The following is a 72089-nucleotide window of genomic DNA, read 5'->3' as shown; positions in this document are numbered from 1 at the left end:
TGTTTATATTGTACAATTCGCATAACATGGTGCTATAATCATTTATACTTGCCGAGATCAAGAGGCAGCAAAAAATTGAAAATCTTCGAAATTTTGAATACACACTCTAAGAATCCTGGGGCCACCCCTAGTCAATGATGCAGGCCGCTTGGCGCAGGGTCGATGGAAGCAGAAGGTGACCCGGCGCGGCGGCGGTTTAAAAGTGCAGCAACGGCGATGACAGGGCCCAGGCCGGTCGTAATGGCTCAGAGGCGCGGACGATGACTTGATGCGGCGCATGGAAACGAGGCCAACTCCATGCGATCGAGACCTCCTCCAGATCGTGCTTGGTTTCACCATATTTTTCTTTAACGCGGCTGATTCAGGCCGGCTTAGATTGGTTTCCTCTGTATAACCACGTTTTGCAAGTGGTGATCGGCTTTGGCAGAGGCATCAGTTGACTAGTGCCTTCACACGTCATAATAGATGATGGCATAGTAGTTGATGATTGGATTTTGGTCTTCATGCACAAAGAAGCAGCGACAGATTTGATGCTTTGCCTCGGGACTTGACCCCCTCGTGACCTCCTGCTACTATGGACGCTACGTACCGAACAACTGCTGCAACGCGGCGGAACGGTACGGACGACCGCGGCTGCGGCAACTCCGCGGAACCTGTAGTCGGATGGATCCTGAACTCCAGTCGGCCTCGGACTCGTGCAGAAGATCTTGCCTCGGACTCGGCGGATTGAGACGACGCGACGGCGATGCACACCGTCTTAATTTTTCCTTGAACGCCAATCTCACAAATTGCCCGTCTTCCAAATCGGTTCTTCATCCAAAAATTCATGAACTTCTCGAACCCTTAGACAAATCCCTCCAAGAACTCAACACCACCGTGTGCAGGCCCCACGGTGGGCGCCAACTGTCGTGGTTTTGTCAGGGCAGATGTCCTTAGTGTCAGGACTTAGTCGCGAGGCCAACGCATCTATGTGGTAGCTTGAGAGGGGTTGAGTGGGCCGAAAGACGCAGGGCGGATCAACACACAAGACAAGGATTTAGACAGCTTCGGGCCCCGGGAAACATCATCCGGTAATAGCCCTATATGCTGTTTGAGGCTAGGTCCCATTATCATCACGATGGATTCGCCGTCAACCGGCTCTCTTCTTTGTGTCTAGCCCTAAGATTGGTTTTTTTGCTTGTCGCTTGTAGCTTGTAGCTTGTCCCTCTTTGGGGAGCCCTGCCCCTCCTTATATATGTTGAAGGGGCGGGTTACATGTGGAGTCCTATTAGGTTTAGGACTAGTCTATCTCTAATACAAACCGGATACAAGTCCTGGTCTTAACTCCTTGTAAGGTAAATATTCCTCATGCCTTTCCTCTTAAACCGGTCCATCATAGTATGAATCGGCCTTCATGAACCGCCCGTTGGGCCACCGGGTCTTGTCGCTCCTCTGACCCGCCTGCCGGATTACCAATGAATCATAAACCGCCAGGTCCAAACGGGTCACCAGTGAATCGTCAGGGGTCGAGGTGTCGTGTCGGTGTCGGGGTGCCGTTTCGGGGTCGGGGTGCTGTTTCGGGGTCGGGGGGTCGGGGTGTCGTGTCGGGGTCGGGGTGTCGTGTCGGGGTCGGGGTGTCAGGGTCAGGGGGTAGGAAAAGGGACATGAGAGAGTTGAGAGAACCCAATTCCGTGTTCTTTGTACTTTTGTACAAGGACAACTTTCTTTCTACTAATGACTTACCCTCTACCACTCCTAGTGTTGTTGCTGAAATTTTGCAGGGGTATGAAGATGTGTTCCCCGAGGAGATACCACTAGGGCTGCTACCACAAAGAGGCATTGAACACCAAATTGATTTGGTTCCAGGAGCCCCATCACCGAACCGACCACCATACCCACTACAAGAAATATGTCAACTTGTGACCACCACTATTGGTCACTAAAAGGTCACAAATTTTCATTTGCGACCTTTTTGTGACAAAAAACATAAGGTCAAAAGCTGGCCGTCGTAAACTGACTATAGCGACCTTTCTTCTGGAATGGTCAAAGACGTTTACGACCAAAATATTCCTACTGTGGCGTTTTGGTCACTAGCAACCTCCCCCAGGCCACGTAGGCATCCAGCGTGGCAATCTGACGTGGCACAAGATTCAGCCCAGTCCAATTCGGTGTTTATATGGGCCGAGCCCATTAATTCAGCCCATTTATTGTTTTTTTCTTGCAATTTGGGTAAGCTACACGGGCTAGGCCCTATAATTCGGCCTTTTTATTTTTGGGTTGTGGCCCTTTTTTTCCTTTTTCAAATGGGTCCCAATTGTCAGGTTCTGATAAGCGGGTCCCAAATGTCTGATTCTGGTTTGTGGAACTTTGTTGTCATGAACTTTGTTGTCATGGCCATGTTCCTCATATTTCAATATGCCAATAATTAAACAACCAGTATTTAAATCAAAATAGACAGAAAACAGGTGTAACAAGCCAATTCTAATATACAAATGCGATCAATCTGTTACATCAACAAGAAGCAACAATCTGTTACATCAACAAGAAGCAACAATCCGTCACATCAACACATACAAATGCGATCACAGTATAACAAACTCTACAGGTGTACAATATGTCCAAGTAGAAGACTTCTTTTATGATGTGCCAGCTCCGATGCAGCAGATCTTCACCATCTTGTCCGCTTAACCTGGGATCACAGAAAGTGGATCTTTAGGGGACTGTCAAACAAGAAGTGAAAACTATTACTTAGAACAGACATTGTTTCTCTTTTTTTATCGGTTAGATCAGACATAGTTAAGACATTTATGAGTCAACATAAGTAATGAAGATTTAGATCCTAGTGTGGAAAAGGGTTGACACGACAGACACATACAAAGCCAGGTTCTAACAAAGCTGCCCCAATAAATTCAGTAAACAGTCAGATATTGGCAACTTCATAGCATCAGCTAACTTGAGGTGGCAAAAATAAAATAAACTATGTGCCTTTTATTGCAGACTACGGGTAATGCGGATGATCTACTGCATGTAAGGAGAATATCACAACAATCAGCTGATTCACCGGCTATAGGAGCAATCAGTAAAACGAAATGTAATCCTAGTAGAACAAATTTATGACATCAATGAATACGAGTGAGGTTACCAAATCAAACCAGGGACCAGATCAGCAAAGTCAATGGATCCTAATTGAACTCTAAGATCTGAAGACTCTTCATGAAACTTGAGAAAGGCCAACTACAACATGAAACCACACTACTTACATGATGGATGTGATACCAGACAAGAAACTAAGTAAAAATAGATGCATGGATCAGGGAGGCGCTCACTAGATCTCGAGAACTGAGGGAGATCTTCGCAAGCACACTCCCGCAGAGAGGAAACAGAGAGAAGCTGAGAGCGAACATGTATTCGACATTTCTGCCATTTCGATACATGCACGACAAAGAGTGGCGCTCTGTTCTTACCACTACACACGCAAGAGATGACCCCAGATGATGCACTACTTCTCCAGGTCGCACTCAAGGCTCAACCAACTACGCGGTATGGACGATGCCCCCTCCTTGCTCTGTCCGGACGGCGGGGGTGCAGACTCGGAAGCCCTGCACATTGCAACTTGAGTTAATGCAGCAGCAATACAAGGAACTGATATCAAGCAGAGCACAAACTGAGAGAAAGTTGCGGTCCAGGAGCTGACCTTCCAAGGGAGCATCATGATGCGTCGTGGTGCCTTCATCTGGAATCACAGGTCGGGTTCTGGGCTGCTGCTTTGCTTCCCCATATAGCACACCAGGTTCTCCTAAGATAGCAAACTGAAAACACAAAACATTGATTAGGGAGTTGGTACATAAGAAAAGGAATTCATGCACAAATGGCATATACAATTAAAAAGCAGGCATCACATATTATTAGAATTGCATATTAGATGGCTGCAAGGTAAGTGTTTCTTCATATAAAGTAACTATAATTAGCACCCAATAGCTAGATAGCATATGGTGGAGAAACTAGTTTCAGCTTATCCAGAAATACCAGCGTTGCGCACACCAGGATAAAATCAAAGAATCCAAGAACAAGACACTTGGAGCAAGCAACTGATGTAGTAAACAAGCTTTGATGATGCTAAATGCAACAGGTTTGCATAACCTGATTCACAAGGCTTTGAGTAAATCGAGTGCCAAGGGGAAAAACAGAAGCCAAAACCAAGAATTGCAAGATTTAGTATAAAGGATATAACTCAGCATTTAGATATTTCTCATAAGATTGCGCACTAATCCAACACGATATACAGAAGGTGTCCTCATAGCTTTACTAATACCTGGGAGTATGGATAGTGGGGTATAGAAACAAAAGCAATCCATTGTCATGTTCTAGGAACTGACTATTAGAGTACATGCTCAGGATATAAGTGGAAGCAAAAGAATATAATGAGATGTCACCATACATATGTGCATAATAATTGTACTAATATAATCTGACTTGATTTCTTTCTTAAAAGAATTCTTATCAACATGGCTGTCACCATACGTATGTGCATAATAATTGTACGTATATAATCTGACTTGATTTCTTTCTTAAAAAAATTCTTATCAACATGAACAAAGATCATCTAACCAAATAAACTAAAATTTCAAAAGTTATGTGACTTCTGAAAATTCAGTTCATTTAGTTGAACTAAAGAGGGCCACAGAATACCATACAGGGTGCCCATTTGCACTCCTACACTCTAACACACACACACACACACAAACATTGTGGAGACTTTTGAGAAATTCAGTAAACTCAGTGAAATTCAGTAAACATGGAGTAGAGAAGAGAGGTTCAGACTTCAGACCCAATGTAGGAGCTGGTGACAGAGATGATACATGTTGTAGGACTTGGAGATGAGCTACAGCAGTGGAGAAAACTTGTAGCCACCGCCACTGCTGCCAGGTAAGCAGGCGCGACCCACTGGACAGCCCAGCCACGGTGTCGCGGCAGCAGCAGCAGGTGTTCAATTAGGCAAGCAACAAGCCGCATGATTTGCGTTCAATTAGACGATGTTGAACAGGACCGCCTCCCCTCCATGGCTTGCAACCACCACGCACCTTTCCTGGCTGGTACGATGAAGTGAAGCCCTTCTGCTATGCTATAAGGATGGAAACTTCCCCTGCTGCACAAGGACATGAGAAATATGAATCAACTACACATACCTTGATGAACAGAATCAACATCACTTGCATCTCAAAACTAGGCGCTATCACATCAGCAATGTTTCTTTTTCTTTTGGCAAAAATATCCTCACATTTGTACTAATAATCCAATCAGGGTATTTTACATCTGATAGTAAAGAGGGGCATTAAGCAACTAATTTAGGCATGGATCAATGAAACCACCAGCTACAACAAAGTCACAGCGAACAGGCTACAAGTCCGCTGCATATAAACACGTACTAGAATGGCAAATCTGAGAGGCATGATCTAAATATGCAGAGGTGATAGCGCCTAGCATCAATTACAGTATTTAGCACAAAGTCATTTGATTGTAGCAATTAGGCAAGCATAAATAGTAACAAAAATGACTTGATGGCCATGAATCATAGCATGGTACTGCTATTGCACAAAGTCCACAAACTTGAGAAGAGAGAGGAGGGAGCCAGAGGGGATGATGTTCACCATGGGAGTTTTGTGTAGTCGACGCCGTGGACAGGTGCCACCGCAGTTGTGGGACGGCCATCCACTGCCGTCACGCACGCGGTGGAGGAGGCCGCCTGAGGGAGGCACCGTGCACGTCAGTCCCATAGCGACCGAGCACAGGAGCACCGTCCATAAGGTGGAGATGCATGTGGGAGGGGGGGAGAGGACGAAGCAGAGGCACCGGAATTGGAGCCGCCGCCGCCCCCGTAACCCTAGCCACGGGGAGAGGTCGTGGGTGAGCGCTCGAGGCGGATCTGGCCGGAGGGAAGGGGTGGTAGGGTAGGGTGCTGCACGCCGGCGCGGGACGCCAAGGTGGACCTTGGCATGGGCGTCGAGGCGGGCATGGCAAAAGCGCACGAGGAGGAGGCCGTCGAAGCAGGCGGCGACCTGGCCCGAGACAAACCCGCCGTCGCCGGCCCCGGGGCGACGCAGGTGGACGAGGTGGGTGGATGACGCGCGCTGGACCAGGACCCACGAAGGGCGCGGCCGCGCCGTGCAGAGGGAGCGGCGGAGGCCCGCGGCCACGGTGAAGGCGCCCGGTATGCGGCGGAGCATTCTGTTGCGGGTGGGGCGATTCGAGGCCGATGCGGTGGTGGCGGGACGACCTAGAGACTCTGGGCAGCGCGAGAACACAGATCTGGGTGGGCGCCACTGTGGGACAGGAGGAGGTGGCGGCGGCGAGGAGCCGAGGAAGGAGGAGTGCGGGTTAGGGTTGGGGGATCGGGGGTGAGTGGGAGACGAGAGGGGTGTGGGAGGGATGGGATCGGGGTGGGTGGGTCTGTGGGGTTTCCCCTTTTCATTTTCTTTTTTTCTTTTTTCTTCTCTATAGATAAATGGATGGATGGATGTGGGATGATGGATGGATGGATGGGCGCCATGTCATCAATCCGTGTCAAACCAACTCCACCAATGGGAATAGAGTATATGTGATTTGTGTATTTTAATTGGTTTTTATTCTACTTTTGCACATGAATTTTTTTTAAATGGTCTCACATTGTGCACAAGTTGTATCTTGAATGACCAAAAATGCTGACTAAGGAATTTTTCATTTTCTTTCCACAAAAAAATCATTTTCCATTTTTCGAATGCCCAAAATGTGGTTTTTTTGTGAAGAGCATACCAAATAATTGTTGCAAAATTGGACCAAAACAATTTTCTAAAATAGTAGACCATATTTAATTCGCAATTGACCAAATGGTAGGGTGTTAAAAGCTTTTATCCACCTCTCGTGAAAAAGACAAATTTCTGCCGATTCAGCTGGAAGCGGGTCAAATTTGAACTGGAGCTGCCTCATAGTTTGCTTTTTATTTTTTTCAAAAATCATTTCTACGTACATAAGTATCTATTTAATCAGAGAAACATCAAAAGTTTTGCAAGATTCAACCACTAGCTAGGAACGGTCAAGCCCGCCATTTTGACTGCATTTTGAAACGGGCATAAAAAATTCAAAAAAAATCGAAAAATTGGGAAACATTCGCATTGTGTCATTATATGTGACCAAGTTTCCAGAAAAAATAATAAACTTGTAATACGGAAATTTAAAAAAGTGTTCTCAGAAATGAGCTATCACGCGTGAAGATTCAGGGTTTTCAAGCCAAATGATAAATCTTATGGCCACATTCATGGCATAGTTTGTTCAGATGATCTCATATTGTGCACAAGGGTGTATATTGGAATGGCAAACAATGTTGCCTAAGGAAGTTTTCATTTTCTTTGGACGAAAAAACCATTTTCCATTTTTTGAGTGCCCAACAGGAGGTTTTTTTGTGAAGGACCTCCCAAATAATTGTTGCAAAATTGGACCAAATCATTTTTATAAAATACTAGTCCATATTTAATGCACAATTGACCAAATGGTTGGGTGTAAAAAGTTTTGATCCACCTCTCGTGAAAAAGACAAATTTCCGCCGATTCAGCTGGAAGTGGGTCAAATTTGAACTGTAGCTGCCTTGTAGTTTGCTCTTTATTTTTTTAAAAAATCATTTCTAGGTACATAAGTATCTATTTAATCAGAGAAACACCAAAAAAATCCAAGATTCAACCACTAGCTAGGAACGGTCATTCCCGCCGTTTTCACCGCATTTTGAAACGGGCATAAAAAATTCAAAAAAAATCAAAAAATTGGGAAACCTTCGCATTGTGGCATTATATGTTGCCAAGTTACCAGGAAAAATAACAAACTTGCAATACGGCAATTATTTTAAAAAAGTGTTCTCAGAAACGAGCTATCATCTCTGAAGATTCATGGCTTTCAAGCCAAATGATCAATCTTATGGCCACATTCGTGGCATAGTTTGTTCAATTGATCTCATATTATGCACAAGGGTGCATATTGGAATGACAAACAATATTGCCTAAGGAAGTTTTCATTTTCTGTACATGGAAAAACCATTTTCCATTTTTCAATTGCCCCAAATGAGGTTTTTTTTTGTGAAGGACCTACCAAATAATTGTTGCAAAATTGGACCAAATAAATTTTCTAAAATACTAGGACATATTTAATGCACAATTGACCAAATGGTTGGGTGTAAAAAGTTTTGATCCACCTCTCGTGAAAAAGACAAATTTCCGCCGATTCAGGTGGAAGCGGGTCAAATTTGAACTGCAGCTGCCTCATAGTTTGCTATTTATTTTTTCCAAAAATTATTTCTAGGTACATAAGTATCTATTTAATCAGAGAAACACCAAAATTTTTCCAAGATTCAACCACTAGCTAGGAACGGTCAAGCCCGCCGTTTTGACCGCATTTTGAAACGGGCATAAAAAATTCAAAAAAAATCAAAAAAATCAAAAAATTAGGAAACCTTCGCATTGTGTCATTATATGTGGCCAAGTTCCCAGGAAAAATAACAAACTTGCAATACGGCAATTATTATAAAAAAATGTTCTCAGAAACGAGCTATCATCTTTGAAGATTCATGGCTTTCAAGCCAAATGATCAATCTTATGGCCACATTCGTGGCATAGTTTGTTCAAATGATCTCATATTGTGCACAAGGGTGCATATTGGAATGGCAAACAATGTTGCCTAAGGAAGTTTTCATTTTCTGTGCACGGAAAAACCATTTTCCATTTTTCGATTGCCCCAAATGAGGTTTTTTTGTGAAGGAACTACCAAATAATTGTTGCAAAATTGGAACAAATCAATTTTCTAAAATACTAGGACATATTTAATGCACAATTGACAAAATGGTCTGGTGTAAAAATTTTTGATCCACCTCTCGTGAAAAAGACAAATTTCTGCCGATTCAGTTGGAAGCGGGTCAAATTTGAACTGTAGTTGCCTCATAGTTTGCTATTTATTTTTTCCAAAAATCATTTCTAGTTACATAGGACCTATTTAATCATAAATACATGGTTTGGTGGCGATACGTCGAGGTTTGGGCGGTGGCCGAGGGCCCCCAACTCTAGAGCGCGTAAACTTGCATGCCCGCCGCGTGGTCACCGCGTGACCGTGGCGTTGCCATGTGTTCTGGGCGGCCTAGGCATGTCTAGTGGGTTGGGCACTCCCCAGGTTGGTGCTAGGAAGAAAATTACAACATAAGATTCTCACGAGGAAACCAATCGATGCTCAAACATGAATTAGCAGCCAAGTGTTTGATTAGCGGTACGGGAAATGTACATGGCTAATGGGCGTGAGTTTTGCTGAGGATGATCAGTTACTAAGAAGACCGTTTTCACAAATTTTCAGCTCAAAAGGAGGAGCCTAGGTGGTACTTGCTTTGCAAACTACCACACTGGACATAAATACGTATGTTGAAGCTCGGCTCAAAATAATGAATAGATTGAGCTGGCATTTGGTGGAGGATGTTTATTTGGGCATAGGAAAGCACTGTAGAAAATGGATACTATTTGGACATGCCAAAGTGGTACTTCCTTCACAAACTGTTGTTCTGAACAGAATAGGAAAATGAATATTTTTGAATTATTTTTGAACTAGGAAAGGAAGGTTTTTACATATTTGACGAAGATATGACCCAAAGAATTTATGAGATTTTTTTGGGAATTTCGGGAATGACAGAAATATAGGTTGCGGCAAAAACTGCCACATGGACATGACACATAGGCAAAACTGATGAGATGGCGCCTAGTCATCGCAGCCCACCACAATTTACAAGGCTATGACCATCTATATTGGTCGTTAACAACTAGAAATAAGGCAGCGGACTAGCGCTGTTTGCTTTATGACCATTTCGTGTAAGGAAATTATGACCTTTCTGACCAAAATGGTCACAATGGTTTAGGGTTTGGAGCCCCCCAGACAGCTTTTGACCAATTGGTCTAAAATGGTCATAAATTTATGACCAATTCTTTGAGGGTCACTGACAGAAGGTCATAAGTTGACATATTTCTTGTAGTGACCGCACAAATCCGGAGGAAACCAAGGAGATTCAACGACAAGTTGAAGGCCTATTAAACAAAGGTTATGTAAGGGAAAGTCTCTCTCCTTGTGCTGTACCCGTTCTTTTAGTACCCAAGAAAGATGGAACTTCTCGAATGTGTTGTGATTGTAGGCCTATTAACAACATGACCGTGAGGTATAGGCACCCCATACCTAAGCTTGATGATATGCTTGATGAACTTAGTGGCGCCACCATCTTTTCTAAAATTGACTTGCGAAGTGGCTACCATCAAATTAGAATGAGAGAGGGTGATGAATGGAAAACTTCTTTCATAACAAAATCTGGTTCGTATGAGTGGTTAGTTATGCCGTTTGGATTGACAAATGCACCTAGTACCTTCATGAGATTAATGAATCATGTGCTTAGAATGTTTGTTGGCAAGTTTGTGGTTGTTTACTTTGATGACATCCTGATTTATAGCAAAACTTTGGATGAACAGGTTGAACACATCCGGTGTGTGCTTGCTGTCCTAAGATAGGAGAAATTATATGCTAACAAGGGAACGTGCACATTTTGCATAGAAAAAGTTGTGTTTCTTGGCTTTGTTGTTTCAGGTCAAGGTGTGGAGGTAGATGAGGAGAAGGTCAAGGCCATCCGTGAGTGGATGCCTCCACAAAATGTAAGCTAAGTACAAAGCTTTCTTGGCCTCGCTGGTTTCTATCGTCGGTTTGTGAAGGACTTCAGCATCATTGCTGCCCCAGTAAATGAGCTAACCAAGAAAGATGTTCCCTTCAAGTGGGCAAATGCACAAGAGAAGGCCTTCTAAGAGCTGGAAGAAAAATTGACATCTACACCATTGCTTGGACTATCCAACTTTGGTAAGACTTTTGAAATTGAATGTGATGCAAGTTGTGTGGGTATTGGAGGCGTACTAATGCAACAAGGTAGGCCTATTGCATATTTTAGTGAGAAACTAAGTGGTCCAACTCTAAATTATTCAGTTTATGACAAAGAATTATATGCACTTGTGAGATCTTTGGAAACATGGCAACATTATTTGTGGCCTAAAAAATTTGTGATACATTCCGATCATGAATCTTTAAAGCACCTTAGTGGTCAACAAAAACTGAACTGTAGACATGCAAAATGGAGTGAATTCATAGAATCTTTTCCCTATATTGTCAAGTACAAGAAACGAAAAGATAATGTTGTTGCCGATGCTTTGTCTAGACGCCATATTTTACTCTCACAACTTGATACTAAAATTCTTGGGTTGCAAAGCATTAAAGAATTGTATGTGAATGATCCATATTTTGCTGAACCACACTCAAAGTGTAGTGAGGGAAAAGGTTGGGAAAAGTTTCACTTGCATGATGGATTTTTGTTTCGAGCTAACAAATTGTGCATCCCAGAATGCTCTGTTCGTTTGTTGCTTTTGCAGGAGGCTCATGCTGGTGGTCTCATGGGACATTTTGGAGCAAAGAAAACTGAGAGTGTGCTGACCGATCATTTCTTTTGGACAAGGATGAGGCGTGATGTTGAGCGCTATGTGCTACGTTGTGAGATCTGCCGCAAAGTTAAGTCACGTTTAAACCCTCATGAACTTTATACGCCTTTATCAATTCCTAGCACACCTTGGGAAGATATTTCTATGGATTTTGTTCTTGGATTACCACGTACTAAGAGAGGGAGTGATTCCGTTTTTGTGGTGGTTGATAGGTTTAGAAAAATGGCATTTTATTCCGTGTCATAAGAGTGATGATGCTTCACACATTGCTGATTTGTTTTTCAGGAAAGTTGTGCGGCTACATGGAGTACCACGCACTATTGTTTCAGATCGTGACACCAAGTTTCTGAGCTATTTTTGGAAAACATTGTGGGCAAAGCTAGGAACAAAGCATCTCTTTTCTACTACATGCCACCCACAAATGGATGGACAAACTGAAGTTGTCAACCGCACACTATCCATGATGTTGAGAGCAGTTTTAAAGAAAAATTTGAAGATGTGGGAAGAGTGTCTCCCCCACGCGGAGTTTGCATACAACAGGGCGGTACATTCGACCACTATTTTTTGTCGTTTTGAAATTGTTTATGGTTTCAACCCTGCTGCTCCCATGGATCTTTTGCCTTTACCATTGCAGGAGCGGACTAATCTTGATGCAAGTAAGCGTGCTGACTTCGTGAAGAAAATTCATGAGAAGACCAAGGATAATATTGAGAAGATGACCGAACAATATGCAAAACAAGCAAACAAGGGAAGAAAGAAGGTGTTGTTTGAAGAGGTTGTCTTGTGTGGGTGCACGTGCGGAAGGATCGTTCCCCGGATCAACACAAATGCAAGTTACAACCACGTGGAGATGGTCCATTCAAAGTGCTTGTGAAGATCAATGATAATGCCTACAAGATTGACCTTCCGATGGATTATGGTGTTAGTCCAACCTTCAATGTGTCCGACCTTTATCCATACTTTGGACCATCAGAGTCGAGGATGACTCCTTTTCAAGAGGGGGGGGGGGATGATGAGGACACCACAACCATCGACAAGTTTCCAACAATTATAGGTCCAATCACAAGAAGTCGCGCCAAACTAATAAGTGATCAGGTGAACGCTAACTTAAGTTTACCTTATAACCTTGATGACACAACTATGCTTTCATCCACATTGTTATTGGTTGAACTTATGTATCACATGGAAGAAATCCAACAACCTATGAGCTATTGAAGCAACCGGTCTGGAGGAACGAGTTTGAAGAAAACAAGTTTCAAGTGAAACCGATGCTGTCAGTTTTTACCTCTAATGTTTCGTGGTGGCACACCCATATGGTGGAGAGACGGGTCCATAGGGGTATATCAACAGAAGCTAAATCAAATTATCTTTCCAATGCAAAAAACCTCACATCATTTGGAGTTGTGAGTCAAAAGTACTAGTCATTCTCGTGGAAGGTGTCCAGGCTGTCAAGGCTTTGCGAATTTCCGAGGAGCTCTGCAACAACTCCCAAAGTTGACTGCTTATTCACTCTAGGAAGCCATGCAAACCTACTTACTTTTGAAACAATTTTCACATCGAGCCAAGGGGGGTTGTCCCTGCTATAAAATCCCATCTCCCCCATCCTCTAAAAAACCTTTTGTCAAACCATTCAGCTACAAGCTTATGCAGCAAGACTGCTAGAGAGATCCGAGAGATCTTGCTACCTTTGCTCTTATGAGTTCATTCGGATTCGCAAGAAGGAGCCTCTGGTTCCCGCTAGTTCGTGCTCTACGATTCTGGCTGTTTTGTGTGGATTAGTCCCGGTTTGTGGTTCTGCGATTGTTCAGGCAGCGGGTTGGAGTTCTTGTAGCTACGGTCAGCCATCCCCAACTTACGGATTGCATCCAACCTTGGCAGGTATAAAGCTAGTTATCCCAGCTGCTTGCAGTTAGCTATCCCTCCCGATTCGATCCTACGATGTGAAGATCGGGCCACCCTCGGGCGTGAACTCATTCATCGGGTTCCCACCTATCACAAGAACAAAACAGTAGCCGTGCTACTTAGAAAAACTTGATTTCTTTTTAAGCATAAACGTGAACAAAATTTCAATCTCCATAGATTAAAAAAACATCACAATTTAGAAAAAAAGTTCATCAAATTTGAAAAAAAATCATAGATTTTGAAAAAAGTCCATTGAATTTTAAAAAAAGTTCATTGAAATTGAAAAGGAATTCGTGGAATTTGAAAAAGAGTTTAGCAATTGAGAAAAAAGGTTAACAAATTAAAGAACACAAGGAAGAAGAAACAGAAAAGTGTAAGAAAAAAATTGAAAGAAAAAAGAAAAAAGAAAAACCGGACTAAATAACAAGATAAAAAGAGAACAATCACTCAACTAACGAGGCATGGCCTAGAGGTTGGAACAAAGCCCTCGTCCGGATGGCAGGAATTGGGGAGCTCCTAGTCAGCGCTGCAGGCGCCCGTTAACGTTCTGGGCCTGCAGCATCGCCGGCATGTGCTGGCCCAACGCGCGCTTGCACTCGTTCGCTTTTGAAGTAAAAAAGCAATAAAACCTGAGTATAGGTTCGAACTCTGGACCGCTTTGTTGCGAGTGCACCACACTAACCACCAGAACAAACTAACTTTGTTGTCTTCTAAAAGAAAACAGTTCTAGTTAACCTTTTCGTGCAGTAAAACATTAATATATACTCAATATAAATTATCTCAAAAAAGAAAACGTAAATTCAAAAAAAAAGTTCATCAATTTTTAAGCAAAGTTCAAAGAGATGAAAAAGGTTCATCAATTTTCAAAAAAAAGTTCATTGAATTCGAAAAAAGTTCACCAAATTTGAAAAAAAGTTCATCGGATTCAAAAAAAAGTTCATCGAATTCAAAAAAAAGTTCATTAGATTTGAAAAATGTTCATCGCATTTAGAAAAGTTCATTGAATTTAAAAAAGTTTATGTAATCTAAAAAAAGTTCATCGAATTTGAAAAAAAGTTCATGTAATATGAAAAAGTTCATGTAATCTGAAAAAGTTCATCGAAATCAGAAAAAGTTCATCAAATTTGAATAAGCTCATTTAATCTGAAAAAGTACAATGATTTAAAAAAACATGACATTCTTTTATAAAATCACGCATTAAAAAAACAAAAAAAGAAAGAAAAAAAAGGGAAAAATGAATAAAACCGTCAAGACTTCGCGAACCATAAGAAACAAAATAAATAGAAAGAGCGACTTAACTTAGCACACAACAAGCGCGATGTCGTAGTGGTTGGTGCGCAGCAATCGTAACGAGTCCACCGTGTTTCCGCAAAACTAGAGTGGGCCGGCCCAGCTTGGACTGCTGCAGGCGCCCGTTTGGAAATTGCACTGTAACGAGCGCCTGCAGCGCTAAATAGGAAATGCCCAGGAATTGGTTGTGTTTTTGAAACTTGGATCCCGCACATTTTTTGCGTTTGGAAACAAACTATATGGGCCGGCCCAGCTTGGGGCGCTGCAGGCACTCGTTTGCAGGATACACATTAACGGGCGCTTGCAGCGCGAAATAGGATTTGCCAGGTTTACTAGTATTTTTTCCTAGTAAGCACGTGTGAAAAAACGCACTAGTTTAACAGAAATTTGCTAGGATTTTTCTAATAATTTGAAATGTTAATTAGTTCAACCTTTTTGGCACATTTGAAGACAAATCTGATTTTAAAACTGTTCGTCAATTTTAAAAAAGTTCGTGAACTCGGAAAAGGTCACGAATTTTAAAAATAAGTTCACGATTCTGGAAAAAGTTTATGAATAATAAAAAGTCTGTGAATGTGAAGATTATTTACGAAACTGAAAAATTCGTAAATTTCGAAAATGTTTACAAATTTCATAAAATTCCTGAATTAAAAAATCTCGCGTAACTGAAACTGTTCATCAATTTAAAAATGTTCATTCTTTTGGAAACCATTGTGGCTTTTTGGAAAAATTGTATCTAAAAAGGATTAAATAATTTTTTTAAAAAAATCATTATTTTGGATGACGACTGTGATTTTTTTTTTCCGGAAAATCAGGAATCTGAAAAAGTCTCGAAAAATAAAAAAATGTTCACGAATTGAAAATTTATTTATGCATTTCAATAAGTTTTCGGGAATTTGTAAAGGTTCATTATTTTTAGAATTGTTTGTGAGTTTCGAAAAATGTTATTAAAACGAGATAAACGGCAAAAGGGAAATAGGAAAAAAAAAGTGGCTGCGAAATCTGGCACGCAGGGCCGTATAGTTAACTCACAGTACGGACAAAGAATACGAAAAAACATAAATGGTATATAAGCCCATGGTCTAATGGGGGTGTGCGGAAGTTACTAAAACAAGGGCGCCCCTATACCTCGTATTAAGCGAGGCGAGTCATCTGACTTGCTGAAACTCAAAACCATATGGGCCCGCCCAGTTCCAGGTAGGTACACTTCCTCCTTTTTTATGTTATTTTTTCATGTTTTTATTTCGCTTTTTGATTCCATTTTTAGTTTTACTTACACTTTTCAATATTCTAAACATATACTCCCTCTGTCCCGAAATACTTGTCGAAGGAACGGATAGAAATAGGTGTATCTAGAATTAAAATACGTCTACATACATCCATTCCTCCGGCGAGTATTTCTGGACGGAGGGAGTATATTAAAAAAATTTACTTCACACAATATTCTTAAAAAATGTTAATCATGCTTTAAAAAATGTTGACCAGGTATAAAAAAATGATGAAATCCCTTGGTCATGTATATAAAATGTTAATCAAGCATTCAAAAATGTTGAAGAAGTATTTGAAAAATATTGAACAATTATTTGAATTTTTTTAATAAGTATTGAAACAGGTCGAACAAGGATTTAAGAAATTATGAAAAAGTATTAAAAATGTAAAAAAATTATTTAAAAAATGTTGAATAAGTATTAAAAAATGTTGAATGAGTATATGAAAAATAATGAACTAGTTTTTGAAAATGTTGAGTAAGTATTAAAATGTTGAAAAAATATTTTAATAAAATGTTAAATAAGTATTAAAAAATATTGAACGATTATTTGAAAATTATGGAACAAGTATTTGAAAAATGTTGAATAAGCATTCGGACAATGTTGAACGCGTATAAGATAATTGTTCATCACTTATTAAAAAAATCTTTTCGACCCATATGAAAATGTAGAGTGAAAATGAAAACAAAGAAGAGAAAAAACGAAAAATGAAAAAAAAACCAAACAAATAATAAAGAAGGAGCAAAATGGAAAAAAAATGAAGAAACAAAATGCAAGAAATAATGAAAAAATGGAGAAGAAAAATAATAAAGAAACAAAATAAAACAGGAAAAAAACCTGATCGAATAGCGTCAAGTAGGACGCGCCCTACAACTTACCACGAGAAGGATCCTAGTCAAGGTGGCTAGCGGCACCGAGAGTTCCCCTCTCCCCTTGCTTAAAGTGATAAATAGTCGTCGTGCTAAGTAATAGCGGAAATGACACGACGAGCGTTGGATATGAAACGTGGTTATCAGCCGCATTATTTATGTGGGCTAGCCACTTTCAATTGGTCTTCAATTTATAAATACAGTTTAGATAAATTTGATTCTTCATGTTTTTTACGACGTGTCTAGGGAGCGGCCTACTGCTCCCTAGCCGTCTCAAGCGGCTGACAGAAAAGGAAATTGTTGTCCTTTAATCTAGAAACGAAAATAATTAGACCCTTAATTTGTGTAAGAAAAATTATAATATATTCCTAATTAGGATATGCACCATATAAACAGGAGAATATCCATGTGAATAAGTGTGAACGCATTTAATTTGGATTTTTAAATTTTTAAAAAGTCATATCTTTCAAACCGTGCATCGGAATTGAGATCCGTTTCACCGTTGCAATCCTCGCGACGTGCTCTTCAAAACTAGATCTCTCATGGGTATATTTTAACGAACTTTTTTTTGCAATTTAATCCCCGTTTAGTGCAACTGCCTGGCTTTCGATGTGCACCTACCTAATGGTCGATGTGCAACTTTTTCCCTACCTATGGACGTGCAGATTTCACTTATGGCACCTTCAACCCAAACTACCCCCATAGTAGTGAGATGTGCAATTTTGTCTACTGACTTTGCCAACCGCATAGTAGTCGATGTGCATTTTCTTTTGTGTATGTACATGTCAGTTTTCACCGATATCTACCTCCGCCAACTGCCTAGCAGTGGATGTGCAACTTTGGATGCTGCACCGACCAACTGCCTAACAGTTGGTGTGCAAGTTTTTTCCGTATCCCATGGATGTGTAGTTTTCACTGCAAGCACTCCGTCACAACCACCCCTGCTAGTGAGTTGTGCAACTTTAGGGCCTCCTATAGCCAACTTTTTTCTACCCTCGTAGATGTGCATTTTAAAACCCTCCAACAACCCTCGCCGGTGAGATGTGCAACTTCATTTGTTGCCCCGGCCAACTGCCTAGCAGACTATATGCAACTTCGTCTGTTGCCTTGCCAACTGGAACTACACATCCACAAATAGAGAGGGAAAGGAGCTGGACATCCACTGCTATGCAGTTGGCTGGAACAACGGACTAAGTTGCACGTATCGCTGGTAGGGAAGGTGCGGCAAGGTGTGATAGTTGTGAAAAATACACATGCACGAGTAGGAAGGGGGTTGTACATCGACTACTATGTAGCTGACATGAGCAGCAGACTAGTTGCACATCATAAAAGTTAGTTGTCATGGTTGCTAGGTTGCGTCTTCATATGAAGTTTGGATCATGCGGCTCAAAAAATGATTTGAAAAAAGTTGCATCATACAGTATTAAAGTTGCATCATGTAGTAAGAGAGTTGCACCATAGAGCATCAAAGTTGACATAGAAAAAATTTCGTCGAAATATACTCATACGCCGTCTAGTTTCAAAGATCTCGTCGCGAGGATTCCAACGGTGAAAACGACTCTGAATTCCGACGAGCGGTTTGAAAGATATGACTTTTTAAATGTTTTAAACCCTAAATTAAATGCACAAACACATCCATCAGTGCTACCCGTGTGAGTTTCAAACAGCACGTCCCACGTCATGCATAAAGACAAATTTGGACATCATGCATGCGTGAGTGGAGCGGCCGTTTTGATTTCTCAAAATAGTGCATGCACACTATCTAGCTTTTAGGTGTTTTTTAAGAGCATAGTTAATACTACAGCCACCTGATAGCTATATGATGTTGCCATGTCATCTATAGCCAAGGTTATAGTCGGCAAGTGCCATAGTTTTTTAGGGGTAAAATCAAGTTTATTCAGCAAAATTCACATGGATTGGGATACATCTTTGGTCATGCGGTACACCAAACCAAACGTGGCGTTCCGGACTTCTAGAAAGTGAAAACTTGGCTAAGCTATGTGCTTTATAATTAACATCACGACTCTAAAAAATTTTTACAATGAAAAGTAGTCGCCATGAGGGTTATTTCAATGATGATTGCTCCATATGCACCCCGTGCATTTCTGTTGATGTCTGAGACAACTCGCTAGCACTCCGAAGCCACAACAAAGTTTTGGATGCCCAAATATTTTGCAAGGGGGAGAGCCTATCTGCAAGCTACTGCTTCTAGGGTGGCCGGATCAAGAACTCCTTCGACACCTAGTGCCGAACTCCGAATATAGTTTCATCCTTCATCTCTGCATACAGCCGCTGCCGAGCCTCCCTGTCCTGCAGTAACTCCTGCATCAACATGTATCTTGCAGAATCCCGTGGGTGGTTTCTTTGGCCTTTGCTGACCGGCCTGTGGAACAACTCTTATGGTTGCGCTTCCCTACCTATTTCTGATGATGCCAAGGTCCTCCATGAACCTGCCAATGAAACTGTGAGTTGCTTGAGGGCTCTGGAAGATTGACTTGTGAATGGCCTTGCATCTTCCATGTCATATGGACCACAGTGTTGCTGCCATCAAGACGAACTGCTCGTGTGATAAAATTTGCATCAGTTAAACTGCCACTGTTTTGCGTTTGGCTTGGTGTTCTCTATTATTTTATGTGTAATCTCACCGTTCGCCAAAGCCCAGACGCTCCTCGATGATGTACATTCCAGCAAGGAATGTCGCCAGGAGTCCTGGACTCCGCACAACCCACAGTGATCCGAGTCGACCATATGGCGATGTGTGCGTACATCATTTGTTGGCAATGAGTGCTTGGAAAGCCTCCACAAAAACATTCTAATTTTACCTGGCGCTTCAATTTTCCATAGCAATTTCCAAGCCCTTTCTTCGGCGTTGGAACTTGAGGTACCTACAGACCCATCAAGTAATGCCTCACTTCGTTGCTTTATAGCCACTAACATTTTGTATGCAGATTTTACCGAAAAAGATCCATGTTTCTCATAGTGCCACGTCCAGAAGTTGGGTATATTCCGTGTGCACAAAGGAATTCCCATAATGGTCTGTACATCCATGGGCATGAAAGTAGCTTGAATAAGCTACCTATTCCAAGAGGCCGTTGCACTCATAATAAGTTCGGACACCCTATGTGGTGGATTCGGTGCAATGCTTCCATATGGCCTGTACATGCCATCTCTAGATAACCAGTTGTGTGCTCATATATTGGTCTATGCTCCGTTGCCAATGCGTCTGATCAAACCTTGTTTTAATGTATCCTTACCCTCGACAATGGCTCGCCACACCTGACTCGGGTGACCCCCCCCCCCCAGTTCAACCTCAAGAATGTCCGTGTTTGGGTAATAGATACTCTTTAGAACACGAGCGCACAGTGTGTGTGGACTCTGCAATAAGCGCCACGCTTGCTTAGCCATCACCTCTAGATTGAACAATTCAAAGTCTTCGAATCCTAGGCCCCCCATGCCCTTTGGGTTGGGTCATTGTTTTCCAGGACACCCAATGAGGTTTTCGCTTCCCTTCCTTGCTCCCCCACCAGAACTTTCTGATAGGCATATTTAGATGTTCGCACAACCCTCTTGGTAGCTTCAAACTTGACATAGAAAAAACGGATACAGCCTGGGTGACAGACTTGACTAATACTTCCTTACCAGCCGTAGACATGGTACGCTCAATCCAACCTTGTATCTTACTCCAGAGTTGGTCCTTTAGGTATTTAAAAGCACCATTCTTTGAGCTCCCAATATCAGACGACATCCCCAAATACTTCTTGTTAAGAGTTTCATTAGGGACGTTGAGTACCTATTTAATCTCTTGTCTGACCGAATCTGGGACTCCCTTGCTGAAGTAAATTGATGACTTTGCATGATTGATACGCTGTCCAGTTGCCCGACAATAAGTATCCAGAACATGATACACCTCGTTAGCACCCACACTATTTGCCTTGAAGAACAGCAGGCTTTCATCAGCGAATAGGAGATGGCTCACCAGTGGCGCCAAAGGAGCAACCTGTAGACCACTCAAGTTTGATGACTCACTTTTTGAATTCAAAAGGCACGAAAGGCCCTCTGCTGCTAGCAAGAACAAGTATGGAGATATCGGGTCCCCTTATCTGATTCCTTGTGAAGGTTTGAATTGTTGAAACTTCTTCCCATTAAACAACACAGAGAAAGTCATTGTGCTTACCAAACTCATAACAATGTCCACCCATCGGGCATGAAGCCTAGTTTTAGCATTATGGCTTTTAGGTAAGGCCACTCCACCCTGTCATAGTTTTCATCATGTCAAGCTTGAGAGCGCAGGATTGATTCTTCTTAGCCTTATTTCTCTTCATGAAATATAAGCACTCGTAAGCCATAATGATCTTATCTATGATCAACCTGCCTGGCACAAAAGCTGACTCCTCCTCTGAGATAATATCAGGCGATACTACTTTCAATCTGTTAGAGATGACCTTCGATGCAATCTTGTACAAGACATTATATAGGCTGATTGGGCTAAATTGAGACAGAAGTGAGGTTTTTTTTTACCTTGGGGATAAGAACCATGATCATATCATTAATGCATTTTGCTGATTCGGTGCCATCTACAATCCTTAAGACTTCCTTGGTAACATCATCCCCACAAGTATCTCAATGGTGTTGAAAGAAATGTGTTTGGTAGCCATCTGGCCCGGCTGCCTTAATGGGGTACATATGAAACAAAGCTGATTTCACTTCTTTTTGGGTGTATGGAGCATTCAAAGTCTCATTCATGGCTTGCATGACTTTGGTTGGGACTGTTTCAAGGACTCGTTCCATGTCATGGACGCTCTCAAATGTATAAAGATCCTGATAAAAGCAGTGGTCATATTCTCCATCTCTGTCACATTTTCAGTTAACTGCCTTCTGAAGTGATTTTATTTGGTTTTTTCCTTCGTCGACGGCTTGCACGTAGATGAAGAAAAATACATGTTCTTATCCCCATGCATCAACCACTCCAACCGAGATCTTTGACGCCAAAGAATTTATTCTCTGTGATCCAGTTTAGTTAGCCTGACAACTATCATAATCTCAGCATGTAGTGGCCCGGTGCGATTAGGAGTCTCCGTCAACTCCTGTAGCTCCTTTTTTAATCTCTGTATGTGCCGTCGCACGTTCCTAAAGTGTGTCCTATCCCAATTCAAGAGATCCAATGAAAGCGACTGCAACTTACTGCTGACTGCACCGACGGAATCACTAGCGCCACTGTTCCATGCGCTTTGCACGATTTTTTTGCCCCAGACCCGGGTCTCTTTCCCATGCCAACTCATATTTAAATGAGCGTGGGACTACTCTGCATGCACCTTCATGCACATATCTCACGTAGATAGGTACGTGGTCACTTGTAGCTGCTGTTTTGTGTTCAAGGCATGTAGTCGCAAAAGGCTATCGACCACGCCGGGTTTGCCACACCCCGGTCTAGCCTAACCCTTGTGAACGTCCCCCCTGTGACTTTCCGCTCAAAGGTCCAATTAGTACCAGTATAGCCTATGTCCATAAGACCACATGTATCGAGTGCATCCCTAATCCATTCATTTGCGTCTGGCTCCTGTTTCCAACTCCATCATGCTCGTGGGCTTGCAGCACCTCATTAAAATCGCCTAGGACTAGCCATGCTATGTCGCTTGCGCCAGCAATTCCCCGTAGCGTGTCCCAAGTCTTGTACCTTTCATTTACTTGGGCTTCTTCATAGACGAAAGTAACCCTTGTTCTGATGTCAACAAGATCATTAATAATAGCATCAATGTGATACTGAGAATAACCCGATAATCTCAAGCTTTATTTCCTCATTCCAAAAAAAAATCCTAAGCCACCACTTCTGCCCGAGCTGCTAACAGCAAAACTTTTATTATAACCTAGAGAACCAACCATACTCTCAACTCTAGATCCCTCTATTTGAGTTTCAAGGATACATAGTACAGAGGGGGCAAACTGCTTCGTTAGATCACGAAGCAGTCGAACTGTCGCTGGTTTGCCAGCACCACGAGAGTTCCAACACAGAAGACTCATTGCGCTAGGTGCAACCCTCCACGGGGGCCCGCCAAACCTGCATCAGGTTTTTTGGTGGCAACTGTGTTCTTTCCATTGGGTTTTTCACTAGTCGACAAGCTTAGCTTGTTCCTCTTCGGCTCCTATTTTGATGATGGACTTGCTGGGACCTCGGCAGGGGGCAGCAGCAGTGGCTTATTTGCGTCAGTTGGAGCTACCGCTGGTGGTACAGAGGCCGTTGGGTCACCTACCACGCCCCCCTCTTCCTGTTTTGTTCTACATCTTGCATGGCAACATCCAGATTATTGTACTCAGGTTCAAAATTGTGTCCTTCAGAAGTATTCTGGTATGTTGTTCCTCGTCCACGGTGTCAGCCAGACCGTCCTCTACCATGGCCCCCTAGTGCCATTGCCTTCCCCTGAGCCTCTTCCTTCTCCTGGTCCATTGCCCGGCCCCTTGAACCAAGTCGCTTCCAGGTCCTTGAAAACTAGCGCCTCTGGGGGTGAATTGCATCACCGCACTCTTTAAACAGATGGCCAATGTATCCACAGTCTACACACCAATCAGGGAGCCGTTCATATTTCACCCTAAAGATCACTCTCTGAAGGGTTTCTTTCTTCTTTATCACCAGCAACACAACGTCTTGAGGGGTTTTGTCACATCAAGCCTCAGCCAAACCCGTGCAAAGTTTCCTTCAATGTCCTGTGATTTTGGCTCGGCGTAGATGAACTCTCCTACTATAGTGGAGAGAGCCTTGATTTTGGCGAAGAAGCCATCTGGGAGGTCATGGATCTGCATCCATATATCGATCTTATTCAGCTCTATTGTCGACGGTTTAGTGAAGCCATCATAATGTGCTAGAGCCACATCTTTTCCTTTGAAAGTCCATGGTCCATCCTCCATAACCCGCTCCCAGTCGCCAAGGCAACCGAATTGCATCGTGTAGAGGTTGTCTTTCAGCGGCCTTATCTTCACCTCCTTTGCCAAGTCCCAAGGAACTCTCATGTTCCTGAAGAACCAATACTGGTTGTAGGTTTTCTCCGTGTGAACCCTAGTGATTGCCATCCAGCGGGTCGCATCCGCCGGTAGCTCCTCGTCTTCGATCACAACATATTGGAGACCCTCTTCCTTTAGCCCTAATTCCTTCATCATTGCCTCTAGATCAGAGGCGCCTTGGCCCGATCCCGAAGCAGCATCACTCATATTCTCATGTTCCTAAAGAAGTGTTGGTCTGTGGGCGGTATGATCACAAACACCTCGCCCCCACCCGCTGGCGAGGCCCAAGAGCCCCGGTAGTCACCGGCGGGGAGAAGAGGGAAGGGGAGATCGATTTCTCTATGGGGGTCACGAGCGTCTCTGCCGAAAGGAAAATTGTTGTCCCCTAATCTATAAACGGAAATAATTAGCCCCTAATTCATATAAGAAAAATTATAATATACTCCTAATTAGGAAAAGTACCATATAAACAGAAGAAATCCATGTGAATAAGTGTGAACGCATTTAATTCGGGTTTTCAAATTTTTAAAAAAGTCATATCTTTCAAACCGTGCGTCAAAATTGAGATCTGTTTTCACCGTTGTAATCCTCGTGACGTGCTCTTCAAAACTAGATCCCTCATGGTAATGTTTTGATGAACTTTTTTTGCAATTTAATCCCTGTTTGGTGCAACTGCCTAGCTGTCGATGTGTAACTACCTAATAGTCGATGTGCAACTTTTTCCCTACCTATGGACGTGTAGATTTCACTTATGGCACCTTCAACACTAACTACCCCCATACTAGCGAGATGTGCAATTTTGTCTACTGCCTTTGCCAACTACATAATAGTCTATGTGCAATTTCTTTTTGTGTATGTAGATGTCAGTTTTTACCGATTGCTACCTCCGCCAACTGCCTAGGAGTGGATGTGACGCCCTCAATTCAATCGTACACTAATAATACACGCAAATGTGTACGATCAAGATCAAGGACTCACGGGAAGATATCACAACACAACTCTAGACACAAATAAAATAATACAAGCTTTATATTACAAACCATGGGCCTCGAGGGCTCGAATACATAAGCTCGAATACAAAAGAGTCAGCCGAAGCAACAATATCTGAGTACAGACATGAGTTAGACAAGTTTGCCTTAAGAAGGCTAGCACAAAAGTAGCAACGATCGAAAAGGCAAGGCCTCCTGCCTGGGAGCCTCCTAACTACTCCTGGTCGTCGGCGGTCTCCACGTAGTAGTAAGCATCGGCGGTGGCATCTGGCTCCTGGGCTCCGACATCTGGTTGCATCAACCGGAAAGAAGAAGAAAGGGGGGAAAGGGGGGAGCAAAGCAACCGTGAGTACTCATCCAAAGTACTCGCAAGCAAGGATCTACACTACATATGCAACATTATCAAAGAAAGGCTGTATATGTGGACTGGGCTGCAGAAATGCCAGAATAGAGAGAAGGTCTAGTCCTATCGAAGACTAGCATCTTCTGGAAACCACCATCTTGCAGCAACCAGAGGGAGTAGAGTAGCATAAAGTAAAGTAGTAGAAGTGTTATCAACCTCTGTCGGAGATCTTTTCCCGACTCCCTGCGAGAAAGGCATCCTAGAGCCATACTATCCAGTTATCATCACAATCCATTCCTCATCACCATCCAGTTCTCATCACAAGTATCCAGTTCTAGTTGTATTGATCGGGATACAACTCCAAGTGTCCGTTACCATAGGACAGGCTATCGATAGATGTTTTCTTCCCTGCAGGGGTGCACCAACTTACCCACCACGCTCGATTAACTCCGGCCGGACACACTTTCCTGGGTCATGCCCGGCCTCGGCCAAACAATACGCCGCAACCCGACCTAGGCTTAATAGAGAGGCCAGCACGCCAGACTAAACCTATGCCCCCAGGGGTCATGGGCCATCTCCCAGGGAACTCCTGCACATTGCGTACGCGGCCGGTGAGCAGACCTAGCTACCTCCTTCAACAAGGCAGGCGCTTACGCAGTCCAACCCGGCGCGCGCCGCTCAGTTACTAACGTCTATTAAGCTTCGGCTGATGCATACGACGCAGAACGCCCATACTATGCCCACGTGATGGTTAGTGCTATCAGGCCAGAGGCGGCCCCTCGGACCAAATATCCAAATCATAGTGGATTAGGAACGCGCGGTAACAAGCAGAGACTCATGAAAGATGTGAGCCCGTTGCCCCGTCTCGAGGACTTGCGGCAAGGGCTAGGAATGCCCGGCCATGCCTCGTAATTATCTCGCGGGCACCCTCCAAGTCAACCCGACTCCACATCACTCGCAATTAAGCTCGCGCGGGTACCCCTCAGGGTCGACCCGTCTTTCCAAGTAACAGTGGTAAAGTCCAAGTATCCGTGTGTCCAAACATCAAGGGGAAAACCCGAGGAATCACCCCCGATGAATTCCACTAGATGTAATCATCAAGGTGAACGTAAGAGGAATCACCCTCGAAGTTCACACTTGAGGGGTTGCACGACAGAGCCGTATCGGAAGTAGTTAAGGCGGAATCACCCTCGATGACCACGACCGAATAGCTACACTACAGGGTAACATCAGAAGTGCTGATGAGGGCTCACCCCCGGCACTCGATAGTAACCCAGTAGTGTCGAGCAACTAAGGGGAAAGTGATGTACAGTGTCGGGGCCTGGTCTTCGATCCCGTTGATCGGGTCATTGATGATGAAGCAGGGGCAACAAGGACAAGGTGGGGGTCACTGATGGATCACTAACCAACCTATACTAAGCAGTTTAGGATAAACAGGTAAGGTACAACAGCAGATACAAAAGCAGGCTATGCATCAGAATAGGAGCAAACAATAACATTAGCAAAATCTAATGCAAGCATGAGAGAATGGAATGGGCGATATCGGGATGATCAAAGGGGGGGCTTGCCTGGTTGCTCGGACGAGAAGGAGGGGTCGTCGGTGACATAGTCGATCATAGGGGCATCAGCATCGTCACGGGGTCTACCGAAGAGAAGAGGGGGAGAAACAGTAAATACATAGCAAGCAAGTGCATAACAGGACAACAGACAGAGCTAGACGTGTTCTAACGTGGTGCTACACGATACTGGTGAAGGGGGAAGTCAACCGGGAATGTTTTCCCGGTTCCGGACCTGTGTCAGACAGATGACCGGAGAGGGAAAGTTCCATGTTCAGATAGTTAGAGGCATCTGATAGGTAAACGGGCCGCGTGTTTGGATTCGTCTCGTCGTTCTAAGCAACTTTCATATATAAAACTTTTTCATTCGAGTTACGGATTATTTTATATGATTTTTTTAAAGTTTTAGATGAATTTTTTTGATTTACCTTAATTCGAAAATAATAGCAAAAAAAACTAAGTGTACTCAGAGAAGTGTACTCAGCAGTGCAACAGAGAGGCTAACTCGTGGGGTCCAGAGGCTGAGTCATCTGGTACAGGCCCACATGTCATTGCCACATGTGTCAATAAATCATCTAACTAATTTAATCAGGGGAGGGTCCCACTTGCCATAAACTAGCCTTAACTATCTTTTAATTAGGCCCTACTTAATTTGGTTGGCCGCATGTACAGAAAGCCAAACGGCCTCGCACACGGCCATGCACATAGCACAGGCCAGCCATGGCCATGGCACGGGAGCGCACATGAGCAACCGGAGATGCGTGTGGGCTGGGCGGCTACAGCACGAGCAGCAACAGCGAGGTAGGAGCAGGCCGCAGCAGCTAGGCGCGGCGCTAGCAGCAGAAGCAGTGCCGGCAGCAGCCGCATGAGGAGCAGCCAGTAGCAGCCACGGTAGTAGGAAGCAGGCGACAGCAGCAGAGCTTCAACGACAGCAGCGGCAAAGCAGCAGGTAGCGGCCGCGAGCAGCAGCAGTTGCAGGCACGCACGGCCAAGGGCGGTTGGGGGCGCGACGTACGACGACGGCGGCGGCGGGGTGCCGCCAGTGTACGGATGGCGCGCGGCCGGTCGCGGCCAGGGGGCGCGCACGGGGCGCTATGGCACGAGGCACGAACCGTGGCCAACGGCCGGAGCTTGGGCGGCGCGGGGTTGCGCGGTGCATCGGTCCAGGGTACTGGCGTGGACGGGAGTGGCCGAGAACGACGACTACGTCGACGGCCGAGCGACGGCAGCGGCGGCGTTCGACTGGTTCGAGCCCACGGGCTCGGATTTGATGAACCGAGAGGCTAGGCGGAATCTACACAACTCCCGGAGCACGCACGCATCGACAGACGGAGCTAGGGGACACGGCAGCGATGAGCCCGCCGGCCATGGCGGACGGCCGAGACGGAGCTCGCGGGGATGAGTACTAGGCGACGAGATCGATGGCGAGAACAGAGGGGAAACCACGTGGTGCTCACATCGGTGACGAGGAGCAACTTGGTGAAGCCGGAGCGGGTCGAACGGCGGGGGATCGAAGCGGCGATGAGTGGCGGCTGGAGCTTGAAGAAGGAGCTGATGTAGGCGATGCAGGGGTCCTGGCTTGACCCAGTGGGCAAGGAAGACGTAGCAGACGACGGCGGTGCTCCCAGACCCGGTCCCACGTCGCGGGGAGGACGGGGAGCGTGCGAACAACATCGGCCATAGCGGGGACCTTCGGGCGATGCGCGTGGGAGAGAGGGAAACGGCGCGAGGAAGGGGAAAAAGGGGCTAGGGTTTCCGGGGCAGTGTGGGGCGATGCTCTTAACCTCCAGGGAGGGCCGCGGGATGGCCGGCATGTGGCCGGGGCGCCATGGATGGCCTCCACGATCCCCCCTCTGCTTCCTGTAGCAGGAGGAAGGGGAAAAAAGGGTTGTTGGGCTGGGCTGTGCACTGTAGCAAGTAGTGCCCATTAGCACAGTAGTTAGTTTGCCTTTTCCCTTTTTTGACAATTAGAACAGCCACTGTTTGCAATTAAATAAGCCACCAAATGACTTTGCAAAAAAATGGAGATTGGCCATTTAAATATATTGCAATATTTTGCACTGCCACAAAAAGTTTAGGGACAAGTTGTTTCCCCTAGAATTTATGGTGGAAATTAAATGAGATAAAAGGGGTTGTTTGGTCCAGTTTAAAATAGGTCAAGGGAATTTTAAAATTCAAATAATGTTGGTATATTCAGGACAATTAGTTAGTGAATTTTTGCAACCGAGCGAACATTTTGTTTTACCGGTTGAAGAAAATAATAATTCGACTTTATTTTAAACTGAATTTGAATTCGGTTTGGATCAAAGTGAGATTAGAAAATTAACAGCGATGACATGGCACCATTAGGGTGTGTGGTTACTGTAGCTTAACTACCAGGGTGTTACAGTGGACGTGCAACCTCGGATGCTGCACCGACCAACTGCCTAACAATTGATGTGCAAGTTTTTTCCGTATCCCATGGATGTGTAGTATTCACTGCTAGCACCCCGTCCCAAGCACTCCTGCTAGTGAGATGTGTAACTTTTAGGGCCTCGGCAACTTTTTTATCCCCTCGTAGATGTGCAGTTTTTCACCCTCCAACAACCCTTCCCAGTGAGATATGCAACTTCGTTTGTTGCTCCAGTCAACTACCTAACAAACTATGTGCAACTTCATTTGTTGCCCTGCCAACTGAAACTACGCATCCACAAATAGAGAGGGAAAGGAGCTGCACATCCAGGACTATGTAGTTGGCTGGATAACAGACTAAGTTGCACGTATCGCGGGCGGGGAAGGTGCGACAAGGTGTGCTAGTTGTGAAAAATACACATGCACGAGTATGGAGGGGGTTGTACATCGACTACTAGATAGTTGGCGTGAGCAGCAGACTAGTTGCACATCACAAAAAGTTAGTTGTCATGGTTGCTAGGTTGCATCTCCATATGAACATTGGATCATGCAGCTCCAAAAATGATTTGAAAAAAGTTGCACCATACAATATTAAAGTTGCATCATGTAGTAATAGAGTTGCACTATATAGCATCAAAGTTGGCATAGAAATTCTTTTGTCGAAAAATACTCATGGGGGTAGTTTCAAAGTTCTCGTTGCGAGGATTCCAACGGTGAAAACGACTCTGAATTTCGACGGACAGTTTGAAAGATATGGCTTTTTAAAAATTTAAAACCCCAAATTAAATGCACAAACACATCCATCAGTGCTACCCACGTGAGTTTCGAACAGTGCGTTCCACGTCGCGCATAAAGACAAATTTGGACATTATGCATACGTGAGTGGAGCACACACTTTCTAGCTTTTAGGTGTTTAGACTAGGCACACTGGGTAGTAACATGCCCATGTTACTGCTCTATGTTACTAACTCTATAGTGGGGAGTAACGATATGTGGTAACATGCAACACTTCATTTATTAGGATATAGACTCATCTTACCTTGATATGTGTGATGTTACTCATACTAGTAGTAACTAGATATGTTACCACTTGCCTCTCTTTTTTCATTTATTGCTTGCCACATCATCTATTTTATCTAGATATGTGTGGTGTTACTATCTATGTTACTTCCACTATGGGTAGTCGACTACCCACAGTGGGAGTAACATAGATAGTAACATCACTACCCACAGTGGGAGTAACATAGATAGTAACATCACACATGTCTAGAGAGACTACCCACAGTGGGAGTAACATAGATAGTAACATCACACATGTCTAGAGACTACCCACAGTGGGAGTAACATAGATAGTAACATCACACATGTCTAGATAAAATAGATGATGTGACAAGCAATAAAATAGATAGTATGAGTAACATCACACATATCAAGACAAGATGAGTCTATATTATAATAAATGAAGTGTTGCATGTTACCACACATATGTTACTTCCCACTATAGAGGTAGTAACATAGAGTAGTAACATGTGCATGTTACTACTCTATGTTACTATCCATTGTGGCTAGTCTTATAGTACAACAATTAATAGTACAACCTTTGATGGCTGTAGGATGTTGTAATGTCATCCATAGCCAAGATTATAGCCGTTACTTACAATAGTTAGATGTAAAGATGTGCTACTTTATTAATGCATGACTCATGTTTCACTCTTACATAGTGTCTAGGAGCACGTGTTGCAGCCGGCTCTTATTTCGTAGCTGGTTCCTCTTCTCTCTCCTCTTCTCTTTCCTCTATGTCAGTAAAAATATAATATTTACCTCTTATAGTCCACTTACATAAGCTTATTATACTTGCTCCAACTAGATACATCCATTAGCCCGCAGATGGATCAGTCCGAACAAATAAGTACATGTAGTACGGACACTTTTATTTTTCCAAATCAACATACTCTTTTATTTTTAAATGTTGTAGCACGTACTTTATCTCTTCGCGCGTTACAGTACATGGATCGTTGGAGTCTTCTTATAAATCCTCATCCTACGTACCAGACAAACACACTTTTTTTTTCCAATATAAGTTATTTCTAGCATCCCCCCACCCCCCAAAAGTTATTTGTAAGTTTTAAAAAAGAAAGTTATTTGTAGCATGTATAAGCATCGCTGTAGTCTTCGATTCGATCTGAAATAACCAACGCTAGAAAAATCAAGAGACCAGGCGTCGAAGCTAGGTCAACGGGCGCGCGTACGATGGCCGACGGCGGCGACCAGCAGCTTGAGCAACTGGCAGCGATCGCGACGGCGGAGCCCCAGGAGTGTAGCAGGTGGGCGATCATCTGCCTATTGGGATGCGCGGGCGTCACGCTCTTCGGCTTAGCCATCTACATGCTGGACGACTTCGAGAGCGGGCCTGCGCCGTTCCTCGTGCTCCTCCTCGCGCTTCTGTTGATGCCCGCGGGAGGCTTATGTATCGCTCAATTCTTTATTCTTGTATGTGAACAGTTCAGCGGCGGCAATCCAGCTGGAGTAATGAACGTAGATAGATTATTGTCGTGGTAGCCAGTAGTTACTGTAGTTATCTTACAATAAATATTGTACTAACAATTATTTAATTGTACATGCATGTGTTGTGGCGCGACGAATGTTGCAAGCCGGATGGGGCGCGGCGATGTTGCGATGCAATACTCATCGGCGGCCATCGGTGCCGGCGAGTGTTGCGCAACATTGCAAGTTGGCGTTGCTAAAACGGCTGCCGGTTATGCTATGTGGTGGGGTGACGATGTTGCTTAAGAAGGAGCGGCAGATGGCAGTACGGCTGGCTGATGTGAGTGAAAATTCGGCACTCCGGCGAACATGAAGGTGTTGCAGTGCGTGAGCGGCGATGCTGTTCATTCTCATGGTATCCATACTGTGGCATTTGCTGAATCGGAAGAGAAGAAAGCACTACTGGTGCGTTCACCCCATCGAACGGCTACACCAAGTGGATCGAACGGCTACCAATGCGGCTGATTTTCGTGAATATCAGTCGGATGACGCCTATCAGTGGCCAGTGTTCTTACAAGAAAATTGCAAGAAAACTTTGGATCTACTCATCCGGCATGGTAGTACAAAGAAGACATAAATAACAAGTGCATGCCTGTAAACCACCTAGCGACTAGTACAACCACTAAAGTGAGACGAAGGCGCATCATCGTCATGGCCCCTTCCTCACCGGAGTCAGGCCAAACTTGTTGTAGAGACAGTCAAAAAGTTGTGCTAATAGACCCCACAGGCGCACAAAAAACGCAACCGTTGTCGACAAAGAGAAATATAGATCGATAGGATCCAACCTCTAGGCACATGAACAAAGGCAAACAAAGACCAGATCCAAGCAATTCCACTGAAGACCAGCACCTATCGAATCCCACGAGATCCATCGGATACACACCTCAACACGCCCTTCAATGACGCACACGCATCACTGGAAAGGGTGCTAGGCAGGAAAAACCATATTCCATCTTAAGGAAGCCACCACCATCTCGTCTTCCTAAGCAAAACAAACCCTACATAAAGTTACAAAAACACCTGAAAACAAAGTAAGGTCCCTCGCGCCGGCAAGGACTGGGGCCCACCGCGCCTTCATGATTTCCGTATTTGCATAAAATTTGGACAAATTCTAAGCTTTGTTCACTCTCTTTTTAACTACATCGGTCGTAGACTCGTAGGTAACCGGCCGGTGGATCAATCCGAACAAACAGCTACTCCTGCATGTACGTAGTACCTAATTTTTGTTTGTTTGGGAATGTTGTAGTACGTACGCACTTTATCTCTTCGCACCTGCATCATTGGATTCTTCTTATAAATCCTACTACGTACGATGGCCGACGGCGGCGAAATAACTAACAACCCTCTAGAAAATCAAGAGACCAGACGTCGAAACTAGGGCACGTGTACGATGGCCGACGGCGGTGACCAGGAGCTTGACGAACTGGCGGTGATCGCGACGGCGGAGCCCCAGGAGTGTAGCAGGTGGGCGATCATCTGCCTTTTGGGATGCGCTGGCGTCATGCTCTTCGGCCTAACCTTCTACGTGATGGACGACTTCGAGAGCTCGCCTGCGCCTTTCCTCGTCCTCCTCCTGGCGTTTCTGTTCGTCCTCGTGGGAGGCTCATGTATCGCTGAATGCATTATTCTTGTGTGTGAGCAATACACCGGTGGCAATGCAGTTGGAGTAATGAACGTAGATAGATTGTTGTCGTGGTAGCCAGTAGGAACTGGTTATCTTGTGTAATACTGTACCCCCCAGTCCTTTTAAGTCTACGTATAAATTTTGTCCAAAGTCAAAGTATCCCAATATAGCAATTCATATTTGTATTGCATGATGTACATTTCATGACATAGTGACTTTTGAAATTTTGTTTGTATGCACTACAACCAGTCACCGTCAATGATTGCTTTCCATAAAAATAATAAACTACTGATCTGCGTCTTTGAGTCTTTTTTATTGGTGTAGATGCATTGCAACTTATGGACTTCTCCCTTTGTTAGTTTCTCGGGTTAAAAATACTATCTTCTTATTTTGAATGATTGTTACACTCATTATTCGTGTACCTTCCCCTTCGTGCCAAATCCGGTACATGTGCTACGTTCCAACATTTCTTTGTGTTTATACTAACTCAGTTTGTACTCGAGGAGGGCGCCCCCTGCTCGTTTTCGCAGTAGCCACCGTCTTCGTCGGATTCATCGCCTTGGAGGGTGTCCCCCCCGCTCCCCTTCCGCGATGCCATAAGCAGCTCAGACGAGAGCCAACCCTAGCCGACCTGCAGGGAGAGAAAGCACAGTCGCTTCTTCCACCTTCGTCGCAGTTCACCGCCACCCCTGGCAAAACCCTAACCCTAGCAATCCGCCCACCAATCGCTGACGCTGTCACCTCTTGGACGCTCGTAGGGTATCCATGGTGGACCTGCATGCCATGTGTAGCATTTGGAGGGTTGCCTACTATTGGGGAACGTAGTAATTTCAAAAATTTCCTACGCACACGCAAGATCATGGTGATGCATAGCAAGGAGAGGGGTGAGTGTGTCCACGTACCCTCGTAGACCGAAAGCGGAAGCGTTATGACAACGCGGTTGATGTAGTCGTACGTCTTCACGATCGACCGATCCTCAGTACTGAACGTACGGTACCTCCGTGTTCAGCACACGTTCAGCTCGGTGACGTCCCGCGAACTCACGATCCAATAAAGCTCGAGGGAGAGTTTCGTCAGCACGACGGCGTGATGATGATGTTGATGAAGTTACCGACGCAGGGCTTCACCTAAGCACCGCTACGATATGACCGAGGTGGATTATGATGGAGGGGGGCACCGCACACGGCTAAGAGAGATCAATGATCAACTTGTGTGTTCTAGGGTGCCCCCCTGCCCCCTTATATAAAGGAGCAAGGGGGGAGGCCGGCCGGCCCTGTAGGGCGCGCCAGGAGGAGGAGTCCTCCTCCTAGTAGGAGTAGGACTCCCCCTTTCCTACTCCTACTAGGAAGGGGGAGAAGGAGAAGGAAAGGGGGGGAGCCCCCCTTCCTAGTCTAATTCGGACCAGAGGGGGAGGGGGTGCGCGGCCTGCCCTGGCCGGCCCCTCTCTCTCTCCACTAGGGCCCAACAAGGCCCATTAACCCCCAGGGGGTTCCGGTAACCCCTCCGACACTCCGGTAAAAACCCGATTTCACCCGGAACTCTTCCGATGTCCAAATATAGGCTTCCAATATATCAATCTTTATGTCTCGACTATTTCGAGACTCCTCGTCACGTCCGTGATCACATCTGGGACTCCGAACTACCTTCGGTACATCAAAACACATAAACTCATAATACCGATCGTCACAGAACTTTAAGCGTGCGGACCCTACGGGTTCGAGAACTATGTAGACATGATCGAGACACGTCTCCGATCAATAACCAATAGCGGAACCTGGATGCCCATATTGGTTCCTACATATTCTACGGAGATCTTTATCGGTCAAACCGCATAACAATATACGTTGCTCCCTTTGTCAATGGTATGTTACTTGCCCGAGATTCGATCGTCGGTATCTCAATACCTAGCTCAATCTCGTTACCGGCAAGTCTCTTTACTCGTTCTGTAATGTAAATCCCGCAACTAACTCATTAGTCACATTGCTTGCTAGGCTTATAGTGATGTGCATTACCGAGAGGGCCCAGAGATACCTCTCCGACAATCAGAGTGACAAATCCTAATCTCGATCTATGCCAGCTCAACAAGTACCACCGGAGACACCTGTAGAACACCTTTATAATCACCCAGTTACGTTGTGACGTTTGGTAGCACATAAAGTGTTTCTCCGGTAATCGGGAGTTGCATAATCTCATAGTCATAGGAACATGTATAAGTCATGAAGAAAGCAATAGCAGTAAATTAAAATGATCAAGTGCTAAGCTAACGGAATGGGTCAAGTCAATCACATCATTCTCCTAATGATGTGTGATACGTCTCCAACGTATCTATAATTTTTGATTACTTCATGCTATATTATATTCTGTTTTGGATGATTAATGGGCTTTGTTATACACTTTTATATTATTTTGGGCCTAACCTATTAACCGGAGGCCCAACCCAAATTGCTGTTTTTTTGCCTATTTCAGAGTTTCACAGAAAAAGAATATCAAACGGAGTCCAAACAGAATGAAACCTTCGGGAACATGATTTTCGGAACAAACGTGATCCAGAGGACTTGGAGTCTACGTCAAGAAATCAACCAGGAGAGCACGAGGCAAGGGGCGCGCCTACCCCCCTGGGTGCGCCCTCCACCCTCGTGGGGCCCACGTTGCTCCACCGACGTACTTCTTCCTCCTATATATACCTATGTACCCCCAAACCAACAAAAGCATCCACGAAAACCTAATTCCACCTCCGCAACCTTCTGTACCCGTGAGATCCCATCTTGGGGCCTTTTTGGGCGTCCTGCCGGAGGGGGCATTGATCATGGAGGGCTTCTACATCAACACCATAGCATCTCCGATGATGTGTGAGTAGTTTACCTCAGACCTTCGGGTCCATAGTTATTAGCTAGATGGCTTATTCTCTCTCTTTGGATCTCAATACAAAGTTCTCCACGATTCTCGTGGAGATCTATTCGATGTAATCTTCTTTTGCGGTGTGTTCGTTGAGACCGATGAATTGTGGGTTTATGATCAAGTTTATATATGAACAATATTTGAATCTTCTCTGAATTCTTTTATGTATGATTGGTTATCTTTGCAAGTCTCTTCGAATTATCAGTTTTCTTTGGCCTACTAGATTGATCTTTCTTGCAATGGGAGAAGTACTTAGCTTTGGGTTCAATCTTGCGGTGTCCTTTCCCAATGATAGCAGGGGCAGCAAGGCACGTATTGTATTGTTTCCATCGAGGATAACAAGATGGGGTTTATATCATATTGCATGAGTTTATCCCTCTACATCATGTCATCTTACTTAAAGCATTACTCTGTTCTTTTGAACTTAATACTCTAGATGCATGCTGGATAGCGGTCGATGTGTGGAGTAATAGTAGTAGATGCAGGCAGGAGTCGGTCTAGTTGTCACGGACGTGATGCCTATATACATGATCATACCTAGATATTCCCATAACTACGCTCAATTCTATCAATTGCTCAACAATATTTGTTCACCCATCGTAATACTAATGGTCTTGAGAGAAGCCACTAGTGAAACCTATGGCCCCCGGGTCTATTTTCCATCATATTAATCTTCCAACACTTAGCTATTTTTATTGCCTTTTATTTTACTTTTCATATTTATTATAAAAATACCAAAAATATTATCTTATCATATCTATCAGATCTCACTTTCGTAAGTGACCGTGAAGGGATTGACAACCCCTTTATTGCGTTGGTTGCGAGGTTTTTATTTGTTTGTGTAGGTGCGAGGGACTTGAGCATGGCCTCCTACTGTATTGATACCTCGGTTCTCAAAAACTGAGGGAAATACTTATGCTACTTTGCTGCATCACCCTTTCCTCTTCAAGGGAAAACCAACGCAGTGCTCAAGAGGTAGCAATAAGGATTTCTGGCGCCGTTGCCTGGGAGTTGATAACCCACAAGTATAGGGGATCACAACAATTTTCGAGGGTAGAGTATTCAACCCAAATTTATTGATTCGACACAAGGGGAGCCAAAGAATATTCTCAAGTATTAGCAGTTGAGTTGTCAATTCAACCACACCTGGATAACTTAGTATCTGCAGCAAAGTATTTAGTAGCAAAGTAATATGATAGTAGTGGTAATGGTAACAAAAGTAACGATAGCAAAAGTAATATTTTTGGTGTTTTGTAGTGATTGTAACAGTAGCAACGGAAAAGTAAATAAGCGAAGAACAATAGGTGAAAAGCTCGTAGGCATTGGATCAGTGATGGAGAATTATGCCGGATGCGGTTCATCATGTAACAATCATAACATAGGGTGACACAGAACTAGCTCCAATTCATCAATGTAATGTAGGCATGTATTCCGAATATAGTCATACGTGCTTATGGAAAAGAACTTGCATGCCATCTTTTGTCCTACCCTCCCATGGCAGCGGGGTCCTAATGGAAACTAAGGGATATTAAGGCCTCCTTTTAATAGAGTACTAGAACAAAGCATTAGCACATAGTGAATACATGAACTCCTCAAACTACGGTCATCACCGGGAGTGGTCCCGATTATTTTCACTTCGGGGTTGCCGGATCATAACACATAGTAGGTGACTATAGACTTGCAAGATAGGATCAAGAACTCACATATATTCATGAAAACATAATAGGTTCAGATCTGAAATCATGGCACTCGGGCCCTAGTGACAAGCATTAAGCATAACAAAGTCATAGCAACATCAATCTCAGAACATAGTGGATACTAGGGATCAAACACTAACAAAACTAACTCGATTACATGATAGATCTCATCCAACCCATCACCGTCCAGCAAGCCTACGATGGAATTACTCACGCACGGTGGTGAGCATCATGAAATTGGTGATGGAGGATGGTTGATGATGATGATGGCGACGGATTCCCCTCTCCGGAGCCTGATACGTCTCCAACGTATCTATAATTTTTTATTGTTCCATGCTATTATATTATCTGTTTTGGATGTTTATGGGCTTTATTAAACACTTTGATATTATTTTTGGGACTAACCTATTGACCCAGAGCCCAGTGTCAGTTCCTATTTTTCCCCTTGTTTCAGTGTTTCGAAGAAAAGGAATATCAAACGGAGTCGAAACGGAATGAAACCTTCTGGAGAAGTTATTTTTTGGAAGGAAAGCAACCCGGGAGACTTGGAGTCCACGTCAAGGAAGCAACGAGGAAGGCACGAGGCAGGGGGACGCGCCCACCCCCCTGGGCGCGCCCTCCACCCTCGTGGGCCCCTCGTGGCTCCGCTGACGTATTTCTTCCACCTATATATACCCTTATACCCTAAAACGATCAGGGAACAAAATAGATCGGGAATTCCGCCGCCGCAAGCCTCTGTAGCCACCAAAAACCAATCGGGACCCTGTTTCGGCACCCCGCCGGAGGGGGGAACCCTCACCGGTGGCCATCTTCATCATCCCGGCGCTCTCCATGACGAGGAGGGAGTAGTTCACCCTTGGGGCTGAGGGTATGTACCAGTAGCTATGTGTTTGATCTCTCTCTCTCTCTCTCTCTCTCTCTCTCGTGTTCTTGAGGTGATTCGATCTTGATGTATCGCGAGCTTTGCTATTATAGTTTGGTCTTATGTTGCTTCTCCCCCTCTACTCTCTTGTAATGGATTGAGTTTTCCCTTTGAAGTAATCTTATCGGATTGAGTCTTTAATGATTTGAGAACACTTGATGTATGTCTTGCCATGCGTATCTGTGGCGACAATGGGATATCACGTGATTCACTTGATGTATGTTTTGGTGATCAACTTGCGGGTTCCTCCCATGAACCTATGCATAGGGGTTGGCACACGTTTTCGTCTTGACTCTCCGGTAGAAACTTTGGGGCACTCTTTGAGGTTCTATGTGTTGGTTGAATAGATGAATCTGAGATTGTGTGATGCATATCGTATAATCATACCCACGGATACCTGAGGTGACATTGGAGTATCTAGGTGACATTAGGGTTTTCGTTGATTTGTGTCTTAAGGTGTTATTCTAGTACGAACTCTAGGGCTGTTTGTGACACTTATAGGAATAGCCCAACGGATTGATTGGAAAGAATAACTTTGAGATGGTTTCATACCCTACCATAATCTCTTCATTTGTTCTCCGCTATTAGTGACTTTGGAGTGACTCTTTGTTGCATGTGGAGGGATAGTTATATGATCCAAGTGTGTTATTATTGTTGAGAGAACTTGCACTAGTGAAAGTATGAACCCTAGGCCTTGTTTCAACGCATTGCAATACCATTTATGATCACTTTTATCGCTTGCTACCATGCTGTTTTTATATTTTCAGATTACAAAAACCTATATCTACCATCCATATTGCACTTGTATCACCATCTCTTTGCCGAACTATTGCACCTATACAATTTACCATTGTATTGGGTGTATTGGGGACACAAGAGACTCTTTGTTATTTGGTTGCAGGATTGTTTGAGAGAGACCATCTTCATCCTACGCCTCCCACGGATTGATAAACCTTAGGTCATCCACTTGAGGAAAATTTGCTACTGTCCTAGAAACCTCTACACTTGGAGGCCCAACAACGTCTACAAGAAGAAGGTTGCGTAGTAGACATCAAGCAGTTTCTGGCGCCGTTGCCGGGGAGGTGAGTGATTGAAGATATATCTTTAGATCTTGCAATCAAATCATTTTGTTTCTTGTTTTAGCACTAGTTTAGTTTATAAAAGAAAACTACAAAAAATGGAATTGAGTTTGTGTCATACGCTTCACCTTTTAAATATCTTTCGTGAGTATGATGGAAAAGAAAATTGTGCCAAAGTGTTAGAAGAAGAATGCATTAAAATGTTTGGCACTAAATCTTTGAATAATGAGCATGATTGCAATGTTGTTAGTATGAACTCTTTGAATATCCATAGTACTAATGATGATTGCACTAGTCATGATGGAAATATCTCCTATAAGCATGTCAATTTTTGTGGAGTGTTCTGGGTTTGCAAGTACACACCAAATAGAGAAGATAAATATTGCAAGAGGCATAAGCATTTAGAAACTAAATGGTTGCAAGAAAGGCTAGATGCGTGTGCTGAAAATTTAAACATTCTTAGCCATACTTGTGAACTTTGCAATGAACGTGATCATTTCAGTACCTAATGCAAATTGTTTCATGATCGTATCGTGTCCAAAAATTGTGATGACTTGATTTCCCTTGCACATCATAATGAACTTATTTTGCTCTTGGGTTATGAAGAAATGAAATGTATAACTAAGGTTATTCCATAATTTGCCCTTGATAGAGTTCTTCATTTTGATCTAGAAGAAATTTATATGTATTGTGCGGTGAATTGCATTGAAAATCCTTATATTGCCAACTACATAAAGAAAAGAAAACAAATAGAAGATGAAGAAAATACTAATTAAAGGGAAGAGACTTCCCAATATCCTCCTATTATTTCTTATGATGAATCAGGTAATGAGGAGGAGCCTTCTATTCAACCGATCTCATTAATAAGGAGCTCCAAAAAGAGGATTGAACCCACACATGATGTGGTGAAGAAGAAGAAAAGAAAAAGGAAGAGAGGTAAAAAGATATCTCTCCCAAATAATGTTGCTCCTATTATTGTTGTGCCTCATGAGAATGAATCAAAAATAATTATGGAAGATGATGCACTTGATGATGATCTCGTTATGCCTATTGCTTGTGGTGATGATTATGATTGGGAAGATAATGATATTTCTTATGATCTTGAAAACCTTTTTGGAACTTGCTTGGAAAAATATGATATTTTCTATACTATTGGTGCTATCCATACTATTAATGATGAGAGTGATCATGCTTATGATATGAAAAGGCCCAAGCTTGGGGATGCTATGTTGTGTGAAGATGATGTTTTTGAGAATATATTTGTTGCAATTAATGTTTGTCCCAAGCTTGGGGATGCTACGTTTAACGAAGATGATATTTTTAGCCTCTCAAGTTTCGACATGCAAATTTATAATGATGATAGCATGCCTCCTACTTATGATGATTATATTGATAAAAGTGGGGTTGGAAGAATGTCAACTTTAGGAAGTAAGATCCCACTATTTTGGAGGATGTTGAATCTTATAATATTTATGAAAGTGGATTTGGAGAGGTCATGACTTTATTTAGTGATGAATCCACTATTTCGGAAGAGGTTCCAATTGATTATGAGAACAAAGTTGCTATGTATGATGATTATTGTGATGACTTGTATGCTATTAAGAATAATGATAACCATGAAACTTTTCATCATGATTTTAGTTTTCAATTGTATTATGCCTCGCATGATAATTATTTTGTTGAGTTTGCTCCCACTACTATTTTGAATGAGAAGAATTTTTCTTATGTGGAGAGTAGTAAATTTTCTATGCTTGTAGATCATGAAAAGAATGCTTTAGGTGCTGGTTATATTGTTGAATTCATTCATGATGCTACTGAAAATTATTATGAGGGAGGAATATATGCTTATAAGAATTGCAATAATATCAAGTTTCCTCTCTATGTGCTTAAAGTTTTAAAGTTATGCTTGTTTTACCTTCCTATGCAAGTTGATTCTTGTTCCCATAAGTTTTTGCTCACAAAATCCCTATGCATAGGAAGTGGGTTAGACTTAAATGTGCTAGTCATATTCTTCATGAAGGTCTCTTTATGTTTCAATTCTTATCTTTTATGTGAGCATCATTGAAATCATCACACTACAAAAAAAATACACTTCCGTGATGATACGTGTTTGTCACAGTAGGTCGCGTTTTCTGTCATGCATGTACATCCATGACAAATTTATGACAGAATCAAGATAGTCATACCTGTGCTGTCGTAGAAGTGTTCCATGACATTACCAAAATTATCATCATGGAAGTGTCCACTTCCATGACGATAAATCGCGCGTCACAGAAGTGCTTTCGTCAAGGGTGACCGACACGTGGCATCCACCGTAACGGAACACCGTTAAGCTATCGGGTCGGGTTTTGGATCCGATAACCCGTTAACAACCCCAACCAATGGGGATTTTCCACGTGTAAAATCATCATTGGCTGGAGGAAACACGTGTCGGCTCATCGCTGGGACAGATGTCATCCACTCATTGGACAGAAGGCGCCTATGATACGTTGGCACGGCCCAACAGAGGCCCATTCCTGTGAAAATGCTGGCCCATTTGACTTGGTCAAAAGGTGGCGGGCGGGCCCATGGAAAGCCTGTTAACGGCCTATTCGCATATAGCCCATTTACAGCCCGCAAACCCAAGGCCCGTTACGCCCTATTCGAATTAGGCCGAGTAGCGTCATCTGGGCCATCCAATATGATTCTAGCCCGTTTTTACTTCTGACCCATGTATGGCCCATGACGTCTTTCGGCCCATATGAGGCCCTATGTAACTCTTGGCCTATTAACGGCCCGTGGTGAAACTAGCCCGTAATTAACAGTGTATCACTTTACACCCATTAACGGCCCATGGTGAAACTGGCCCGTAAAGAACAGTGTATCACTTTATACCCATTAACGGCCCGTTATTCCGTTGGGCTGTTTCCAACCCATATTATCTTTCAGCCTTCTCAGAGCCCATTTATTCTTGGGCTATTTTCCAACATTCGTTTACTTACGGCCCGTTACTGTCATTTTCTTCTTGTGGGCCAAATTCAGCACGTGGTTATAGTCGGCCCATTTGTGGTCCGTTAATACGTTGGGCCATTTTCATAGCGTCATCAAATACGGCCTATTAACGATGGCCCGTTATGGTCGGCCCATGAACGGATGATTCCAACTCTAGCCCGTTTACGGCCAGAATGCGGTCTGTTTGGCCCATGTTTGGCCAATCGATCATACGGCCCGTATAAGGCCCATTGATGATACGGCCCGTAGAAGGCCCATTGTTTCTACGGCCCGTAGAAGGCCCATTGTTTCTACGACCCATAGAAGGCCCACTGTTTCTACGGCCCGTAGAAGGCCCACTGTTTATACGGCCCGTAGAAGGCCCACTGTTTCTACGGCCCGTAGGAGGCCCAGTGTCACTACAGTAAATATTAGCCCATGGTTATTGTGGCCTAGTTTTAAAAAATAGGTTATTGCAGCCACTAGCAAACCGCAGAAAAAGAACTGCACTGACTACAAGCAAACAAATAAACAAGACAACAAGGAAATAAATAAGCAAGCAACTTACACTAGGCTATCACGGCTATTACACATATTACATCCACTGGGCATCAAAGTTCGCCACCAGTGCAAATATAGGGAACACAACAGCATATAAACGCCGCAGCAAAACAAGTCCAGAACTGAAACCACTTCAGAAGAGCTCAAGAAACAATATCCTGGGTACCCATAATGCTGGCAAGATGCTTAGCAAGCTTATTAACTTTCTCTTGTTTGGCGCTTAAGTCCTCCAGCGCTTGCTGTTGCACCAGAAAGTATGCATCTGAATTCTGCAGGGACTTCCTCAGTCCTTCGGCTTCCTGTCGCATAACATCTGATCGATGTCTTTCAACTTGAAGTTGAGACTCAAGAAGCCGAACTGATTCAGGCAACGAGTTCGAAGAGCTGGTGCCAGCAGTGGTAGCCAGTAACTCGAACACTACATCAAGACAGGACTTTGGGGTTGTCTCAGTGTCTTCAATATAGTTTTTATCAGCTTTCTTGGAGACCAACAGGGATGTCTCACTATCTTGAACCTTATCTGCATTACTTCCTTTACCATTGCATAACAGGGTACTCTTCTCCAATATTTTATCCGCGTTCTAAAAGAGAAACAAACAAACACATCTCAGGTTTACAATGTAGTATATGAAACTCATTTTGGTAAACCAGTTCAGTAGTAAGGTGGACAGGATAACAGCATGAAACAAACATATATCTATGTAGTATGGTCACTGTATGGTCTATATCATTCTAGTTTATGTTGCCAAATCAAGATAGATACAGTTCGAATCATATCTATTTAAGACAAAGCAGCATAGACAGAATATAAGTGTGGGAAACTACACAGCAATAACAACACTTGTAATGTGCATGGCATGAGAACATAACTGTTTATTCAATTGAAACTGAAATCAACATAGAGCAAGTTACAACAGCAAACAGCCAAACACGTTGAAGAAACAGGTTTAAAACATACCTGTTGCGCCATTGGAGTTTCAATTGCATCCTTCAAATTTGAAATTAGTTGGTATCAGTAAATACAGTGATGCAAGAGCAAAGTAGTATGAACCATAGCTACGGAACCTGACCTGAGAACAATTCTTCTTCTGCTTTAAGCGTTGACTTCGGGTTCGGAGTGGTGGTCCTCGTGATTTGGGCACTGCAGTTGCCTTACTAACTGCTCGTGTTTGGGTGCTCTGTGGTGGAGACGGTGCTGTGTCAACGGGAACTGGGTGTCTATCTGCTGGGGTTGGGGTTAGAAGGGGTGTAGCTGGTTCTCTGTCCAACTGGGTAGGGGTACAATCTGCATGAGTGTGGGTTATGTGTGGTGGGGCTGGTTCTTGGGCAAGTACAACCGTGGTTCTATCTGCATCGACAGGTAGCACGATCTTTTCTGAAGACCGTGTTTTTACTCCCACAGATACTGCCATCACTCCCTCCAATTGAAATGGCTGATAAACAAGAAAAGTAATTGAATGTACAGACATTGTAAGATAGACAGGTGCAATGGATAGTAGGGAAGAAAACAGGGCATGAAATAATTCACATTTATGTTGTCTAAGCAAACAGAATAGCAGGACATAATTTCACATATATGATGGCTAATTAAACAGGATAGCATGACACAATTTCACATGTATGATGGCTAACTAAACAGGATAGAATGACATACTTCAAAATATGATGACTATGTAAACAGGATGACATGATATAACTATACGATGTGTCTATTAAAGTGGTTGGCATGCCATAAATCACAAACATGCCGTCGATGGAAACATGATGGCATGATATAATTCACGGATAGAATGACATAATTTAAAATATGATGACTATGTAAACAGGATGAGATGATATAACTATATTATGTCTTTAGAAAATGGGTTGGCATGCCATAATTCAGATACATGCTGTCTATGTAAACATCATGGCATGACATAATTCAAATATATGATTTATATACTAAGGAAGTGAGCAGAGGGCAATCGCATATATGATGTGTCAACTAAGGAGATGGCATTCAATATTGTGTATATGATGTAAAAACTAAGCATTGCAATACAACATATGCATTATATGAGTAATATAACCCTGCCAAGTTTGAGCATACACCTCAGGGGGATAATAGGACTGGTCATCTGCCTCTGAATCCTCCTCTGAAGAGCTATCTGTAACCAGCAAGATATCTGCTTCAGCAGGTAGCATTGTCTGCTCTGAAGACCTTGTTTTCACTCCAGATTTCTCCATCACCAATTCAAATGGCTGATGCACAGGAAGAGCAGTTGAATATACAAACATTGTCGACAAAAGCAATGAGAAATACAAAAAAAGGACGGCATGATATAATTCACATATATGACGCTTGCCTAAACAGCATGGCATTGCATAATTCACATACATAATGCCTTGCAACAAGATAACATTGCATAATTCACATATATAATGTCTTGCAACAAGATGGCATTGCATAATTCACATATATGGTAATTAGACACTAAACAGGTGGCATTCACACAAAGCATGTCTAAACTAAGCAAATGACATAGCAATGCAAGATACCATACGCACGATATGAGCAACATAACCCTGCCAAGTTAGGGCATGCACCTCGGGGGGGGGGGAATATGACTGGTCATCTGTCTCTGAATCCTCCTCTGAGGAGCTATCGGTAACCAGCAAGACATGCGCTTCGTCAGATAGCATTGTCTGCTCTGAAGACCTTGTTTCCACTCCAGATTTTTCCATGACCGTGCCGAATGGCTGATGCACAGGAAGAGTAATTGAATGTACTAAAATTGTTGACAAATTTAACACGTAATAAAAAAATGATGGCATGATATAATTCACATATAAGATGACTGGCTAACCAGGGTGGCATTGCAAAATTCACATATATGATGCCTGGCTAGACAAGATGGCATTGCATGATTCACATATACGATAAAGAAACTAAACAGATGGCATTGACACAAAGCATGTCTAAACTAAGCAGATGACATCTTTAATGTATACAGTAAGCAATGCAAGGCACCATATGCATGATATTACCAACATCAGCATGCCAAGTTAGAGCGAAGACCTCATGGGGTAAATAGGAGTGGTCTTCTCCTTCTGAATCCCCCTCAGAACAGTTATCTTCCTCTTGATTACGATCCGAAATGGGTGGAGGGGGGCTGCCTTTGCGCCCACCATGGAACGACGTCTGCATGAAATTTTATTGCCACGCAAGGCTCGTCTCTTTTGCTCTACATGATCAGTTCCATTGTGTACAATAACTGGCATGCATAGGAATAAAACATAGTGAGATTATGTAAGGAGTGCATGCACAAATCCAGAGTGATGGTAGCAAACTGTGGATAGACCCAAAACCAATGATAGCAGGCAGATAATAGCTTTAGTTAAAAAATACAGATAATGGCTCCTTTAATGTTTGTTTGCACCCAACATGAAACTCATAGTAGACACCGGAGATTAACCAGATAATAGACAGATAGTACTGATTGCTTCCCCAATATGTACCCCACAACCATTTAAAAACTCAAGTTTCAGCATTAGTTTGGACCTGACTCGGAGTCTAATAAGTGAACACGATGATAATGTAGCATGTCATCATATTAAGCGACGCATAACGTAAGCAGACACAGAAGAGTGCGACCTCTCTTGCGGACCCGTGTAGTCCTCAAGGTCATATGCTCAGTTGATGATGGTAATGTAGTTGCCGTGGCTGCCGGCGGCGGGGAAGAAGATCTGAGGTGGCGAAATATAGTTTGGAGAGCGGATCCCTGCTCTGGTGAACCCTTCCATTGTTGGAGCAGCTGAGCTAGGGTGGAACACAGCACCGCAGGAGCAGGACAAACCACACAAGGTTTTCTTTGACACATATCTGTAATAGAAGTAATTGAGTAAGGGCTTGTTTGAATTTGAGGATTCTAAAAATGCAGGGATAGGAAATAGACAGGAATAGGATAGGAATGCACGTGCAAAACAGAGAATTTAAAAACATAGGATTTCTGCCAATCTGGGTGTTTGATTCACAACAATTGGAAGATCACAGGATGTAAAAAGCATGGTGAGATTAAGTCAAACCACAAGAAAATGTAAGGTTATAATGCTATTATGCTACTATCTCTTAGTATTGTGCTTGATTAATAGGAATATGAAAAGGAGGAGAAGTGGAAATTAGAATTCCTATGGTTTTTCTTTCAAGGAGACACTAAAGGAACAAATCCTACAGTTTTCCATTGCTCCATTCCATTGCACCAAATTCATGAAAAGTAGTACCATAGGAAACTTTCCAATTCCGATGTTTTTCATTCACTTTTCCTTTCAAGCACTGGCGATTCTAGTAGGCAGGCTTGAGCAAGGAAAATCCTACACTAAAAAATGTTTTTGTTCTACTTCTATTACTTTGGACCCAGGCCACTGCCATACAAGCTCAACTCCCAGGCCCATGGACAAATGCACAGCTCAAACGCGCAGAGATAAATAATGATGGCATTCAAGAGAGTCCATCACGGATAGCTAAGTTGCCTGGTACCTCACTGCTTTTCAGATAGTAGGATAAAATAATCGTATTTCCCGTTACTACGAGTGCTCAGTGGACAATATATATAACATGTAGAGTAAAAAAGAGATGCAACAAGTGTACAACCTCTTTGGCGAAGCCATGTCGACCTCAGCGTGATTGGGTTGTCCGGTGAGGATGCTCCGACTGACTTTGCTATCGGAGGAGGGGAAGAAGATCTTAGGCGTCTGGAGATGGAGCCCGAGGTACTGCTCCGCTGTGATGGAGGGTTTCGTCGTTGGAGCAGCTCTGGTGAGTTGTACAACACCGAGGCTGAAGCAGGACAAGAGAGACAACGAACAACGTTAACCTGAGTGGAATTCTAATAGCATCTCCAATACATGACGTAAAATACATAACCACAAAGTGTTAGATGTAAAATACATCAGCCGCTCATCTCTGAACTTAACTGTCGAAACTGAACTTAACTGTCGAAACTGAACTTAACTGTCGAAACTGAATTTTGCTGTCGAAACTGAACGCCCTAGCAAGGTGAGGCTACACGTCGGTCGACTGATTTTTTCATCTCTGGTCAGTCAACTTTGCAGCCGTTGGATACGAAATCATGGGCCTGTGGTTCATCTTCAACCTCCACCCCCTGAGCCGCCAGCCACCACTGGCCAAACAGCAGCCCCCCGCCGCCCGCGGCCGGTGGTGCGCCACCCCGCCCGCCCCAAAAACACTCCCCAGCGCCGGTCCGCCGCCGCCCCGGCCATCCCTCTAGGCCCCCATGTGCCGAGCTTTTTCTCCGGCGATCAACACGCCACCGCCCCGCCAACGCCCCGCCACCGCTGGCGACCATCGCCCCCATCCTGAACCCTAAGATAGATAGTGGGGTACTTCTCCGGTGAGCACCCCTCCCCGTTGCGGCTGGTTCTTCCTTCACCCCGGTGAGCCCCCCCTCACCCCCTGAAAATCGACTGACCCAAAAGTCGATTCAGTCGACTGAAGTGTAGCTAAATCGGAGCAGCATCGCAAGCAAGAGCAAGAGCGAGAGCAGCAGCGCGAGCAAGAGCAATAGCAAGAGCAGACCAGGCAGGGGACCAAGAGCAAGAGCAGAGCAGCAGCGCGAGCGAGAGCTAAAGCAGCAGCAGCTCCTACTGATGTGGACGTCGCCGCCGAGGGAGCGACGCCGTGGAGGAAGTGGCCGGCGACGCCGCTGTGGATGGAGCCGCGCCGTGTTGGCTCGGGACCAAGCGCCGGCAGCACCGTGAGATCGAATCAAGAAGAAAATGCGGCGATTAGTGTACAACCTCTTTCGTGGGGCCGATTAGGCCACAGCTTCATCCGAGGAAACGGTGATGATGATGCTCTTCCGGTGGTGCAGGTGAAGACGGCGGTGTGGGAATGGAGGTGGCGCGAAAGGCGAGAGGAACATTGGGGCAGATCCTTGGAGGTGGAGGACGGGGTGGTTGAACCGGCAGGACGATGAGATCAACGATGGATCCTCATCCGGTACGGTGGATGAGGGACGTCAAGGTGTTGCTGTGGACGAGGTCGTCGGGGAAGAGGTTGCGGCTGGGTGGCGGACGGAGCAGGGTGTGGGGTTTCGTCGCGGGTTTTCGCAGCCTCGGTGTACGAATGGGTGGGCGGATGGGATGGTAGTGGGGAACCATGGCTTAGAGACGCGCTTGTCCGAAATGTGGGGTAAGTTACAAAAGTACCCTCACCGATTTGAGGCGGTTCTTTCGGTTCAGGGATACCACGGGCATTTTGCGTGTCGGGATTTCACAGGAGGTGGGAGTTTTCACGCGCGTTGTAATTTCGGAATAGCAAGGCGCGGGTTGAGATGGAGGGAGTTGTCGGAGCACAACGATACAAAGATATATCTTAAATATTTCGGGCTAACAAGGCGCGGGTTGAAGAGGCGGGAGTTTCGTAGCACGATACACAGAGACGCTAGCTTGAATTTTCGGCATAACAAGGCGCGGCTTGAAATTTCGGAAGAACAAGCTTAACGTGTACCCCAAAAAAAGACAATTTGCACCTCAACACGCACAACACACACACAAACACCATTTAGACTAGAGTAAGGTACACGTGCATTGCACACATGAGATTTGGCAACCAAATTATGAATAAATACCACATTATGGCATGCAAGCTTTGAGTCATATATGCATGATGTAGATGTTCGTTTAATTCTTATAGTTCGTTTTATTCAAAATCATCTAGTTTTTATAAGAAAGATAATCTATTTTAAGATTCATGGAATTGTGCGTCGTAAGACATAAAGTAAAAACAAATAATGGCAAATCATGTAGAAAACATTTGGGCAATTCTGATATGGAAGATTCTAGAACAAATAAGAAGTGCTTGTGTTTTGATGTTTGTGCATTATGCTTAAGTTCAACCATGGAGTCTTCTAGATTATACATGTGCCGAAATCTGGTGGAACGACCAGTAGTGCTCAAATTTGCCATCTTTGGACCATCGGATTCGCCTCATCCAACGACCATCTTTCAAAGTTAAAGTTACCCGCACACAATATAAAAATATATAAAATATAATATATATAGGGGTATAGATATAGATATGTGATGCGAAAGCCGCCCATCATCTCCAATTAGAATAGTGTGTCCATGCACGGATGCGACTTGGCCAAATGATGTCTGCCATCGGTATCTCAAATTCAAATCAGTCTGACCTTGTTCAACGTGTATACATTACAACATGCTCGTTTCCAAACCACATCGCGCAGATCTCCGTTATATTCATGCATGCATGTGTTTCAAACATCAGGATCTCTTATTCAAATATTTGAATTCAACTTTACATTGGTTATGACCTCACCTATTCTTTTACACCCACACAATAGTCTTCTCTTTATAATTGTACCACTAACTTTCTCTCGTGCATGCATGCACACACACTACCAGTCGGCATTATCCATCGCACGCATGCAATCTTTTTCTTCAGGTCGGTCTCCCATGAAGGCACACACCCACACACATCCCCCTCTCCATATTGGGCATTCTTTATCTCTCACGCGTGCATGCGCAACGATTGATGTTCCTCTATGTATGTGTGTATATAGCTAGGTCTTTCATAGTTTTCCACACAAACCGATCAATCGATATATCCAGTGAGGTCTCACCCTCTTTCCCATGTCCACATCAATCAATCTATACCTCTCTATATAGGATTAACATATATAGCTAATACACCCACATTAATTATATATATATCCAACGTCCCCCTCTCATCATCCATGCCTTCCGCTTCATCTCTCAGATGCGTGCATAATGGCGAAAACAGGGGGCAGTAAGGGCCCTGCCCCCTCCCCCCTAACATCACTATATATCAAGGCTAATATGAATGTGATCATTAGAATGTGATCATTAGACAATTGCTGATAAAAATGGTTTAAGTTCATTAATTGACCCTCCTCGTAAAGGATTAGCAATGCTTGGACCCCTAGCTCATTTATTTTTCATGGCTCCACCACTGCGCGCAACAGCGCACGTGTTTTCCCCCTCTCTCTAAATATCGATCTTGCACTTGTGCGTTCCTTCATAGTCTCCCTCCACTCGGCCCCTCGCACCGTCTTCTAGCCCCCCACCAGATTTTGAGACATGTACAATCTAGCAGACTCCATGGTTGAACTTAAGCATAATGCACAAACCTCAAAACAACAGTGGTTCTCTTTTGTTCTAGAATCTTCCATATCATAACTGCCCAAACTTTTTTTCTAGTTGAATTGCCATTATTTGTTTTTACTTTATGCTTTACAATGCACAATTCCAAGAATCATAAAATAGATTAAGGGCTTCTTTGATTCAAAGGATTCTCAAAGGAATTTTGGAGGATTCTAATCATTAGGAATTTTTCCTATCTTAGTTGTTTGATTCGTAGGAATGTAAACCATAGGAATTTTTCCATATGATTCATTTGCACTAGATTTCATAGGAAACATCCCATCCACTCAAACCTCTTTGAAAGAATTCTTCGTTTTTTCTATGCACAATCAAACACTCGTACAATCCTGTAGGATTCAAGACGACATTCCACTATAATCCCATGTTTTTCCTATTCCCGCGTTCTTAGCTTTTTTATAAAAACTAATTGATTTTGAATGAGATGAACTATAAGAATTAAATGAAGGGCTACATCAGGCATATATGACTCAAAGCTTACATGCTATAGTGTGGTATTTATTCATAATTTGGTTGCAAAATCTGATGCGTGCAATGCACGTGTACCTTACTAGTACTTCGAGTATGTGCAAAACACGTAAATTAGAATACCAATGGCACGCTACACAGTGTCTCTCTTACAGTTCATGAAGCCACATGGCACATGTGGAGGCGTTGTTGCGACCTCCTTGCGTGGATTGATCACAATGACGTGTTGCTGGTTCCAGAAGAATGTACTCGTCCTCCCTGAGCCATACTGGTGGTACATGCACGAAGCGAAGATATGCATGCACGCCACGCACACACCCATTCCCTCGCATGAACACGCGGGTACACGGGCGGACACAATTTTGTACCAAGATCCACCCCATGTGATAATTTGATGCGTGTAAAGTCGTTCACTTCATTGATGGTCAATTAATACAGCGCATGCAAATTGAGTGGACGTGAGGGCGGAAGAAAGACATTATTACTCCACTGCGCGCATGCGAGTAGTTAAATCATGGGTTGCTAGTAGTACTTCCATTGGTCTCCTTCGTATTTTGTGCCAATTTTTGACAGTAACACAATATTTACGCATTTGAGCAGTGTAGAACTTGAAATTTATGTTCCGCTAAACTCATCGGGAGCCGTTTCGGGCCTCGAAACCAAAACCATCAATTAATCTTTACCTTGTTCCCATCACATTCGAAAGCCTGCTCACACCTACTAGTATGTACCAAACCTGAACGTGTTCCCACTATGCAGGTATTAGTACTAGTGCTAGTACTTAGGTTATAAAAAGGGGAACTACCTAACCGAAAATTACTCTACCTTTCCTCCTCATAAGTGCTTCTTCTTCGTCCGTCGTTGCCATGGCCGGTGAGCAGAGCTCTAGGTTGATAACTACTCGTAACAAGGGAGAAGCAAATGATAACCCACAAGTATAGGAGATCGCAACAGTTTTCGAGGGTAGAGTATTCAACCCAAATTTATTGATTCTACACAAGGGAGCCAAAGAATATTCTCAAGTATTAGCAGCTGAGTTGTCAATTCAACCACACCTGGCAACTTAGTATCTGCAGCAAAGTGTTTAGTAGCAAAGTAATATGATAGTGGTGGTAACGGTAACAAAAGAGTAGTGCGAGCAATAGTAAATATTTTCGGTATTTTGTAGTGATTGTAATAGTAACAACGGAAAAGTAAATAGCGAGAACCAGTATATGGAAAACTCGTAGGCACCGGATCAGTGATGGATAATTATGCCGGATGCGGTTCATCATGTAACAGTCATAACATAGGGTGACACAGAACTAGCTCCAATTCATCAATGTAATGTAGGCATGTATTCCGAATATAGTCATACGTGCTTATGGAAAAGAACTTGCATGAAATCTTTTGTCCTACCCTCCCGTGGCAGCGGGGTCCAATTGGAAACTAAGGGATATTAAGGCCTCCTTTTAATAGAGAACCGGAACAAAGCATTAGCACATATTGAATACATGAACTCCTCAAACTATGGTCATCACCGGGAGTGGTCCCGATTATTGTCACTTCGGGGTTGCCGGATCATAACACATAGTAGGTGACTATAGACTTGCAAGATAGGATCAAGAACTCACATATATTCATGAAAACATAATAGGTTCAGATCTGAAATCATGGCACTCGGGCCCTAGTGACAAGCATTAAGCATAGCAAAGTCATAGAAACATCAATCTCAGAACATAGTGGATACTAGGGATCAAACCCTAACAAAACTAACTCGATTACATGATAAATCTCATCCAACCCATCACCGTCCAGCAAGCCTATGATGGAATTACTCACGCACGGCGGCGAGCATCATGAAATTGGTGATGGAGGATGGTTGATGATGACAACGGCGACAAATCCCCCTCTCCGGAGCCCCGAACGGACTCCAGATCAGCCGTTCCGAGAGGTTTTAGGGCTTGGCGGCGGCTCCGTATTGTAAAACGCGATGATTTCTTCTCTCTTATTTTTTTCTCCCCGAAAGCCAATATATAGAGTTGGAGTTGGTGTCGGAGGGTGTCCAGGGGGCCCACAAGGTAGGGGGGGGTGCCCCCCACCCTCGTGGACAGGGTGTGGGCCCCCTGGTCTTCATCTTTGGCGAGGATTTTTTATTATTTTTTATAAGACATCCCGTGGAGTTTCAGGTCATTCCGAGAACTTTTGTTTTCTGCACATAAAACAACATCATGGCAATTCTGCTGAAAACAGCGTCAGTCCGGGTTAGTTCCATTCAAATCATACAAGTTAGAGTCCAAAACAAGGGCAAAAGTGTTTCGAAAAGTAGATACGATGGAGACGTATCAACTCCCCCAAGCTTAAACCCTTGCTTGTCCTCAAGCAATTCAGTTGACAAACTGAAAGAGAAAAAGAAAACTTTTACAAAATCTGTTTGCTCTTGTTGTTGTAAATATGTAAAGCCAGCATTCAGGTTTTTAGCAAAGATCATAACTAACCACATTAGCACTAATTCTCAGGTCTCACAATCACTTATATCAATAGCATAATCAACTAGCAAGCCATAATAATAAATCTCGGATGACAACACTTTCTCAAAACAATCATAATATGATATAACATGATGGTATCTCGCTAGCCCTTTCTGAGACCGCAAAACATAAATGCAGAGCAACTTTAAAGATCAAGGACTGACTAGACACTGTAATTCATGGTAAAAGAGATCCAATCATAGTCATACCCAATATAAATTAACAATGATGAATGCAAATGACAGCTGCACTCTCCAGTTAGTGCTTTTTAATAAGAGGCTGATGACTCAACATAAAAGTAAATAGATAGGCCCTTCGCAGAGGGAAGCAGGGATTTGTAGAGGTGCCAGAGCTCGGTTTTGAAATAGAGATAAATTGTATTTTGAGCGGTATACTTTCATTGTCAACGTAGCAACTAAGAGATGGCGATATCTTCCATGTCACACACATTATAGGCGGTTCCAAAACAGAATGGTAAAGTTTATACTCCCCCTCCACCAACAAGCATCAATCCATGACTTGCTCGAAACAACGAGTGTCTCCAACATACATCAGGTCCCAGGGGGAGTTTTGTTTGCAATTAAATTTTGATTTAGTTTGCATAAAGCATGGGACTAGGCATCCCGGTGACCAACCATTTTCTCGTGAGTGAGGAGCGGAGTCCACTCCTCTTGAGAATAACCCGCCTAACATGGAAGATAAGGGTAGCTTTGGTTGATACATGAGCTATTCGAGCATACAAAACAAAATGTTTATTTGAAGGTTTAGAGTTTGGCACATACAAATTTACTTGGAACGGCGGGTAGATACCGCATATAGGAAGGTATAGTGGACTCATCTGGAATAACTTTGGGGTTTAAGGGATTGGATGCACAAGCAGTATTCCCGCTTAGTACAAGTGAAGGCTAGCAAAAGACCGGGAAGCGACCAACTAGAGAGCGACATCAGCCATGTACATGCATTAAAATTAATAAACATTGGATGCAAGCATGAGTAGGATATAATCCACCATGAACATAAATATCGTGAAGGCTATGTTGATTTTGTTTCAACTACATGGGCGAACATGTGCCAAGTCAAGTCACTTAAATCATTCAAAGGAGGATACCACCCCATCATACCACATCATAATCATCTCAATAGCATGTTGGCACACAAGGTAAACCATTATAACTCATAGCTAATCAAGCATGGGACAAGCAACTATGATCTCTAATTGTCATTGCAAACATGTTTATTCATAATAAGCTGAATCAAGAACGATGAACTCATCATATTTACAAAAACAAAAGAGGTCGAGTTCATACCAGCTTTTCTCATCTTAGTCGGTCCATCATATATCATCATAATTGCCTTTCACTTGCACGACCGAACGATGTGAATAATAATAAGAGTGCACGTGCATTGTACTAAGCTGGAATCTGCGAGCATTCAATAAACAGGAGAAGACAAGGCAATATGGGCTCTGGGTTAATTCAACAATAATGCATATAAGAGCCACTTCAACAATTTAATCATGGTCTTCTCCTACTGACCCCAAAAGAAAAGAAAAGAAATAAAAACTATTTACACGGGAAAGCTCCCAACAAGCAAAAGAAGAACGGGAACTATTTTTGGGTTTTCTTTTTTACTTACTACTACTACAGCAGAAAAATAAACTACTACTAATGTTTTTGGTTTTTCTTAAGGTTTAACAAACACACAGGAAGAAAGCAGGAAAAAGAAAATAAACTAGCATGGATATTACAGTGAAGGGCATGTGCACCGACATCTAGCAATGAGTGTGTGTGAACATAAATGTAACGTCGGTGAGAAATACGTACTCCCCCAAGCTTAGGCTTTTGGCCTAAGTTGGTCTATTGCCAGGGATAGCCTGGCGGATACCCGTAGGTGTAGCTGGGGTCGTACTACGATGAGGAATAGCTGGGATCATACTGTGATGCAGCGGTTATCGCCTGCTGAGCTGCAGCATGGAGTCGGGCTGCCTCCGCTCTCCTCTCGTACTCATCTGCCTCCTCTCTGGTGATAGTATATCTTCGTTTTCCCTCCTCACAAATGAACTTGTGAGATCATGATACTGGGGGCATTTGTCAGCCTCAAAATCCTCAAGACCGGCATTGCGCAAATATGCTTTAAATTCTTCTTTAATTCCTGCACGATCCATAAAATTTTTCGACGGCCATTCGCAAGGCCGCACTAGAGCGTCTCTTGGTGGTTCCTCGTCAGCATCACGCATAGCCAGCCGGGGTCCTTGCTTCTTAGAAGAACCACCTTGGGACATCTTCCTAAGCATATTGCTTTTCTCTGAAAAATTTCTGAAATTTTTAGTAACTTCAAACAAAAGTGAACCAACTTCAATAAAACTGATAGCAACTACTCCTACAAGTGCCTAGAGCCTATATCAAGCATTAGAACTACTTGGAACCATATAAATTTGACATGCAAGCTCAAGAACATGGTCACCTATGCAGCACAAATTTGCAAGGAGTAAAGCACTAGAACAAAAACTAATTGGACCAATGGAGGAGTCACATACCAAGGAACAATCTCCCCAAGCAGTTTTGCGAGAGGTGCTTTGAGCAAGGAGATCGAAAATCACAGCAAAGAGGGCTGGAACTCGTGCTTGAGTTGGTTTTTTGGGTTTTTGTGAGGAAGAGGAAGAAGATGGGTCCAGGGATAAGTGGAGGAGGGCCACCATGGGCCCACGAGGCAGGGGGCGCACCCAGGGGGGGTAGGGCGCGCCCTCCACCCTCGTGGCCAGGTGGCAGCTCCCCCCGCGGTAATTTTTGCACATTAAATCCTCAAATATTCCCGAAAAAATCATATTAAATTGGCATGTCATTCTAAGGACTTTTATTTTTGGGATATTTTTATATTGCACGGATAAATCAGGAAACAGACAGAAAAATACTATTTTTACTTTATTTCTACTAAATAATAGAAAGTATAGAGAAGGTACAGAAGGTTGTGCTGCTAGTTTCATCCATCTCATGCTCATCAAAAAGAATCCACTGACAAGGTTGATCAAGTCTTGTTAACAAACTCATTCCGATAATCATGGAACCGGAGAAATTTCGAATAACACTAAGTTACCTCAACAGGGATATGCACATCCCCTATAATTCCTCCAGCGCCGCTGGGGCCACCTCCCTCCTCCTGCTGCTAGCAGCTCTGCTTAGCACGCTTCGCTATGAAGCGCTACTCCACCGTTGGCCAGGCCATCCCTCCACCCCTCCACATCTCCTGTTCTTCTCCACCGACTGCCGAACCACACGGCACTAGAACCAGCTAACCCTCGTACACCTCTCTGTCTGCGACTCTACTCCCACGTCTTCCCATCTCCGGTTCGTTGCTGTCCGGGGCCTCGCCGTCGTCCACCACCTTGGATGCGCTCGGCGCGGCGTGGTCAACGTGGTCAACGAACAACACCATCGTAAGTAGACTGTGCGTGGAGAGGCTGACAGTTGGGTCCATGGCCGCACACAAGGAAATGCCCCCTTATTACGCGCAAAATAATGATTCCTCCACCTGACATTTGGGACCCACCGGAAGGGCCTCTATATTTCGTGAAAATAACGTGCCTCTCGCTAACATGTCGGACCCACTAGCTATCTTCGCACGCAAGGAAGTGCCTCCTTATTACGCACAAAATAATGAATATTCCCCCTACCAGCTGGAACTCAGCATAGTGGGAGGCTGACTTGTGGGCCTACCAAGTTGACGGGGACACAGGGCTTTGTCAACTTAGTCAATATGAATGATTCTAGATCCTGTTACGGTACGATGTTCATCCAACGGCCGTAGTGCTTCTTCAACCTCTGGTCTTCTTGCTCCAGCCGCCCAAACCAGCGCCGGTCGTGCCGCGTGCTCCTGCCTCCTGTGGCCGGCTGTGATGCCGCGAAGGCCTCATCGCCCCCTACTACTCCCACTGCTGGCCAGGCCATCCCTCTACTCACCCACACCCCCTGTTATTCTGCGGCGACAGCAGCCTCACACCGCAGCCGAACCAGTGAACCCTCGTACTCCTCTTTGCGTGGGCATCCACTGCTGCGTCTTCCCCGGCTCCGAGTCGTCCCCTTCCTAGTCCTCCCTGTCGTCCACCACCGTGGTGCTCTCGGCGTGGCGTGGTCAAGGAACGACTTCCATCGGACGTGGACTGTACGTGGAGAGGCTGACAGCTGGGTCCACGGCCGCAGCAAGGAAGTGCCTCCTTATTACGCGCAAAATAATGATTCCTCCACCTGACAGCGAGGACCCACTAGATGGGCCACCGTATTTCACGAAAAAAACATTTCCCCGTTACTGCTGGGACCCACCAGCTACATCTTCGCACGCAAGGAAGTGCGTCCGGGCAAAAAAAACGATTCGCCCCCCTAACTGCTGGGACCCACCAGCTACATCTTAGCATGCAAGGAAGTGCGTCCGGGCAAAAAAAACGATTCGCCCCCCTGACTGCTGGGACCCACCAGCTACATCTTCACACGCAAGGAAGTGCCTGACAGTCGGGACCCACCTGGTCGAAGCGTACGTAGCATTGTCGGTCGCGAACGTGTACGTACATGGATGTCTTTCTAAGTGGGAGTTCTTAAGTAATATGATTAATTGAACTTAAATTTATCATGAACTTAGTACCTGATAGTATCTTGCTTGTTTATGTTTGATTGTAGATAGATGGCCCGTGCTGTTGTTCCGTTGAATTTTAATGCGTTCCTTGAGATAGCAAAGTTGAAAGATGATGGTAGCAATTACACAGACTGGGTCCATAACTTGAGGATTATCCTCATTGCTGCATAGAAGAATTACGTCCTGGAAGCACCGCTGGGTGCCAGGCCTGCTGCTGATGCAACTGACGACGTTAAGATCGTCTGGCAGAGCAAAGCTGATGACTATTCGATAGTTCAATGTGCCATGCTTTACGGCTTGGAACCGGGTCTTCAACGATGTTTTGAACGTCATGGAGCATATGAGATGTTCCAGGAGTTGAAGCTAATATTTCAAGCAAATGCCCGGATTGAGAGATATGAAGTCTCCAATAAGTTCTATAGCTGCAAGATGGAGGAGAACAGTTCTGTCAGTGAGCATATACTCAAAATGTCTGGGTATAATAATCACTTGATTCAACCGGGAGTTAATCTTCCGGATGATTGCGTCATTGACAGAATTCTCCAATCACTTCCACCTAGCTACAAGAGCTTCGTGATGAACTATAATATGCAAGGGATGGATAAGACAATTCCCGAGCTTTTCGCAATGCTAAAAGCTGCGGAGGTAGAAATCAAGAAGGAGCATCAAGTGTTGATGGTCAACAAGACCACTAGTTTCAAGGAAAAGAGCAATGGGAAGAAGAAGGGGAACTTCAAGAAGAACAGCAAGCAAGCTGCTGCTCAAGAGAATAAACCCAAGTCTGGACCTAAGCCTGAAACTAAGTGCTTCTACTGCAAGCAGACTGGTCACTGTAAGCGGAACTGCCCCAAGTATTTGGCGGATAAGAAGGATGGCAAGGTGAACAAAGGTATATGTGATATACATGTTATTGATGTGTACCTTACTAGAGCTCGCAGTAGCACCTGGGTATTTGATACTGGTTCTGTTGCTAATATTTGCAACTCGAAATAGGGACTACGGATTAACCGAACACTAGCAAAGGACGAGGTGACGATGCACGTGGGAAATGGTCCCAAAGTCGGTGATCGCGGTCGGCACGCTACCTCTACATCTACCATCAGGATTAGTATTAGACCTAAATAATTGTTATTTGGTGCCAGCGTTGAGCATGAACATTATATCTGGATCTTGTTTGATGCGAGACGGTTATTCATTTAAATCAGAGAATAATGGTTGTTCTATTTATATGAGTAATATCTTTTATGGTCATGCACCCTTGAAGAGTGGTCTATTTTTGATGAATCTCGATAGTAGTGATACACATATTCATAATGTTGAAGCCAAAAGATGCAGAGTTGATAATGATAGTGCAACTTATTTGTGACACTGCCGTTTAGGTCATATCGGTGTAAAGCGCATGAAGAAACTCCATACTGATGGACTTTTCGAACCACTTGATTATGAATCACTTGGTACTTGTGAACCGTGCCTCATGGGGAAGATGACTAAAACGCTGTTCTCCGGTACTATGGAGAGAGCAACAGATTTGTCAGAAATCATACATACAGATGTATGTGGTCCAATGAATGTTGAAGCTCGTGGCGGATATCATTATTTTCTCACCTTCACAGATGATTTAAGCAGATATGGGTATATCTACTTAATGAAACATAAGTCTGAAACATTTGAAAAGTTCAAAGAATTTCAGAGTGAAGTTGAAAATCATCGTAACAAGAAAATAAAGTTTCTACGATCTGATCTTGGAGGAGAATATTTGAGTTACGAGTTTGGTTTACATTTGAAACAATGCGGAATAGTTTCGCAACTCACGCCACCCAGAACACCACAGCGTAATGGTGTGTCCGAACATCGTAATCGTACTTTACTTGATATGGTGCGATCTATGATGTCTCTTACAGATTTACCGCTATCGTTTTGGGGTTATGCTTTAGAGACGGCCGCATTCACGTTAAATAGGGCACCATCAAAATCCGTTGAAACGACGCCTTATGAACTATGGTTTGGCAAGAAACCAAAGTTGTCGTTTCTGAAAGTTTGGGGCTGCGATGCTTATGTGAAAAAGCTTCAACCTGATAAGCTCGAACCCAAATCGGAGAAATGTGTCTACATAGGATACCCAAAGGAGACTGTTGGGTACACCTTCTATCACAGATCCGAAGGCAAGACATTTGTTGCTAAGAATGGATCCTTTCTAGAAAAGGAGTTTCTCTCGAAAGATGTGAGGGGCAGGAAAGTAGAACTTGATGAGGTAGCCGTACCTGCTCCCTTATTGGAAAGTAGTACATCACAGAAACCGGTTTCTGTGACACGTACACCAATTAGTGAGGAAGCTAATGATGATGATCATGAAACTTCAGAACAAGTTACTACTGAACCTCGTAGATCAACCAGAGTAAGATCCGCACTCTAGTGGTACGGTAATCCTGTTCTGGAAGTCATGCTACTAGATCATGATGAGCCTACGAACTATGAAGAAGCGATGGTGAGCCCAGATTCCGCAAAATGGCTTGAAGCCATGAAATCTGAGATGGGATCCATGTATGAGAACAAAGTGTGGACTTTGGTTGACTTGCCCAATGATCGGCAAGCAATTGAGAATAAATGGATCTTCAAGAAGAAGACTGACGCTGACGCTAATGTTACTGTCTACAAAGCTCGACTTGTCGCAAAAGGTTTTCGACAAGTTCAAGGGATTGACTAAGATGAGACCTTCTCACCCGTAGCGATGCTTAAGTCTGTCCGAATCATGTTAGCAATTGCCGCATTTTATGATTATGAAATTTGGCAGATGGATGTCAAAACTGCATTCCTGAATGGATTTCTGGAAGAAGATTTGTATATGATGCAGCCGGAAGGTTTTGTCAATCCGAAGGGAGCTAACAAAGTGTGCAAGCTCCAGCGATCCATTTATGGACTGGTGCAAGCCTCTCGGAGTTGGAATAAACGCTTTGATAGTGTGATCAAAGCATTTGGTTTTGTACAGACTTTTGGAGAAGCCTGTATTTACAAGAAAGTGAGTGGGAGCTCTGTAGCATTTCTGATATTATATGTGGATGACATAATGCTTATCGGAAATGATATAGAATTTCTGGATAGCATAAAGGGATACTTGAATAAGAGTTTTTCCATGAAAGACCTCGGTGAAGCTGCTTACATATTGGGCATTAAGATCTATAGAGATAGATCAAGACGCTTAATTGGACTTTCACAAAGCACATACCTTGACAAAGTTTTGAAGAAGTTCAAAATGGATCAAGCAAAGAAAGGATTCTTGCCTGTGTTACAAGGTGTGAAGTTGAGTAAGACTCAATGCCCGACCACTGCAGAAGATAGAGAGAAAATGAAAGATGTTCCCTATGCTTCAGCCATAGGCTCTATCATGTATGCAATGCTGTGTACCAGACCTGATGTGTGCCTTGCTATAAGTCTAGCAGGGAGGTACCAAAGTAATCCAGGAGTGGATCACTGGACAACGGTCAAGAACATCCTGAAATACCTGAAAAGGACTAAGGATATGTTTCTCGTATATGGAGGTGACAAAGAGCTCATCGTAAATGGTTACGTTGATGCAAACTTTGACACAGATCCGGACGATTCTAAATCGCAAAACCGATACGTATTTACATTAAACGGTGGAGCTGTCAGTTGGTGCAGTTCTAAACAAAGCGTCGTGGCGGGATCTACATGTGAAGCGGAGTACATAGCTGCTTCGGAAGCAGCAAACGAAGGAGTCTGGATGAAGGAGTTCATATCCGATCTAGGTGTCATACCTAGTGCATCGGGTCCAATGAAAATCTTTTGTGACAATACTGGTGCAATTGCCTTGGCAAAGGAATCCAGATTTCACAAGAGAACCAAGCACATCAAGAGACTCTTCAATTCCATCCGGGATCTAGTCTAGGTGGGAGACATAGAGATTTGCAAGATACATACGGATCTGAATGTAGCAGACCCATTGACTAAGCCTCTTCCACGAGCAAAACATGATCAGCACCAAGGCTCCATGGGTGTTAGAATCATTACTATGTAATCTAGATTATTGACTCTAGTGCAAGTGGGAGACTGAAGGAAATATGCCATAGAGGCAATAATAAAGTTATTATTTATTTACTTATATCTTGATAAATGTTTATTATTCATGCTAGAATTGTATTAACTGGAAACATAATACTTGTGTGAATAAATAGACAAACAGAGTGTCACTAGTATGCCTCTACTTGACTAGCTCGTTAATCGAAGATGGTTATGTTTCCTAACCATAGACATGAGTTGTCATTTGATTAACGGGATCACATCATTAGGAGAATGATGTGATTGACATGACCCATTCCATTAGCTTAGCACCCGATCGTTTAGTATGTTGCTATTGCTTTCTTCATGACTTATACATGTTCTTATGACTATGAGATTATGCAGCTCCCGTTTACCGGAGGAACACTTTGTGTGCTACCAAACGTCACAACGTAACTGGGTGATTATAAAGGTGCTCTACAGGTGTCTCCAAAGGTACATGTTGGGTTGGCGTATTTCGAGATTAGGATTTGTCGCTCCGATTGTCGGAGAGGTATCTCTGGGCCCTCTCGGTAATGCACATCGCTTAAGCCTTGCAAGCAATGCAACTAATTAGTTAGTTGCGAGAAGATGTATTACGGAACGAGTAAAGAGACTTGCCGGTAACGAGATTGAACTAGGTATTGAGATATCGACGATCGAATCTCGGGCAAGTAACATACCGATGACAAAGGGAACAACGTATGTTGTTATGCGGTCTGACCGATAAAGATCTTCGTAGAATATGTAGGGGCCAATATGAGCATCCAGGTTTCGCTATTGGTTATTGACCGGAGACGTGTCTCGGTCATGTCTACATTGTTCTCGAACCCGTAGGGTCCGCACGCTTAACGTTACGATGACAGTTTCACTATGAGTTTATATATTTTGATGTACCGAAGGTTTTTCAGAGTCCTGGATGTGATCACGGACTTGACGAGGAGTCTCGAAATGGTCGAGACATAAAGATCAATATATTGGACGACTATATTCGGACACCGGAAAGGTTCCGGGTGAGATTGGGACAATACCGGATCACCGGGAGGTTATCGGAATCCCCAGGGAGGTATATGGGCCTTATTGGGCCTTAGTGGAAAGGAGGGGAAAGGTGCAAGGGAGGGGGCGCCCCCCAAGCCCAATCCGAATTGGGAAGGGGGCCGGCCCCCCTTTCCTTCCTCCCTCCTTCCTCTTCCTTCCCTCTCCTACTCCTAATAGGAAAAAGGGGAGTCCTACTCCCGGTGGGAGTTGGACTCCCCCCCTTGGGCGCGCCACCCTCCTTGGCCGGCCCCCTCCTCCACTCCTTTATATACGGGGGCAGGGGGCACCCCAAAGACACAACAATTGATCATTGATCTTTTAGCCGTGTGCGGTGCCCCCCTCCACCATAATCCTCGATAATATTGTAGCGGTGCTTAGGCGAAGCCCTGCGACAGTAGAACATCAAGATCGTCACCACGCCGTCGTGCTGACGGAACTCATCCCCGACACTTTGCTGGATCGGAGTCCGGGGATCGTCATCGAGCTGAACGTGTGCAAGAACTCGGAGGTGCCGTAGTTTCGGTGCTTGATCGGTCGAGCCGTGAAGACGTACGACTACATCAACCGCGTTGTTTTAACGCTTCCGCTTTCGGTCTATGAGGGTACGTAGACAACACTCTCCCCTCTCGTTGCTATGCATCACCATGATCTTGCGTGTGCGTAGGAATTTTTTTTAAATTACTACGTTCCCCAACAGACCGGGCATCTTAAGCTTGAGAAAAGCATAGTGCGGTATTGCATTAAAACGAGCGAAAGCTGCTCGTCCGAGTAGTGCTTGATAGCCACTTCGGAATGGAGCAATGTCGAAGGTTAGCTTTTCGCTTCGGAAGTTGTCAAGCGAGCCGAACACAACCTCTAGTATTAGAGAGCCCGCACAGCGGGTCTTTGTGATTGGTATTACCCCCTTGAAGGTAGCATTACTGTGGCTGATTTTTGTTGGGTTTATTCCCATTTTGTGGACTGTGTCCTGATATATCAGGTTTAGACTGCTGCCGCCGTCCATGAGGACTCGTGTGAGATGGTACCCGTTTATTATTGGGTCTAACACCAACGCAGCCAATCCTTCGGGCCGGATACTTGTAGCGTGATCCCTGTGATCAAAAGTGATCGGTCAGGACAGCCAAGGGTTGAACTTGGTGGTGATGGGTTCTAGGACGTGTATGTCTCGGAGTGCGGTTTTGCTTCTCCCCCTCATCACTTGTACCACGTTTACCGTTTTGACTTCCGATGGGAATTTCTTCTGTCCCCCGGTCCCTTGCTGGCGAGGCTCATCCTCGTCTTCGCTTGGTGTGTCCTCCCCCTTGTGTTCGGCGTTTAGCTTGCCGGCCTGCTTGAAGACCCAGCATTCTCTGTGGGTATGATTTGCAGGTTTATCGGGGGTGCCGTGTATTTGACATAGTTTGTTTGGGATCTTGTTTAGGCTATTCAGACCATCTCTGTTGCCTTTGAAGGGCTTTTTCCGCTGACCCGGTCGGGAGCCCCTGAATCCGGCATTTACAGCCGTGTTAGCTGGGCTGTCTTCTTTATTTCGGCGCTTGTTTTTACTATGTCGCGGTTTTCCATTGCCGTCCCTGACTTCGGATGTGCTTGGGTCGCTGGTGCTACTTCGGGCTAACCAGCTATCCTCGCCTGTGCAAAAGTGGGTCATGAGGCTTGTTAGAGCTGCCATTGTTCTCAGCTTTTCTTGGCCGAGGTGTCTGGCAAGCCATTTGTCTCGGACGCTGTGCTTGAAAGCTGCTAAGGCTTCAGCGTCCGGACAGTCGACAATTTGGTTTTTCTTAGTGAGAAACCTGTTCCAAAGCTTTCGGGCTGACTCTCCGGGCTGTTGAATTATATGACTTAAATCGTCAGCGTCCGGAGGTCGGACATAAGTCCCTTGAAAATTAGCCCGGAAAGCGTCCTCGAGCTCCTCTCAACTTCCAATGGAGTTTTCGGGGAGGCTTTTCAGCTAGTGCCGAGCTGGTCCTTTGAGCTTGAGGGGCAAGTATTTGATGGCATGGAGATCATCTCCGCGAGCCATATGAATATGGAGGATGACGTCCTCAATCCAGACCCCAGGGTCTGTGGTCCCGTCGTACGCCTCTATGTTCATTGGTTTGAACCCTTCTGGAAATTCATGGTCTAATACTTCGTCGGTGAAACATAGGGGGTGTGCGGCACCTCTGTACTTAGTTGTACCATGGCGTTCGGACGGTTGTGATATTTGGTTTTGGTTAGGTGATGGAGCGTGTTTCCTTGATCTGTAGATGGATCTTTTGCAGCGATCTCTTGATGCGAGTCCTTGCGTGGGTCATGTACTGACTTATGTGTGGCCTCATTGGCCGCTCTGACGCGGCCACGGGGTCGTCGATCTGACCGGCCGACAGTTTTATTTTTTGACTGTGGGGGCTCTAAGGCCTCATCGTCGAATTCAGGCAGCAGCTTTCGCTTTGGGTAGCTCTTCGTGTGGCGACAGTCACCATACTTTTCTGCCATATCGAGCACTTTGTTCCATCTATTGTTGAGTGTATTTTGTGCGGCCTTGAGCCTTTGCTTCTGCTTCTTCAAACTCCTCGCAGTGGTGATAAGCCTTCTACGGAGGTTCTCTTGCCCGAGCTGCCTTCCCGGGATGATGTGTTCATCGTCATCCGGACTGTTTTCTTCTCCGGAGACGGGTTGATTAGCTTGACGCTCGGCATCGCCGTGTTCGGACAGCGGCTCCGTACTTTGTTCGTCCGCTGGCTCACCCTGCTCTGTCGTTGGGTCTATTTGGTCGTCGTTTCCTCCAGAGTCAACCGGGGTATTGTTTATTCTTGCACTGTTATCGCTGTTTTTGCCGAGGCGGGATTTGGGGCGGCGCTTACGGCGCCACTTTGATTGCCTCTCGAGGGAGCTATCCTTCTTCCGTTCCTCGTCATCATTTTCTTTGGGTGTATCCACCATGTAGATGTCATGTGATGAAGTGGTGGTCCAGCGCCCTGTTGGCGGTGGTTCCTGTTCGTCTCCTGCATCGCTTTCCATACCATCGATGTCTTCAGAGTCGAAGTCGAGCATGACGGTTAAATCCTCGACAGTGGCTACTAAGTGGGTGGTGGGTGGGGAGTGAATTTCTTCGTCATCCGCATCCCATTCTAGCCGAGCGTAGTTCGGCCAAGGTTCTCCTGATAGGGACAGAAACCTTAACGAGTTTAGCACATCGCCGAAGGGCGAGTGCTGAAACATATCCGCGGAGGTGAACTCCATGATCGGCGCCCAATTGGATTCGATAGGCATGGGCGTAGGCAGTTCGGAGTCCGTGGCCAGTGACGAGTCGGCTTCACGGCTCTCATGAAGGGTAAGGTCAGTATTCGGCTCTATCGCCACTGAGGGTGCGATTTCCAAGGTGGGGTCCATCCGCCCGTCCTCGGGTGGCGCGACATGTTCCGGATTAATGGCCGGGGCGGTTGCTGGCGTGATTTCCCGAACACTGTCCGACGACAGAGCTATATCGTGCTCGTTGTGATCGTGCGACACACCTGGCATGGGCTCGAATCCGTCGAAGATCAAGTCTCCGGGGATATCGGCAGTGTGATTCAAGTTTCCAAACCTGACCTGATGGCCAGGGGCGTAGCTATCGGTCTGCTCCAGATGGCCAAACGAGTTGGCCCGCAGTGGGAAGCCGCCGAATACAAAGATCTGTCCGGGGAGGAAGACCCCACCCTGGACCGCATCGTTACCGATGATCGAAGGAGCCATCAAGCCTTACGGTGACGACAGAGTGGAACTCTCAATGAAAGCACCAAAGTCGGTGTCAAAACCGGCGGATCTCGGGTAGGGGATCCCGAACTGTGTGTCTAAGGCAGATGGTAACAGGAGGTAGGGGACACGATGTTTACCCAGGTTCGGGCCCTCTCTATGGAGGTAATACCCTACTTCCTGCTTGATTTATCTTGATGATATGATTAGTACAAGAGTTGATCTACCACGAGATCGTAGAGGCTAAACCCTAGAAGCTAGCCTATGGTATGATTGTTGTTGTCCTATGGACTAAACCCTCCGGTTTATATAGACACCAGAGGGGGTTAGGGTTAGATAGAGTCGGTTACAATGGTAGGAGATCTACATATCCGTATCGCCAAGCTTGCCTTCCACGCCAAGGAGAGTCCCATCCGGACACGAGACGAAGTCTTCAATCTTGTATCTTCATAGTCCAACAGTCCGGCCAAAGGATATAGTCCCGCTGTCCGGATACCCCCTAATCCAGGACTCCCTCAAGCGTCTTGTATGATTTGATTCTTTGTTTTTTAGTTTACCACAGTCATCTTTCCTGTACACACATTTTGAGAGAGACACACATGATTCAGAATTTATTAGAATACTCTATGCGCTTCGCTTATATCTTTTGAGCTATATTGTTTTTGCTTTAGTGCTTCACTTATATCTTTTAGAGCACGGCGGTGGTTTTGTTTTATAGAAACTATTATTCTCTCATGCTTCACTTATATTATTTTGAGAGTCTTAAACAGCATGGTAATTTGCTTAAATTGGGAAATGAATCCTAATATGCTAAGTATTCAAGACTAGTAAAAACTTTCTTATGAGTGTGCTGAATACTAAGAGAAGTTTGATGCTTGATGATTGTTTTGAGATATGGAGGTAGTGATATTAAAGTTGTGCTAGTTGAGTAGTTGTGAAATTGAGAAATACTTGTGTTGAAGTTTGCAAGTCCCGTAGCATGCACGTATGGTAAACGTTATGTAACAAATTTGAAACATGATGTGTTCTTTGATTGTCTTCCTTATGAGTGGTGGTCGGGGACGAGCGATGGTCTTTTCCTACCAATCTAACCCCCTAGGAGCATGCGCGTAGTGCTTGGTTTTTGATGACTTGTAGATTTTCGCAATAAGTATGTGAGTTCTTTATGACTAATGTTGAGTCCATGGATTATATGCACTCTTACCCTTCCATCATTGCTAGCCTCTTCGGTACCGTGCATTGCCCTTTCTCACATTGAGAGTTGGTGCAAACTTCGCCGGTGCATCCAAACCCCGTGATATGATACGCTCTGTCACACATAAACCTCCTTATATCTTCCCCAAAACAGCCACCATACGTACCTATTATGGCATTTCCATTGCCATTCCGAGATATATTGCCATGCAACTTTCCACCGTTCCATTTATCATGACACGTTCATCATTGTCATATTGCTTTGCATGATCATGTAGTTGACATCGTATTTGTGGCCAAGCACCGTTCATAATTTTTCATACATGTCACTCTTGATTCATTGCCTATCCCGGTATGCCGCCGGAGGCATTCATATAGAGTCATACTTTATTCTAGTATCGAGTTATAATCATTGAGTTGTAAATAAATAGAAGTGTGATGATCATCATTCATAGCTAGAGCATTGTCCCAATAAAAAAAGAGAAATGCCAAAAAAAAGGAAGGCGCAAAAAAAGAGAAAATAAAAAGGGACAATGCTAATATCCTTTTTTTCCCACACTTGTGCTTCAAAGTAGCACCATGATCTTCATGATAGAGAGTCTCTCGTTTTGTCACTTTCATATACTAGTGGGAATTTTTCATTATAGAACTTGGCTTGTATATTCAACAATGGGCTTCCTCAAATGCCCTAGGTCTTCGTGAGCAAGCAAGTTGGATGCACACCCACTTAGTTTCTTTTGTTGAGCTTTCATGCATTTATAGCTCTAGTGCATCCGTTGCGTGGCAATCCCTACTCCTCGCATTAACATCAATTGATGGGCATCCCCATAGCCCGTTGATTAGCCGCGTTGATGTGAGACTTTCTCCTTTTTTGTCTTCTCCGCATAACCCCCATCATTATATTCTATTCCACCCATAGTACTATATCCATGGCTCACGCTCATGTATTGCGTGAAGGTTGAAAAAGTTTGAGATTACTAAAGTATGAAACAATTGCTTGGCTTGTCATCGGGGTTGTGCATGATGAGAGCATTCTTGTGTGATAGAAAATGGAGCATGACTAAACTATATGATTTTGTAGGGATGAACTTTCTTTGGCCATGTTATTTTGAGAAGACATAATTGCTTAGTTAGTATGCTTGAAGTATTATTGCTTTTATGTCAATATTAAACGTTTATCTTGAATCTTTTGGATCTGAATATTCATACCACAATTAAGAGGGTTACATTAAAAATAATATGCCAAGTAGCATTCCGCATCAAAAATTCTGTTTTTATCATTTACTTACTCGAGGACGAGCAGGAATTAAGCTTGGGGATGCTTGATACGTCTCCAATGTATCTATAATTTTTTATTGATTCATGCTATATTATATTCTGTTTTGGATGATTAATGGGCTTTGTTATACACTTTTGTACTATTTTTGGGACTAACCTATTAATCGGAAGCCCAGCCCAAATTTCTGTTTTTTTGCCTATTTCAGAGTTCCGCAGAAAAAGAATATCAAACGGAGTCCAAACGGAATGAAACCTTCGGGAACGTGATTTTTGGAACAAACGTGATCCATAGGACTTGGAGTCTACGTCAAGAAATCAACCAGGAGAGCACGAGGCAGGGGGGCGGGCCCTCCACCCTCGTGGGGCCCATGTTGCTCCACCGACGTACTTCTTCCTCCTATATATACCTACGTACCCCCAAACCAACAGAAGCATCCACGAAAACCTAATTCCACCGCCGCAACCTTTTGTACCCGTGAGATCCCATCTTGGGGCCTTTTCCGGCGTCCTGCCGGAGGGGGCATTGATCACGGAGGGCTTCTACATCAACACCATAGCCTCTCTGATGATGTGTGAGTAGTTTACCTCAGACCTTCGGGTCCATAGTTATTAGCTAGATGGCTTATTCTCTCTCTTTGGTTCTCAATAAAAAGTTCTCCACGATTCTCTTGGAGATGTATACGATGTAATCTTCCTTTGTGGTGTGTTTGTTGAGACCGATGAATTGTGGGTTTATGATCAAGATTATCTATGAACAATATTTGAATCTTCTCTGAATTCTTTTATGTATGATTGGTTATCTTTGCAAGTCTCTTCAAATTATCAGTTTGGTTTGGCCTACTAGATTGATCTTTCTTGCAATGGGGGAAGTGCTTAGCTTTGGGTTCAATCTTGCGGTGTCCTTTTCCAGTGACAGCAGGGGCAGCAAGGCACGTATTGTATTGTTGCCATCGAGGATAACAAGATGGGGTTTATATCATATTGCATGAGTTTATCCCTCTACATCATGTCATCTTACTTAAAGCATTACTCTATTCTTTTGAACTTAATACTCTAGATGCATGCTGGATAGCGGTCGATGTGTGGAGTAATAGTAGTAGATGCAGGTAGGAGTCGGTCTACTTGTCACGGACGTGATGCCTATATACATGATCATACCTAGATATTCTCATAACTATGCTCAATTCTATCAATTGCTCAACAGTAATTTGTTCACCACCGTAATACTTATGCTCTTGAGAGAAGCCACTATTGAAACCTATGGCCCCCGGGTCTATTTTCCATCATATTAATCTTCCAACACTTAGCTATTTTTATTGCCTTTTATTTTACTTTGCATCTTTATTACAAAAATACCAAAAATATTATCTTATCATATCTATCAGATCTCACTTTCGTAAGTGACTGTGAAGGGATTGACAACCCCTTTATTGCGTTGGTTGCGAGGTTTTTTTTGTTTGTGTAGGTGTGAGGGACTTGAGCGTGGCCTCCTACTGGATTGATACCTTGGTTCCCAAAAACTAGGGAAATACTTACGCTACTTTGCTGCATCACCCTTTCCTCTTCAAGGGAAAACCAACGCAGTGCTCAAGAGGTAGAAATGTGATCCCGTTTA

This window comes from Triticum aestivum, chromosome 2A (assembly GCF_018294505.1).
Source record: "Triticum aestivum cultivar Chinese Spring chromosome 2A, IWGSC CS RefSeq v2.1, whole genome shotgun sequence".
NCBI classification, from domain to species: Eukaryota; Viridiplantae; Streptophyta; class Magnoliopsida; order Poales; family Poaceae; genus Triticum; species Triticum aestivum.
This window is presented reverse-complemented; position numbering follows the sequence as displayed.